The 72,089-nt window shown below is 37.9% G+C and overlaps 1 protein-coding gene across 1 annotated transcript; it reads left to right on the top strand.

The window, feature by feature from the left end:
- The first annotated feature begins 31,094 nt into the window (after positions 1-31,094).
- LOC145133816 (protein RGF1 INDUCIBLE TRANSCRIPTION FACTOR 1-like) lies at positions 31,095-33,276 on the top strand. Its single transcript, XM_079068776.1, has 5 exons — positions 31,095-31,239; positions 31,405-31,447; positions 31,597-31,797; positions 31,909-32,124; positions 32,219-33,276. Exons 2-5 carry the CDS (start codon positions 31,445-31,447, stop codon positions 32,519-32,521), a joined length of 723 nt encoding a protein of 240 aa, XP_078924902.1. The 5' UTR covers positions 31,095-31,239; positions 31,405-31,444; the 3' UTR covers positions 32,522-33,276.
- The last annotated feature ends 38,813 nt before the right edge of the window (positions 33,277-72,089 follow it).

Here is a 72,089-nt window from a genome sequence, read left to right as displayed (position 1 = left end):
TGTGGCTCCCTTATTCTAGTGAAATCATGGGACAAAAACACAGCCTCGCTTAGCCCGAAGGATGCAATATGTTTAGCATCGTGTACTTGAAATGTATCCAGGAAAATTGTTATCATTAATCAATAAAGGTTGAAGTTGAGTGCCCTTGCTTAAGCATGTAGGTTTTGAGTGAAAAAAAAGTGAGTTACATGAAAAAAAAAAAAAGAGAATTACAAAAGAAAAGTTTGAAGAATTTTTGGAGCATCAAAGTCAAATATGAAATTAGAAGATCAAAAATTCCAAGAAATTCAAAAAGTTGAAGATACCAAAAACCAAACAACAAAGTGGTGAATTCAAAGAGATCAAAGATCAAATGCCAAAGAAATGAAGAATTCCAAAGAGCTCCAATGTGGTATCATACATTGTAATTATCTAGATTATGTATGCTTGGGTTACTCAACCAAAAACACCTAGAGGTTAAGAGGTTTTCTGAGGATGGATTCGGAGGGATGCATAAAATGAGCATAGTTCGGGGTGAGTGGGCGAATGTTTATGAGGATTGTGAGTATTTAGAGTATGGGGGGTTATTAGGAATTTTAGACACAAATGTGCGTGTTGCGGTCTTGGCATAATGGCTGGGTTCGACGTGAGTTGTCCTATGTGATTCTAATGTGTTAAAATTCAGTTTTGCTTGGGGGCAAGCAAAAGTCAAGTGTGGGGTATTTTGATATGTGCATAATTAATCATATGTTTAACATATATTTCTATTCATTTTTGGCTAATTATATGCATAATATGGACAAAAGGTACTTAATAATGCTTATATTGTGTTTTCAGTCCAAAAGACATGCTTGGAAGCAGAAGGAAAAGGAGAAGCAATTAGAGACCAAAGAATGAAGGAAAAGGGAAAACTACACACTTACTCGGCGAGTCCACGCACGTACTCGGCGAGTTCATTAGAATGTTCCCGAAAGAAAAGTCAAGATTCCTTGCCGAACACGGATTTCACACTAGTACTCGGCGAGTCCACGAACTACTCGCCGAGTAGCCCCTGTTTTGTGATAATTATAAATAGCGGGTCTTAATCCGATGGAAGGGCTGCTAAAACCTTTGGGGAGAAGCAAGCTGCGATTGAAGAGCTAGAAGAACCCTAGAGAATGAAGATACAACCTAGAATCCAATTCCGAAGAAGATTTGAGGCACATTCTCATCATTCTACTTAATCTATTGTTTCTCAATTATGGTTAGACAATTAGAATTCGTTTTATTACTGTTAATTACCTCAATCATGAGCTAAAACTCTTAAACTTCTGTTTGGGGATACAAAATTGATATTATGGTTTGATTTTATGGTAGGATTAATTTAATATTGGTGATTTTGTTGATTCTAGCTTGTTAAAGAACATTATGTGTGAATGATAACTAATTTTCTGTTAATAGGAAGATAATTGAATAGTATGAACATCTTTTAATTATCAACCCCATATGTTTATGTGACCACTTTATCATATGTCTAGGACTAACGAACGTGAAACTAGAATTAATAAGAAAAATTAGGTAAATTAATGTGTGAGCTTGTTTGATGACCATCAGCAAGAGGTTAACTAAAGGACCAATTTAGTTAGCTATTACAAGTCTAAATTAACCCGAATAAATAATCTAGTGAATTAAATTAAATTAGACAACTGATCACTGTTTGAGTTAGTTTGTTTTCTAAGGATTATCGTAGCGAACGCAAGGCTAATCACTTGAATCGGTAGCCAATAGAAGAATTAATCCATTGCACTATTACCATAATATCAACCATAGGATCAATTGAGTTGAACTAAACAGAAGTCCCTTTTATTATTGAGTTCAGTTAAATCTTTGTTTTTCTAGTTCTTAGCTCAAGTAGTATTAGTAAGTTTCTAGTCTTGTAAAACTAGAGAAAACCCATATTTACTATTTAATTTAGATAAAATTAGTCTTTAGTTTTAATTTACCGTTCCCTGAGTTCGACACTCTACTTACCTAACTATACCACTAAAAGACAGGTTCACTGCCTTTGTGTGCTTAATTTATAACTCAAAAGTTGGATTAAAACCAGTGCATTTTACACACATCAATATTCAATAGCTTTGAGACCATAGTTAGTTAGGTTGTTATTGTGTTTCACTTTGCATGTTTTACTTCCCGAATAATTGGATTATTCAAAACTCCACAGTCGCTCGTACTATGGAAGTAAGTAGTGAATTAAAACTGTCATGAATTGAATTATAGATTGTCTATAGAGATTATACATAGAAATGGCTTTGCTACAATGTTCATGAGTACTTGGAAAATGGGGATTTTGAGTATTGGATAAACTCACTCTCAAAAAATTACTTCATGGATTTTATCACGAGTAATTTTGAGACGATAATATCTTATATTCTTGAAACGGAGATATATGAGTTGTTGTTTACTAGTCAGTTGTGCATAGATAATACGTAAACGCATTAGTAACTTGATGTTATAAAACGTATTGGTGTACATGATTTGATGAGTGAATACTGCAAGAATATAAGTCGAAGTTTATTCGTTTCTTTTTCCCTAACGGGAAAAGCGATATCTGTGGGCCCCTCGACAATTTGATGTCGACATCTAAAGCGCTTGGCCAAGCCTGGACTAAATTGATGTATTCAAGTGGTAGTCTGAATCAGTCGTCATAAATCAGAAATCGGGAAACAAAACTTGGATAATGATATTGATTATAATCCATGTCTTATGTCTGTACGACATCTTGTATAATGGAGGAATATTTGATCACTTATCTTAGGACACGTAACTGACTGGGTTAGAGTTCGACATCAGCTTTTGAGAGCTATAATTTGTTAATCAGTTTTGGAAGTAATACTGGCAGCTATAGTTATTAGACTTATCCAAGTGGAAGACTGTTGGATTAGGTGTCTAAACCCATAACTATAATTGGTATATACTTGAACTGATAGCAGCACAGTCCTTTTGGGTTGCCCTCAAAACTAGCAACTGGATAGGATGACTTTTGGAGAGAGATGTTGAATTTATTATTTGATTAATAAATTGAAATAAATTATTTGTTAATATATTATGAGAATAATATATTAATTAGAAATAGTTATATTTAATTAATATTTAATCAGAAATTAATTGGAATTAATTTTTGGAATTAAAGGAATTAATTAAAAGTGTAAGGGCTAAAGTGCAACTGTTTAATAGTTGAACAAGAGGCATTCTAGAACCATCCTAGAGCCTTGTACGTTTTTCTATGGTTCTAGAGGATCTAGAATATCTAGAATATCTGGAATTATCCTTGGAAGATAATTAGGAAACTAGATAAATACCAAAAGTAAGATAATGCTATTTTATTGTTTTGGGACTTATCTAGGGTTTCTGGGTACACTATATAAAGGCCCTTAAGCCTCATATTTTCGTCCAATCATTCTTAGGGAAGCTAGGGCCGAAATTCTACCTCTCTCCTCTCTCTCTCTCTTCAAGCTCTTTGGTCGTTAGGGTTTAGGTGTGAACCATTAGAGGCACAACATTTGTGGTGCTTGCTCTCTAAGCTTCAACAACACAAGGGTTTCTTGTTATTCATCAATAACAATCAAAGGTATGTTTCCTAACCCTAGATGCTAATTTCGAAAATAATATAGGATTCCTAGGGTTTCCCAATTGATGTTCAAATGTTGTATGTTCAATTAGAGAAAACATAGATCTTCAATTAGGGTTGCATGCACACATAGGTTTTTGTTTCTTATGCTCAAAACCCATCACATATAACCAAACTAACAAGTAACAAACTTCAAATTACAACCATATCAAACTATAACTAAACTAGCAATTATTTGTAACATCCCAAAAATTCGAGCCACTTTAAAACTTTTTGATTCATTTGAAACCATTCAGTTATTACAATTTGTTTTCAAAATACTTTATACATCAGAGTTCCCAGAAATCATAATCATAAATCGAGGAAGTGTACGGTCACGCCTTCGCCTACCCGCGGCCATCCGCTGAACCTGAAACAATAAACTGAAACTGTAAGCCCGAAAGCTTAGTGAGTTACCCCCAAAATACCAACCTCATATAACTATAATCATATCATATCAACAAATACAAAACAGCCATGCATCTCGAGTATACAGTATGACTGGTCCGCCCGCACCGGGCCTTCAGTCCACCCGGTCCACTCTCTGAGTCTACAGTATGACTGGACCGCCCGCACTGGGCCTATAATCTATCTGGATCTATCATGAGCCTTCGGTATGACTGGACCGCCATACGGGCCTACAGTCTATCCGGACCGCTCATAGGGTATGTTGGCCTTCAGCACGAAGCAGGACCGACTCAACCCAAACATCAAGAAAATAACCATGTGCACATATAACAGGTAATCACATAACAGTCCATAGACAGACAAACCGAACATATAGTATAGCAACATCCTAACCAGGATACCGACCTAACCGGTCACTAACATAGCATCATCCTATATACCAGGATACCGACCCTAACCAGGTCACTAAACATAATATCGTCCTAATTACAAGGACGCCGATCTAACAGATCAATAAACATATCAACAATCCTATAACCAGGATATCGACCTAACCGGTCACTAACATAGCATATCACCATCCTAACTACCAGGATATAAATCAGTAAGCATATCATGCAATAATCCAAATACAAACCATAAAGGGTCGGCATTGGTGCCTTAGACCCTGTTGATATAGTGAGGATAACTCACCTTGCAATGCCCGACTGAACCACGAAAATACGCTCCCGAAACACTGTCCCAAACTCCAACACCTATAACCATTAATGATCCAATCATAAATACCCGCTTACCAATTATCCTCAAAAGTCAAAACGGTCAACCCTTGGTCAAAGTCAAAGTCAACTATCAAGGTCAACAGTCCATGTTGACCTCAACTCGCCGAGTCACCATGCCACTCACCGAGTCAAAGGCAATCTTCATCGGACGCGCCGAGTTGTTCATCCAACCCGTCGAGTTCATGACCATCTTCATATGACTCGCCGAGTCTACCATGCGACTCGCCGAGTCCCTTCAGTCCTTCATCCATACAGAAGCTTTTTACGCCACACTAAGACTCCATACTGCATATCCAACTTCCCAAGGCATGCTTATCACGTAAATTTGCAAACTTTACGTGCATGCAAGGCTCTAATGACTCATAATGCCAAATCCAAGCTTGAAATGGGGTTTTACACCTAAGGAAGGGTTCATACTTGCCAAAGCTGATAGCTTTATAGACTTACAAATCAAAGAGAGTTCAGATCTGAAGTTACAACTTCAGATCTGAGCTCATACCCAAAAAAAAATAGCTTCATAACCAAAGCAAGAAGCCCTAATTTCATCCAAAGAGATCTAGAATGAAATGGAGTTGGGATAACAGCTTAATACCTTCCCAAAAGATGCCAACTGAAGTAGATCTTGATCCCCACGAATTCCTTGCTTCAATCCACTTGTTTCCCCCAAGCTCTTCTCACCAAGAATCCTCTTCCAAAGCTTAAAACATACAATGGGCCACACACACACGTATTAGGGTTTGCTAAGATCTCAAGGGAATGTAAAGAGGCTGAATGTGGCTTATGATTCTTTAAATAGGGTGCCAAACCCCGGAAATTAGGGTTTTACCTTCCAGCTCCAACTCGTCAAGTCACTCTTCCGACTCGGCGAGTTGGTCACTTAACACGTGGTCCAAACCCGCTGCTACTCGACGAGTCAGGCAACCAACTCGTCGAGTAGACCTTGAATTCATGAGAATTCATAACCATATATTGGTATTCGAGAATCAGGGTGTTACAATTCTCCCCCACTTGAACTAGACTTCGTCCTCGAAGTCTGCTGCGTTGAACATCCTCGGATAGTGCTCCCGCATCTCTGCCTCCGGCTCCCACGTCCACTCGGCCCCTCTTTGGTGTTCCCACTGCACCCTTACCCAAGGTGCCTCCTTGTCCTGCAGAACTTCACCCCTCTCTCCAGAATGGCCACAGGCCTTCCCACATAATCCAGGTGCTCACCGACCTGAACGTCATCCAACGATACTACCGCCTCCTGATCCATGACGCACTTTCGCAAGTACGAACGTGAGAGGTGATGTGAATCCCTATCAAACCTTTTGATAAGGTCCATCCTTCAGGCCACTTAGCCAACTTGACAAAATCCTGATGATCTAAAGTATCAGAAATCTGAATTTTCCTCTTCCTGGAGCGAACCCCTTTTGTGCTGAGAAGATATTTGTCCCTCAACATCCTACAAAATAAATCCACTGAAACACGAACACCCATACCTGGCCCAACCAGCCTCGCCCTGGAATACCAAACATATCAGGTCCAATCAATCACAGGGCCCGACCATCCCTAGGATGGAATACCCTAGATTGGAATACCTCTATGAACAAAACCCGAGTCTACTCATAACTTGAGACCCAAGGATCTATCCTTGCGTCTCATCCACCCTCCTCAGTTTCGTCACGACCGAGTGCAACTCCCCCGAATCTTCAACAATACATCCAATCCGAACGCGCTCCTACCGCAAAAAAAATAACCAACACAATCTCTGTGCCCACAGCCTATGACTGCAATACCCTCACGTGGTCCTCAGCATAGGTCTGGATTGCCTCTGAGCCCACATCATGAGTCTGGTATGCCCTCCCCGACCCTCAGCTCATGACTGGAATGCTCCCGATGACCGATCGACACTACTATCATTACCTCAGATTCCCAACACTCCGACCCTGCAGATATCCACTTTCCTCTGCCATTCAAAGGTCTAATCGACGCTCCTCTCATCAACGAGCAACATAACGATACAAAAACTACTACTACACATGAATCCCAAGTCATAAACCCATTTCAACTCTTCTTGCTACCATATGACGTTTCTCAAGCGAAGTCGAAACCTCCTTGGTCCCAACTTGTCTGTCCACTACCCGATCATAGGACACCTCACCAATTACTAAACCAAAAGACACATACACACAGTAGTCCCACGCGTCTCTCGAAAGGAATCCGACCGGCTGGACTTGCTTCCACGCCCTGCCAACATAATGAATGCTACATGACCCATGTCAGCCTCACATTCTACCTGGACTTCAGTGACCCATCTTTTCCTTACTTCAGACACGCTATGGCCCTTTCGCAGATGAACCAACCCAAGGAACACCACAATAACTCAAACCATCATCACCATACCTACCACTACCGGCCAACCATTACGACACTCATATCTAACCCATATCACCCCCTTCGGGTTGGAATACCAACATGTCTAATCAATTCAACTATTGAGTTGAAATTCTCAGGGTTTGTTGGCCTACCGCCTCAACCCCACCGCTCCCTTCGAGCCTCCGTGCCTACGACTTACAGTCGGCCCGCATCGGGTATCTTGGCCTACTGCATAGAGCAGGACCGCCTCAACCCCAACCAAATGCCATAGACGATCATGAGAAAGATCTAACCCGGTTCCCAAAACCTGAATGACAGGATATTCTAATCCCAAACCTTCCCAAAACTGACTAATACCCATTCGGATCCACTCTCAGTCCCTAACTGGAGTATTACCCGATCCAAGAAGATGAAACCTCGGAGGCACTCCGAACTGATGGGATCACCAAGATCCTTTGCACTCATTCTCATCTCTAACAATAACTTCCGATCAAACCAAAATACACTGGAGTCTTCAGCCTACTCCAGCAGCATGTTCAACACTTGGAACAGACCTATTGATTGCTATAGCATAGCAGCCTACTCAATACCCGAACATAGATCTACAAACATATACAAAGTCTTCAGCCTGACTGGACCGCCCTACCAGGCCTTCAGTCTATCTGGACCACTCTCAGAACCCTCAGCATGTCTGGACCGCCTCTCTGGGCCTTCAGCCTGTTTGGACCGTTCTCCGAGCCTTCGGTCTGACTGGTACGCCCCACTGGCCTTCAGTCTATCCGGACCGCTCTAAACTATTGAGCATCTCCCTGGACCACCCCTCTTGATGCTCTCTCCCATGCATCCTGTTCTCACCCACTTGAGGCTTCGAACTCCTGATCTACTCTGTGGACTATATCCCCAGCCTAACCGTAGGCCTCATGTCGATTGTCCACCCTCTCGGAAATCCGTGGTGTGTTCCCTGACCTGCGTGTCTACTACATACGCTAAATAACCCGCACTCCCGTGCTGAGTGTATTGCCGAGCCCTGGCAGCTAACAAAACCCTCAATCCATCAATCTAAAAACCCTCATAGTCGAGCACACCCTCGACCGAATACTCGAACTGAACTCAAACCATGACCAAAACTCCAACCTGATTTCCACGAATTCTGTTATCAACCACCGAGAAGACGTGATACACATGCTGGGGAGTTTTACCAAACTCCCAACTCACACAATCCTCCAACCAAACAGCCACTTGGTTTGTCTTCCTTCCTGCCAACGATGCGAGACTTATCCCATTTTCAACACCGCTCCTGCTTCTGTATCCTGGGACGATTCTCCCCCACTTAGATGCAACTAAGTCTTTACAACACATGGAAATTGGGGAAATTCCCAACCCTTCTCACTTTCCCACAATCGATCCGATGACAACCAACTCTTTCCCAATTGATCACACACTTCTAATAACCAGATGAACACTTTCTGTATCCCAGTGCAACCGACAGTCACTAGTGCTTGAATGGCCCCACCCTCATGTCTTGGAGACCAAAAGATAAATGTTGCAAATAATACCTCAGCAACGAACCACTTCCCTTAGCGCTTTCATTCGTAAATCACTAACGGTTGCTGAAACCAACGAATCCTGACGATGATGGATAACCCTTCTGTGGGACCCTATCCGCAGACTTCGCACCTAATACCCCTTTTCCTAAAGGTGTTCCAAACAAGTTTCCCGCTCTCGGTCTCTAGAATCATTCTATTCAGGGTTCGCACCCTAACTCACTTACCCGCTCAAACGTCCACAGCTGAACTGCAACAACTGAACCAACCTCTGCCCAAACCTGGGCTTCGAACTACTTCCCAAGACATAGTCTACAATTCCAAAAGTGCAATAGATCGCACAATAAACCCTTACCGTCTGATACAAGAGATCTAAGGCAAACCGGACATCACAAAATACTTATGCCACATCGACCCACCGGTGCTCAACGACGCTGAAATAATATCGCCAATCCCTTCAACCAACTGACCCCGAGCAAGAATACAACATGATCTTGGGGTCACAAGCTTGCTCACTCCTTCGAGCTCGGAAAAATGAAAGGGAACAATCCTTGTGATGGGTTTTTCAGCATTCTAACACTCTTATGGTGTACATGCAACCCTAGAAACCATGGATCTATGTTTGACTAAGATACATGCAAATAATTATTTTTCCAAGGTTCTTATCCTAACTAGCATGACATGGGGTACTTGAATCAAATAAAACTAGTAGAATTACTTACCTTGTAGTAGTAGTTGATTGCTTGGAGTTTGAGAGCCTAGCACCAATAATGTGGATGCCTCAAATGGAAGTCACAAATCACCACAAACTTGGAAACTTGAGAGAATAGTCACAAACTTCTTGAAATCGGCCCTCTTAGTTTACACACATCAACTAGTTCAATTTCAAGAACCAAAGCCTCCTTTATATAGTGTGGTGGATTAGGGTTACATCCATGTAAACCCTAATACCCATGTCTTTTCATTTCCATGAGATCCATGGGTTAAAGCTCCATGGAGTATCCATGGACTTTCCATTCAAGCCTAGCCCATTCCAAATAAGCATTAGCCCACACTATATAAATACAAGAGCCCATATTTAATTAGTCATACTTTTGATCTCTAAATTAATTCTAAATTAATTATAGATCAATACTAATTAAATAATATGATTTTATATTAATATATTAGGACTTATAATATATTAATAAATAATAACTTATACTATTCTCAAACGATTATCCGTAAATTGTTCGGGTGAAGTGCAACCCAAATGGACCATGTCGGGTCGGGTCAAGTACATACCAAATATAGTTATGGACTTAGACACTATATCCAACAGTCTCCCACTTGGATAAGTCTAATAACTATAGTTGCAAGTATGACTTCAGGAACCGATAAGCAATCGTAGCTCTTTAAACTCTGTTGAACTATGAAGCGCCATTTTAGATAAGTGATCATATAATCCTCTGTTCTAGATATCAGCCGGACAAATACATGGAACATGGTCTTGCTTATTGTCCAGCATTTGTTTCCCGATTTCCGATTTGTTTGACATAGAACTTAACTGAACACATCAATTTAGTTCTGACCGGGCCCGGTACATAGGTCAAAACAAAATCATCGAGGGGCCCAGATATCGCTTCTAATCCTAGAAGGAACAGATAAACTTCGACTCATATGTTTGCTCTACTACTTGTTGAATTACACACAAAAGCACGGTTTATAACATCGAGTTACCAATGCGTTTTCGTGCAATCAATGCATAACCAACTCATAGGCAACAAATCATATCTCTAGGTTTGAAGACCTATATGATATTACCGTCTCACGATCACTCGAGATAAATTCCATGAAGTGATACAAGTGAGCGTGGGTTGAATCCAATACTCATAACTTATGAGCACTCATGAGTGTTGTAGCCCCGCTTTGTCTAACATCTTAGACCTCTACAAGCCAACCCATGACAGTCTTGATTCATATCTACTTCCAACATATGACCGATTGTGGAGAGTTTGAATAATATGATATAAACCATAACATAATTATTCTGGAAGTCAAAACATGCAAAAAGAAATAATAGTAAACGATTGACAAGAGATAGCAACACTTTACTCATAAATAACAGCTTTTATTTATCATCAAATGTCAATTACATTTTACAAATTTCAAGATTATCTAACTACTAAAACTAATATCATCCTTCAGCCCTATGCTCCGAGCATGCTGGAGATGTTTAGCCCGAGTCAGTCCCTTTGTGACGGGATCTGCTGGGTTCTCATCCGATGATACCCTCTTTGCCACGAGGATTCCTTCTTCTATTCGATGTCTGATGAAGTGATATTTTCTGTCAATGTGTCTGGATCTCCCATGATCTCTTGGTTCCTTGGCTAAGGCAACCGCACTATTGTTGTCACAGAAAATCTCCATTGGCTCCTTTATAGCTGGTACAACTCCAAGGTCTCCGATGAAGTTTGTTAGCCATATAGCCTCCTTTGCTGCCTCGCTTGCTGCTATATACTCTGATTCACAAGTGGAATCAGCCACTGTCTCCTGCTTGGAACTTTTCCAAGTAATTGCCCCTCCGTTTAGAGTAAAGACCCAGCCCGACTGAGAGCGGAAATTATCCCTGTCAGTCTGAAAGCTAGCATCACTGTACCCTACAACTCTCAAGTCCTCACTGCCACCGAGGGTAAGGACCCAGTCCTTAGTCCTCCGTAGGTACTTGAGGATATTCTTTACCGCAGTCCAGTGTGCCTTGCCAGGGTTCCCCTGATACCTGCTAACCATGCTCAAAGCAAAGGCTACATCAGGTCGAGTACACGTCATAGCATACATGATCGATCCTACAGCTGAAGCATAAGGTGTTGGACTCATTTCTGCTATCTCAGCCTCAGTACTAGGGCTTTGTGTCTTACTCAATCTGGCGTTACTCTGGATGGGTAACTCTCCTTTCTTGGAGTTATGCATGTTGAACCTTTTCAACACTTTGTCCACATAGGTGCTTTGACTAAGTCCAATTAGTCTTTTACTCCTGTTTCTCAAAATCCTTATCCCTAGGATATAGGCAACTTCTCCAAGGTCCTTCATAGCGAAACACTTCCCAAGCCAGGACTTTACTTCCTGCAGGGTTGGGATGTCATTTCCTATGAGTAGTATGTCATCCACATACAGTACCAAAAAGCTGACTATACTCCCACTAGCCTTGATATAGACACAAGATTCATCTTCACTCCTTGAAAAGCCAAATTCTTTGACTTTCTCATCAAAGCAAAGATTCCATCTGCGAGGTGCCTGTTTTAATCCATAAATGGATTTCTCGAGCTTACACACTCTACTGGGGTACTCTGTACTGACAAAACCCTCTGGCTGAACCATGTAAACATCTTCAGCCAACTTTCCATTAAGGAAAGCGGTTTTGACATCCATTTGCCATATTTCATAATCATGAAATGCAACAATGGCTAACAGAACCCTAATAGACTTAATCTTGGCCACTGGTGAAAAGGTCTTATCATAATCAACTCCTGGAGTTTGACAATAACCCTTTGCAACCAGTCGTGCCTTATAAGTGTGTACATTACCATCCATGTCGGTCTTCTTCTTGAAGATCCATTTGCACCCAACTATCTTACAATCAGGTACATTGTCAACCAAGTTCCAAACTTGATTGTCATACATGGACTGTATCTCGATATCCATAGCCTCTTTCCATTTAGCAGCCTCAGGGCCTGCCATGGTGATGCGGGCCCTAGTGTGGAGGATCGGGCCCTTGCGTTCCTAGAGGCCCACGATCGTGTGACTAAAGGGGCTTCACGGAAATGGCCATAACTTTGGCTACGAATCTCCGTTTTGGGCCTACGACTAGTCAAATCGAAGCTTGGAGCAAGGAGCACGTCTAGATATGTTCCCAAAGGGGACTTACCCATTTTTGAGTCCAGAAATCGCTTTCTAAATGGAGTTATGAACAATTTTGTTATTTTTCCTTAATTTTTGGGTTTTGTTTTTGGGTTTGTATTTGGTCTATGGACTTTTAGGGTTTCATTTTAATTTCTGCTTCTTATTTAACTGTTTTTGATGTAATTTGGATGGTCGATCATCAATTTTATGAACTTTCGATTTTCTCCCAAATTTTGTGTGTTAACCCAGATTTTGAAGCCAATCCCACGGTATTCGTAGAATCAACGTGGTTTTGAAGAGATTGTCCTGGCTATTGTTTTAGAATCAACAGGTTCATTCTTGGTTATCTTTGTGTTGTTTTTTTGCGCTGCATCAGTTGGTATCAAAGCCGAATTCCTGGTTCAAAATGCCTCCGAGGAGAAACAGGACGCCCGCTAATGTTCATGAGCAAGAACTAGAAGAACGTATTATGGCACGAATGGAGGAGAGGATGGATCAAATGGTTGACCAACTGACTGATAGGATGGTCGAACTGATGAATCAAGGAGGGCAAAGGTCTCGAACACATTCTCAAGTGGAAGATGGTGAATTTGGGAACCCGTTCGGCGGCAGTGACGGTTCATATTCTGAAGACGATCTAGAAAGGCAGCCAAGGCGTGATCATAGAGGTGACAATAGGCGTTGGGAGGCCGGAATGAGAATTGATATCCCAGAATTCGATGGGGTCAGTTTGAATCCGGAGGGGTTCATCGACTGGTTGGCTACTGTTGAGGAAGTTTTTGAGTTCAAAGAAGTCCCTGAAAACAAAAGAGTGTCATTGATTGCTACCAGGCTACGTGGTAGGGCATCTGCATGGTGGCAACAACTGAAACTGACACGAGACAGGCTCGGAAAGTCAAAGGTCGTGACTTGGAGGAAGATGAAGAAGTGTTTACGATCCAACTTCCTACCCCATAACTTTCAAAGGTTGATGTACCAACGGTTGCAAAATCTGAAGCAGGGTGCCAAATCAGTTGACGATTACACAACTGAGTTCTACCAATTGATTGCCCGAAACGATATCCAGGAGATAGAGGAACAACTCGTTGCTCGATATATTGGGGGTCTACGGGTCCAAATCATGGACTCTGTAAATATTTTTGACCCAGTATCTATTTCTGAAGCGCACCAACGGGCGTTGGCTTTTGAGAAACAAAGTCGTCGGGTGGGCGGTTCGTCTTCAACTGCTAATATTGGAGGAAGTTCCGGGACGGGTGGTATGGTACCCCGTGTTGTGCCTAATCAACAAAGACCGACATCTAACAGTGTTGGACCGAATCCTAGGACAACTGTTAGTAGCAGCTTGAAGTGTTTTAGTTGTGGGGAGACAGGTCACCGACAATCATAGTGCAAGAAGGTCGAAAAACGTCATTTGTTTGCTGAGCAAGATGATTGGCAAAATGATGATGCCAGTGAAAATTACGAAGATCCCCCTGTGTATGACGAAGAGCATCAATGCGAAGAGGAAGTTGTAACTGGAGATGTGGGGGTAAATTTGGTGGTAAGGCGGTCTTGTTTTACACCAAAAGTTATTGGTGATGATTGGCTCAAACACAACATCTTTCAGTCAACATGTACTATTTTGGGAAAGGTTTGTACTTTTGTTATTGATTCAGGAAGTTGTGATAACCTTATATCTGAAGAAGCAGTTCAAAAGTTGGCTTTGAAAACAGAAAATCGCCCTAAGCCTTACAAGCTACAGTGGCTTAAGAAGGGTGGCGAGGTCACTGTATCTAAACGAGCCCTTGTTCAATTTTATGTTGGTACCACGTATAAAGATGATGTGTGGTGTGATGTGGTTGCTATGGATGCTTGTCATTTGTTGTTGGGCATACCTTGGGAGTATGATCGTAACATAGATCATAACGAGCGGACTAATACTTACAGTTTCTTGTTTGGTGGTGTGAAGATAACATTGGTTCCCAGTAAGCCAAAGGAGCCAGTTCCGAGACCTTCGGGTACTCTACTGACCCTTAATCAGTTTGAAGACGAGTTGGAGGCGGAAGGTGAAATTTTTGTATTGCTCGGGAAGGAAGTTGCTAAGGAGGTTGAAATTCCTGAGGCTATGGTTCCTCTGCTCAAGGAATTCGCTGATGTTTTCCCTAATGAATTACCTGATGGTTTGCCACCTTTACGTGACATCCAGCATCATATTGATTTACAACCAGGAGCTCAGTTGCCTAATAGGCCACATTACAGAATGAGTCCCGGAGAGCATGAGGAGTTGCGACGACAGGTGGAGGACTTGATTTCAAAAGGTCATATTCGGGAGAGCATGAGCCCGTGTGCTGTTCCTGCTTTGTTGACTCCTAAAAAGGATGGTACTTGGCGTATGTGTGTTGATAGTCGCGCCATCAATAAGTTCACGGTGAGGTACAGATTTCCAATTCCTCGACTTGATGACCTACTTGACCAGATTAGCGGTGCCTCTATCTTTACGAAACTGGACTTGAAGAGCGGGTACTATCAGATACGACTTAGGCCTGGGGATGAGTGGAAGACTGCCTTCAAGACTCGTGAAGGATTGTATGAGTGGTTGGTGATGCCTTTCGGTTTATCAAACGCTCCTAGTACATTTATGCGTGTGATGAACCAGTTGTTCAGGCCCTTTATTGGTAAATTTGTAGTCGTTTATTTTGATGACATACTTATTTACAGTGCTACTTTTGGTGAGCATGTCAACCATGTGAGGCAGGTTTTGACCGTACTTCGACGGGATAGTTTGTATGCAACTATGAAGAAATGTGTGTTTATGGTTCCTAAAGTCTTGTTCTTGGGGTACGTTGTTTCTGGGGAAGGAATACAGGTGGACGAGTCTAAAGTAGCAGCTGTCAGACAATGGCCAAGTCCAACTACCATCACTGAAGTTCGAAGCTTTCATGGCCTTGCTTCATTCTATAGGAGGTTTATTCCAAACTTTAGTTCTATTATGGCACCGGTGACTGATTGTATGAAAGGGAAGGCCTTTACTTGGACCGAAGCAGCAGAATCAGCTTTCCAATGAGTAAAAGAGAAGCTTACTACATCACCGATCCTTGTATTGCCAGACTTTTCTCAAGTGTTTGAATTACACACGGATGCTTCCAAGGTTGGGATTGGAGCAGTTCTAAGTCAAGGAGGACGACCGGTTGCCTATTTTAGTGAGAAGTTGACGGGGCCAAAGCTGCATTATAGCACTTATGATGTTGAGTTCTATGCACTGGTCCAAGCTGTAAAGCATTGGCGCCATTATTTATTTCATAAGGAATTTGTTTTGTTCACAGATCATGATTCATTAAAACATATTCGCAGTCAAGATAAGGTGTCACACAAACATGGGAGGTGGATGTCGTTCTTGGAAAAATTCACTTTTGTGGTGAAACATAAGTCTGGGATGTCAAATCGGGTGGCTGATGCATTGAGTCGGAGGAGTAATTTGCTAGTTTCCATGAGGGTTGGTGTGCCGGGGATGGATGTCCTCATGGAGCAGCTAACGGTTGATCCTTATTTTTCTGTTGTTCTGCAGGGTATACAATCTGGACAAATGTCTGATTTTCTACTGCATGAAGGTTTTCTTTTCAAAGGCAATCAGTGCATCCCTGATTCTAGTCTCCGCCTTCAAATCATTAGGGAGCTGCATGGTGAAGGGCATGTTGGCCGAGATCGCACTTTACAGTTGGTACAATCATCTTATTTTTGGCCTACAATGCGCAAGGAGGTGGATAGATATGTTAAACGGTGTCGAATCTGTCAGGTGTCAAAGGGCACATCTACCAATGCAGGACTCTATATGCCTTTGCCTGTTCCATCACAACCTTGGGTAGACATCAGCATGGATTTTGTGTTGGGTTTACCACGTACTCAACGGGGAAATGATTAAATATTTGTGGTTGTTGATCGTTTTTCTAAGATGGTGCACTTTATTCCTTGCAAAAAGACGACGGATGCAGTTAATGTGGCCCAGTTATTCTTTCGAGACGTCTACCGTTTGCATGGATTGCCGTCTTCTATTGTTTCAGATCGAGACACTAGGTTTTTGAGTCATTTTTGGCGCAGCCTATGGAAAATGGTGAACACTCAGCTCAATTTTAGTAGTGCATATCATCCTCAAACGAATGGCCAAACAGAGGTTGTCAATCGATCCCTTGGTAGTATTTTGCGGTGTTTAGTGGGTGATCATGTGAAGACCTGGGATCAGAAGCTTTGTCAAGCTGAGTTTGCTCATAATCATGCTATCAACCGAAGTACTGGATATAGTCCATTCCAGGTGGTCTATTCTGTTCAGCCACGGGGACCACTTGATTTGATGTCACTGCCTGTTTCTAGGGTTGTTCCAAAGAAAGTGCAGGATTTTGTTGGAGGACGGCATGATGTTCATAAGGCTGTTCATGACAACTTGGTCCGAGCTAACTCCAAGTACAAGCAAGATGCAGATAAAAAACACAGACAAGTTGATTTTGAAGTAGGTGACTTTGTTTGGGCTGTTTTGACTAAAGATCATTTTTCGGTTGGTGAGTACAACAAGCTGTCAGCTAAGAAGATTGTACCGGTGGAGATTGTGGAGAAGATTAATTTCAATGCTTACCGTCTACAGTTGCCAAGCCACATTCGTTGTTCCGATGTTTTCAATGTAAAGCATTTGCTTCCTTTTTATGGGGATTCTTCTGATGATGACCATGGTGCACATTCGAGGTCGAATTTTGTCTACCCAGGAGGGGATGATGCGGGCCCTAGTGTGGAGGATCGGGCCCTTGCGTTCCTAGAGGCCCACGATCGTGTGACTAAAGGGGCTTCACAGAAATGGCCATAACTTTGGCTACGAATCTCCGTTTCGGGCCTACGACCAGTCAAATCGAAGCTTGGAGCAAGGAGCACGTCTAGATAAGTTCCCGAAGGGGACTTACCTATTTTTGAGTCCAGAAATCGCTTTCTAAATGGAGTTATGAACAATTTTGTTATTTTTCCTTAATTTTTGGGTTTTGTTTTTGGGTTTGTATTTGGCCCATGGACTTTTAGGGTTTCATTTTAATTTCTGCTTCTTATTTAACTGTTTTTGATGTAATTTGGATGGTCGATCATCAATTTTATGAACTTTCGATTTTCTCCCAAATTCTGTGTGTTAACCCAGATTTTGAAGCCAATCCCACGGTATTCGTAGAATCAACGTGGTTTTGAAGAGATTTTCCTGGCTATTCTTTTAGAATCAACAGGTTCATTCTTGGTTATCTTTGTGTTGTTTTTTTGCGCTGCATCACATGGCTTCCGTGTAGCTGTTAGGCTCATCCAGATTTACCAGTGTGTTATCACTGATAAGTGTCTCACCTTCTGCAGTAATATGAAAATCATAATAATGCTCAGGTGCATTCCTAACTCTGGTGGAACGCCTTAGAGGTATAGATTCTTCAGTCGGCTCAACAGGAGTTTCCTCCTCAGGTTGAGGGCTAGGGTTTGAGGTTCCTTCACCACTTGACTATTGAATTTCCTCAAGGTCAATTTGCCTCCCACTGTCTCCTTGGCTCATGAATTCTCTCTCTCGAAAGAATCCTCTTCTTGCTACAAAGACCACATTATCACTGGGTCTGTAGAAGATGTAACCAAAGGATTTCTGTGGGTAGCCGATGAAAATACACCTTTCGCTTCGGGGTTCGAGCTTATCGTGAGTCTCGCGTCTCACGAAAGCCTCGCAACCCCAAATCTTGATGTGGTCTAGATTGGGAACTTTTCCAGTCCACACCTCGTGAGGTGTTTTGGCAACCTTCTTTGTAGGGACTAGATTAAGGATATGGGCGGCAGTCTCTAAGGCATACCCCCAAAATGAGATTGGTAGCGAAGCTCGACTCATCATGGAACGAACCATGTCCAACAAGGTCAGATTGCGCCTCTCAGCTACACCATTCAACTGTGGTGTCCTAGGAGGTGTCAATTGTGAGACAATCCCACATTCCTTAAGATAGTCAAGGAACTCAATACTAAGATACTCACCACCACGATCGGATCGAAGCATCTTAATGTTCCTGCCCAACTGATTCTCCACTTCTTGCTTAAACTCTTTGAATTTCTCAAAGGTTTCTGACTTATGCTTGATTAGGTAGACATATCCATATCTACTAAAATCATCAGTAAAAGTCACATAGAACCGATTAGCATCTCTTGTGGCTGTTCTGAAGGGTCCACACACATCCGTGTGTATGAGGTCCAACAAACCTTCACCCCTAGCACAAGTGCCAGTAAAAGGTGACTTTGTCATTTTACCAAGCAAACAAGATTCACAACTATCATCTTACTTTAGGTCAAATGACTCCAAGACTCCATCCTTTTGGAGTTGGCCTATGCGTTTCTTGCTTACATGTCCAAGAAGACAATGCCATAAGGATGCTTTATCTAAGCTAGTGGAAGAGTTAATACACAATACATTATTTCCTAGATTATCTACAACAGATACAGTTTCATACACGCCATCACAAGGTAATGCTTTAAAATAAAGAACATTATTAAATAAAGCATCAATACTACCATTATTATTATCAAAATAAAAGGTAAAACCTTGTTTATACAATGCATGAAAGGAAATAACATTTCTTGCCATTTCTGGCGAATAATAACATTTATTCAAATCTAATGTAAACCCACTATTTAGCACTAAGGAATAAACTCCTATCTTGGTGACAGGTGAAGCTTTTCTGTTTCCCATGATCAAGTTTATCTTTCCGTGCTCCACATTCTCACTTCTTTTTAGTCCCTGCAAATCACAACATATGTGAATACCACAACCTGTATCAAGGACCCAAGACTTAGAATGAGGTGAGTTATTAGACAATATAGTGTATATACCTGCATGGTTGGGTTTTACTTTCCCATACTTCAAATCTTGCTGGTACTTTGGGCAGTTTCGCTTCCAGTGCGACTTTTCATGGCAATAGAAGCATTCAGCCTCATTAGGGTTAGCAGAAGGAGTGACAAAACCTTTCTTGGTTTTGCTTGAAGAGGAGCCTTCAAGGGTCTTACCCTTGGTACCCTTGGAAGGGTTCTTTCTCTTCTTCCCTTTGCCATGCCCGATTGCCAAGACATTGGCCGCAGTTGGAGTAGGAGTAGGAGTATTAACAACCGACTTACCCTTTAGACCACTTTCAGCGGTCTTCAAGAGTCCTTGAAGTTTGATGAGGGTGACTTCTTCCTTGTTCATGTGATATGTCATGCGGAATTGATCATAACATGATGGCAAGGAGTGCAAAATGATGTCTATTGCTAACTCCTCAGGGAAGTTCACATTCAGCTTCAGTAAACGGTCCACATACCTTTGCATTTTCTGTATGTGGCCCGTGATGGGTTCACCATCCTTCATTCGGGTTGTTATCATGGAGGAGATTATTTCATATCGCTCTTGACGAGCACTTTGATGGTAGCGGTCCATCAAGTCCTGGTGCATCTCAAAAGGATAATAGTCCTCATAGGACTTTTGGAGCTCGGCTGTCATGGTGGCCATCATGATGCATGCCACTTTTGTAGCATCTCTTTCATGTACCTCATATTCAGCAAGCTCTTCAGGAGTAGCAGTTGGCTCGGGTACCTTCAGCTCCTTGTCGAGAACATATTCTTTGTTCTCATACCGAGTGACCATCCTGATGTTTCTGATCCAATCTGTAAAGTTGGACCCATCAAAGATGACTCTCCCATAAAGATTCATGAGAGAGAAGGAGCTAGTAGGGTTTGAGCCAGAAGCATTGTTATTGGAAGACATCTGAAAAGAAGAGGGAATAGATTAGATTAGATATAGAGATAGTCCTTAACAAAACACCCAAATGTAATATTAAGGCTAGGACCCAACACAATATTTTATAACTTAGAAGAGGGATGCCGTAATCTAAGCTATAAGATATTTGAAGGTAGGTGAATGACGATTCACCAATTTTCACCATGAAAAACGAAATATTTAATTAGGTTTTAATTGGTTTAGAAACTCCTAGATTCTTTGAGATTCATTGAACTTTCTTCAATGGCATGTTTCAATCTCGAGTGTGCCCTTCAAGTTTTGTGACTGGGATGCCGAGGATCACAAAACAAGGTGTGAAGTAACCATGCAAATTACTTGGTACCCTTAATGTATTACCCCTCAATCGATGTGCCGGTTAACCACACACGCTCCATCAATACTATTATAAACATTAAGTCACCCTTTACCTACCTTGTTAAGTTCAAGTTAGTGTGCCGGTTAACCACACACGCTCCACTAACGACTTAAACAAAGTGTAAAGTGTAATTTCATGGATTAGCACCTTATTCACATTTTCCTAAAATAACTAAGATTGAGAATTCAATAAAGTTTAGTTACTTTAGTATTATCATTATACTTTTAATGAGAATTTATAAGTCTTTGTCCTACCCGTTCGGCTAACGACCCTCCACCGATCAAGGAAGCGGTGGGCGAGAGTGGACACCCATTAAGTTGCCATTTTATAGGCAACAACCTTATACCCTCCTTATAGACCAGCTTCGTGAATGAGGCGTACTAGCGGTAAGACGACTTGATCTTATACATATATAAATATTATTAAACTTATAATATTATAAAGTATAAGGGTTGAATTTTAACTTTTAAAATTCTAGGGGTTGGAACTAAAGTTTTTAATATGACTTTACATGTTCCAAAACTTGAGGGCAAGTTTTGTAAACTTTCAAAACTTTTCATTTCTCATAACTTATGAGTTAATGGTTATTAAAAATGAAGACTCTTCATTTTTTTTGTAACCTATGTGTTCTTTTAATGGTTATTTATAAATGTGACTTTTGGTTATCCATAACTTAAGAACTAGTTATGGACTCCATTAAAACACATAAAGATCAAGAATTAATCTAATCAATTATTAGCACATAATTTCTATGATCTTCTAAACTCATATGTTTATGAATGTTCATATCAAAAATTTCAAGAATCGTAAGTACATATACAAAAAAACTTGAAATTTTGATACGAGCTTTTGAACAAAACTTCGATTTTCAAGTTTTTTTTTTTTTTTTTTTTTTTTTTTTGCATCAAGTATCAAATAAACAAACCAGGCTCTGATACCACTGATGGGTTTTCAGCATTCTAACACTCCTATGGTGTACATGCAACCCTAGAAAACTTGGATCTATGTTTGACTAAGATACATGCAAATAATTATTTTTCCAAGGTTCTTATCCTAACTAGCATGACATGGGGTACTTGAATCAAATAAAACTAGTAGAATTACTTACCTTGTAGTAGTAGTTGATTGCTTGGAGTTTGAGAGCCTAGCACCAATAATGTGGATGCCTCAAATGGAAGTCACAAATCACCACAAACTTGGAAACTTGAGAGAATAGTCACAAACTTCTTGAAATCGGCCCTCTTAGTTTACACACATCAACTAGTGCAATTTCAAGAACCAAAGCCTCCTTTATATAGTGTGGTGGATTAGGGTTACATCCATGTAAACCCTAATACCCATGTCTTTTCATTTCCATGAGATCCATGGGTTAAAGCTCCAGGGAGTATCCATGGACTTTCCATGCAAGCCTAGCCCATTCCAAATAAGCATTAGCCCACACTATATAAATACAAGAGCCCATATTTAATTAGTCATACTTTTGATCTCTAAATTAATTCTAAATTAATTATAGATCAATACTAATTAAATAATATGATTTTATATTAATATATTAGGACTTATAATATATTAATAAATCATAACTTATACTATTCTCAAACGATTATCCATAAATTGTTCGGGTGAAGTGCAACCCAAATGGACCATGCTGGGTCGGGTCAAGTACATACCAAATATAGTTATGGACTTAGACACTATATCCAACACCTTGCCCTATAAAACGACAGTCCAATCCATCAATTAACCATTCCACTTCCAACTGCAAAACCCCAACTGAACGTAATCATCACTCCCTTCCGGAGTTCCCGCGACTCACATTCCGGCCTCGAGCAAACCCCCGAGCCTCTAATCTAGAAACCCACGTGCTAACCTCTCCCGCTCAACCCGTGGAAATATAACGAGTAAAAATCATCTTCCCGATCCCAAATAACTGCAGCCCTCTGCTCATCAGAATATGTCTCAGAACTAGGAAGCTCGACCAGCTCCTCCCTTTGTCGTCGTTACAGCTGTTAAAGCTGCCGCGACAACCGTCTCGGCAATGGCTGCATAGCGCTCATCGAAATACTCAACCATGACGGTCTTAAAAGACCCAATCATCTCCGGAATCTGTCCCCGAACTATCTCGATCACCTACTCTCGGATGATCCCCTCCTGACACGATCCTCTGACAATACTGGCCTATCCTGGCTGCCAGCTCTCGATCCTGATCCAGATCCGGTCTCGAAACGTCTCGAATAATCCATACCATAATCATGGGAACCGACTCCAACCCAACCATGGGGGTTGTGACTTCCTTGATACGCGTATGGGTCCTGTGCTTTCAGTAGTACGGGCCCATACTACCTTCCACACCTACCCATATTTGTCTCAAGTATCACCACAACACCCTACAATATACATATACATAGCGAGTGATAAATCCTCACTCTAGACGAATGCTAGACATCTCATCATTGGCCTCCCGGCCTCTCACTACCCACCCATCCATGAAACTTTCATCAACCCCTGCAGCACTAGTGTATGCTAGCCATACATAACGCTGGACGCTATAGACTTTCGAATATCCAATCCTACCCTAAGCCCTAATCAATAAGAACAGAATATAAGGCCAGATCAAACATTCTCAGGCTATAAGATCTTAATTATATACAACTGTGATGCATACACAAGTAACTACAGTAATGATGTCAATCTCATATAAGGAAAACCCTAGGCTAACAGGCATCATGAAATCAGGTAATTCTATCATGCAATTCCTAAAGATCGCTAGCCTAGTACTAGCATGCTGTTCCAACATATCACAATATCAAATAACAGTATGGTATTTTGGGGTCTACTTACTGGCTCCGGCCGATCGTACACTCTGCATCCTCCTTTACTTATTTTGAAAACCATTTTAGAAATCATTTTGAAAACCTTTCCTTGATTTGAGACTGGATTCACACGAATGTTCCTCCAATTCACTCAAACCAAGGCTCTGATACCAACTTGTAACATCCAAAAAATTCGAGCCAATTTAAAACTTTTTGATTCATTTGAAACCATTCAATTATTACAATTTGTTTTCAAAATAGTTTATACATCAGAGTTCCCAGAAATCATAATCGTAAATCGAGGAAGTATACGGTCACGGCTTCGCCTACCCGCGGCCATCCGCTGAACCTGAAACAATAAACTGAAACTGTAAGCCCGAAAGCTTAGTGAGTTATCCCCAAAATACCAACCTCATATAACCATAATCATATCATATCAACAAATACAGAACAGCCATGCATCTCGAGTATACAGTGTGACTGGTCCGCCCGCATCGGGCCTTCAGTCCACCCGGTCCACTCTCTGAGTCTACAGTATGACTGGACCGCCCGCACCGGGCCTATAATCTATCTGGATCTATCACGAGCCTTCGGTATGACTGGACCGCCATACGGGCCTACAGTCTATCCGGAACGCTCGTAGGGTATGTTGGCCTTCAGCACGAAGCAGGACCGCCTCAACCCAAACATCAAGCAAATAACCATGTGCACATATAACAGGTAATCACATAACAGTCCATAGACAGACAAACCGATCTAGCAGATCATATAGTATAGCAACATCCTAACCAGGATACCGACCTAACCGGTCACTAACATAGCATCATCCTATATACCAAGATACCGACCCTAACCAGGTCACTAAACATAATACTGTCCTAATTACCAGGACGCCGATCTAACAGATCAATAAACATATCAACAATCCTATAACCAGGATATCGACCTAACCGGTCACTAACATATCATATCACCATCCTAACTACCAGGATGTAAATCAGTAAGCATATCATGCAATAATCCAAATACAAACAATAAAGGGTTGGCATCGGTGCCTTAGACCCTGTTGATATAGTGAGGATAACTCACCTTGCAATGCCGGACTGAACCACGAAAACACGCTCCCGAAACACTGTCCCAAACTCCAACACCTATAACCATCAATGATCCAATCATAAATACCCGCTTACCAATTATCCTCAAAAGTCAAAACGGTCAACCCTTGGTCAAAGTCAAAGTCAACTATCAAGGTCAACAGTCCATGTTGACCTCAACTCGCCGAGTATCCTCAGCTACTCGCCGAGTTCTTTGCATAACTTGCCAACTCGCCGAGTCACCATGCCACTCACCGAGTCAAAGGCAATCTTCATCGGACGCCCCGAGTTGTTCATCCAACCCGTCGAGTTCATGACCATCTTCATATGACTCGCCGAGTCTACCATGCGACTCACCGAGTCCCTTCAGTCCTTCATCCATACAGATGCTTTTTAAGCCATGCTAAGACTACATACTGCAGATCCAACTTCCCAAGGCATGGTTATCATGTAAAGTTGCAAACTTTACGTGCATGCAAGGCTCTAATGACTCATAATGCCAAATCCAAGCTTGAAATGGGGTTTTACACCTAAGGAGGGGTTCATACTTGCCAAATCTGATAGCTTTATAGATTTACAAATCAAAGAGAGTTCAAATCTAAAGTTACAACTTCAGATCTGAGCTCATAACCAAAAAAATAGCTTCATAACCAAAGCAAGAAGCCCTAATTTCATCCAAAGAGATCTAGAATGAAATGGAGTTGGGATAACAACTTAATACCTTCCCAAAAGATGCCAACTGAAGTAGATCTTGATCCCCACGAATTCCTTGCTTCAATCCACTTGTTTCCCCCAAGCTCTTCTCACCAAGAATCCTCTTCCAAAGCTTAAAACACACAATGGGCCACACACACACGTATTAGGGTTTGCTAAGCTCTCAAGGGACTGTAAAGAGGCTGAAGGTGGCTTATGATTCTTTAAATAGGGTGCCAAACCCCGAAAATTAGGGTTTTATCTTCCAGCTCCAACTCGTCGAGTTGGTCACTTAACACGTGGTCCAAACCCGCTGCTACTCGACGAGTCAGGCAACCAACTCGTCGAGTAGACCTTGAATTCATGAGAGTTCATAACCATATATTGGCATTCGAGAATCAGGGCGTTACATTATCAAACTACAAAATACCAACATATGAAACTATATCCAAACTAACAAGTAACAACATATGGAACTATTACCAAACTTACAATTACATACATATCAAACTATTACCAAAACTTACAATTATCAACATATCAAACTATAAGCAAACTAACAATTACCAAAATATAACTCATGTGAAAACATATTACTAGTTTCCCGACAGACGAAAATATAAGCTCTCAGTCAATATCCAGAGCCACAGACTTCCCCTTGTTTTTCAGTAACAACTTTGAGAGTTTAATTTTTTGGCCAATCCTCTTGTCCTTTTTGTTGGAACAGTTGAAATATATAACTGATAATATTAGTCATAATATATTATAATAAGTGAATTGTCCTAAGACTTACAATCATCTGCGTGTTGTCCACAACCAAAGCCTACTGAGGTAGTGGATCCTCGGCTCCATCACCTCCATGGCCAATACCATCACAACGGTCATAAAGTACAACAATCCAATCCATGTAAACCCCATAGTCTGGAAGATTATAAGATATACAATATAGAAACACATCAAGTATTAAAAAAAGAAATCCTAAAACGGGGACAACCCGAAATTAACTTCTAAATCAATTTCGGACATGTATTTCTAAGCTCATGATGATTAAAACGAAGAAACATAAATGAATATAACTTTAGCATAATCTTGTTATTTATAGCATCTTACTTTTCCATAATTTTTTATTTATGGCATTTGATTTTTTTTAATTTTTTCTTCTATTGCAATATACTTTAAATATTGTATTGTTTTTTCTATTATAGCATTGTACTTTTTATATATTTGTTTTTTTTCCCTATTATAGCATTGTACTTTAAACAATCATATTATGATGTTTTCTATTTTAGTATTGTACTTTAAATATCATTGTGAATTATATCATCCTACTTTTTTGTTTTTTTTTCCATTATAGCATTGCACTTTACATATTATGTAGTTTCCAGGGTTTTTCTAACTAAGTCCTTAATAATTAAGCCCTTAAAAGTTAAGCCATGTTCTAATCAAATTAACAAATCTCTAAGGATATGCTATTTCACATACATACGAGTTTGCATACACACATACACACATACACACACACACACACACACATATATATATATATATATATATATATATATATATATACACACACACACACACACAAACATTCGTTCTTTCATATAGTATACAAACATATATAAATGCACATATACATACATATTTATACATAAAAATACACATATTAAAATACACTTATACATACATTATAATCACAAATTTATATTTTCACTATAAATATATACAAATATACATACATAAATTTATATTTTCACTATAATATATACATTTATACATACAATGTTATACACATTGTAACATTCGAGATTTGTTATGTTTCCTTTTTAACCCTTAGTACAAAATTTCTATCATTTAAGTCCCTAGCTGGTACGCGGGGCGTACTCTATGAGTACGCTTAGCGTACTAGCTCATTTCAAGATCGCAGGTTCACCCACGTACGGAGGGTGTACGTGGGAGTACGCATGGCATACGTAATGCAAGGGCAAATCCTAATTTTTAGGGTTTGTGCCATATTTAAGAAACTTATAACACCCTTGGACATTCTATTGATCAGCTTCCATCACTCTATACCCTATTATCGAAACCCTAAGTGTCATTTGTGAGTTTTGAGCTTGAGAGTGAGTTTTGGTGGTGTTTTTGGTGAAGTAGAAAAAGAAGAACATTTGGAGGTTGCTTGGGAGTAGCTTGAGCTTGTAGATCCAGAGTCATTTTCTCCTTAGCAAGTCATTTGTGGTAAAAAGCTCCCATCTTGATGGTTCTTTATGCTAGATCCAACTTAGGATGTTATTTATGCATTTTTCAATCTTTTGAGATATATTTGGGTTTATGGTCTACTCCAAAAGCCATGGGGGTTAGATCTTAGCACATTTGAGGTCCCTTGTCCATAAAAATGCAACCTTTATGAAATATCTTGGTCCATGCATGAGTTAAGTTATTTGTTATGGTTATTTTTAGGTTTTGGGCCTTATTAAGTCATGCATAGGAGTAAAGTTGCCAACTTTACGTATTATGTCATTTTCTAGAATCAGATCTGAGAGTTTGGCATGTTAGCTTAACCGATCAAGTGCTTAATGAGTGGGTTTGGTAGTCTGAAGTACGCAGGGCGTACCCAGCTCGTACACTGCGTGTACTGACACTGGAAGGAGTACACTAAGCGTAAGTCTGAGTACGCCTAGCGTACTCAGCTGTTTGACTTTTGGATTGACTTTCGCGGTTTTGGGCCATATTTTGGGCTTTTAGTGTTTGGGCCTTGTTGGGCTATTGGACTTCTAACTTTGGGCCATGGATGGACTATTGGGCATTGGGATGCCATTTAGGAATTTGGGCCTTTTGAGTAAATGGGTTGGGCCTTGGTTTAGGTCCAAGTAAGAAAAGGGTAAAATGGTCTTTTACCCTGAATGTTGGACAAGTAATTTAGATTCTTGATTATGAGTTGAGATCTAGTTATTAATTGGATATTATTTGATGATGTTAGTGCGGGGATTTACCGGACCAGCAGACCGAGATTTTATCTGATAGATTCATCAGCCTGAGGTGAGTTTTCCTCACTGTGTTTGGCGGGTCGAAGGCACCAATGTCGGCCCATGGTTTGTTATGATTAGGATGCTAGTTGTTTACGTGACTCTTGCATGTGTTATGTGTTTATATGTATATCGGGTGGGGCCCGATGATTATATTGTATGCTATTTTTCTTTGTGATACTTGCATGTGTTTATATGTTTGTATGTATACTGGGTGGGGCCCGATGCCAGGCGGGGCCCGAAGACTGACATATTTGTTCCGGTCGGGGCCCGATGCCGGGCGGGGCCCATTATATGTTTGATATGTACAGTATGCGGTATTTTGGGGAACTCACTAAGCTTTGTGCTTACGGTTTTCAGTTTATGTTTCAGGTACTTCTGGTTCGAAGGGGAAGAGCCCAAGATTATTGCAGTGCACACACCGATATGTTCCGCATTTTATATGAATCTGATTGTACGTGGATGTTATTTGATATACTCTGTTTTCACACCGGTTTTACGATATGGTTATGGATAATGGTTTTATTAATATAAAAATCAAAATTTTTAGTCTTAATTTTTGGGACGTTACACACATATTATATACGTTTATACATACATTATATATACAAAGATTATACACACATACACGATCAATATGAAGAACTAGACTAAAAATACTACAAGAAATTGAATAAAAAATGTGTTGGTATGAAACCAGAATGGTGGTGGTGGAAATCTGACAGCGGTGATGATACTTGTTGTGAACAAGACAGAAGCAGAGGAACAAGGTCACCGGTGCTGAAATCAAAAAATTAAACTCCGGTCGATGGCACCGAAGAGAAGAGAAAGAGAAAAGAGGGGATGAGAAGCACCTATGGTCGTCGAATGTGGGGATCACCAATGATGCAACAAGAAAGAAATAGTGGCGATGAAGTAGTATTGTAGGTTGATGATTGTGGACGTAATCGGTAAAAATTCGAAGGTGGAGACTTGGGCTCACATTTAGTCTTTTTCTTTTTATACACTATATACCATCTAACTTGTTGAATTATTCACATATTATATTTTATTTACGGTAGCATGTCACAAGAGTAAAATGTAAACATGTTCAACAAGTTTGATGATATATGATGTACAAAAAAAAGTGATTAAATGTAAACAAAATCAATAATTTATTATCATCATAAGTTATTTTCCCTTTTAAAAACTGACATTTTATATTACATAAATAAATCTTTTACAAAATTACGATTTATGTTGTATTGCTGAATTATTAAATGAAAAAAAAAGAAAAAAAAAACACTTTTCTGGTAATGGAGTTAGTAGTTCATTAATCCCGTAGAAATTATATGTACAAAAGTAATTTTATCATTTAAAAGTGTTTATATATTATTATTACTAGTTTATAACCCGTGGAAACTACGGTTACAAAATTAATTTAAGTTTGATAGCAAAAATTCATAATTATTAATCAATTATTTTAAATAAATAATTTTAAATAAATTATTAATTAAGAGATATACCAAAATTTTAAAGTTAGTTATAACTTCAAATTTAACATATAATTAAAAAGTAAATGTTTCTATAAAAAGTTTAAACCGGTCAAAATAAACCGGTTGAACCGGTTAAACAGAATAAAAACACATGAAAAAGAAACATTCACATAATAAACCTTGGTGATTTTTTTCAAATCTATTTAGTCTTTTCTAAATAAAAACATATGGTAAATGTTATAATTTTTTTTGATGTGTTTGTATTCATCTAAAACTATATTTCTTTTTGATATTATACTTTATTTTCTTTTTGACGTATATAGATTGATGTGAAACATTAAAACTTATGGTTATGTGTTATTTTAATGTATTTTGATTCATCTACAACTTATTTTTATGTGTATTTTTAATGTTTGAATTTATAAACATCAAATTCATAATTTATATATGTCTGTATGTGTAGGAAAACAGAACAAAACATGAAAAATATAGAAACATGTTCACCCGGCGGTCGAACCGGTTAAACCGGTTGAACCGGAAACCGGTGACCATACCGGTTCAACTAAAAAACCGGTTTTTAAAACATTGTTTAAAACCTTAACTTTATTAATTGTGATAATGATTTGTCTAATATATCTTCTTGACACATATCATAATATTAATGTGATGTTGTATTAGAGTGACAGATGACAAAAATAGATTAAAACTATTCTTTTATTAGTATATGGATCTTAAAACCCGAAATTTACAAATCTAAGAAATTAATAAGGTTTCATTGTTTTTTTCCGATTCCAAAATGACCGTCTGAAAAAAGAACAACATGAATTTATTTATGTACTTATATTTAATACTAGTATTTTATAACAGTTTAATTGACGACAAAAAAAAAATCATATTTGGACAAACGTTTACACTTATGCCTAATTTTATGTCTAATAATTAAAACATGTTTAAAACATATTTATAAAAACCATTGAAATAGAATAAACTCAACAAAGATCGTATATTAAATTTATCAAATTCGATATCATTGTATGTTACTACACATGCATTGATACACAGGTGAAAAAAGACTCAAAGTTGCATAACCAAATCCACTAATTGTTTAAACAAAGATAGTGGAGGGTTGTAAAGTGAACCTAACCCATACTTATTTTTGTTAAACAAATATTTAATAATCGATAATATATAAATGATAATTAAATATATTTAAATATAGAAATATAAATAGTCATATATGACCGCCTTACAAATTCCTTTCAATCCTTTTCGAGCTTCCCCAGTCTTTCCTCCTTCTCTCTTTCACCGTCTGCCTTTCATTCATTCATATACGTTTCACACACACACACACACACAACTCCAGAACCCTCTTCTCCATTAATTCCTCAATTTTTTTCAAAGGTATTTTTCTTGTTTTTCTCGTTTTTCTCCTGTGTTATTCTATCGCCTCTGTTTTTCTTGTATGTAATCTCATCGTTGAATGTGGGTTTTTTGTTCCGATATACGGTTATGATTCAAAGGGTTTGTTCTAATCCCTTTTCTCTGATTTGGGTTTCTGGAAAACAGGGTAAAGATTGAAGATTTTAAGTTCAATTCGACCAAAGACATGGTAATTGACATCTTCTAGAACTTGATACAGAGTTAGTTACCTAAAGATTTTGAAGTATTGCATCTTTTTGTTTAATTGGTTGATGATGATTCTTCCTCTGTTTTGTTTTAATTCGAATGCATAATTAAAACACTGTTTTTTTTTATTAGGTGAGTCCAATCGGTAAAATGGAGCATCAGGAACTCGGTCCGCCATGGTTGATACCAATGCTAAGAGCTGATTACTTTACCACTTGTCGTTTCCATGGAGATGCTAATAAAAGTGAATGCAACATGTATTGCTTGGACTGTTGTGGTAACTCTCTCTGTTCCTACTGTTTGACCCATCACAAAGATCATCGTGTTGTTCAGGTAAAAATCATCAACAAAATTCGTAACACAATTCACGCCCATTCAGTGTTCGACGAAATGCCCATCTAACATAATGTACTAATTCTTCGAATTTTTGTTGTGGCTCATCAGATACGAAGATCTTCCTACCATAACGTGGTTAGGGTGAACGAGATTCAAAGATTTCTGGACATTTCGTGCGTACAAACGTACATTATCAACAGCGCAAAGATAGTGTTCTTGAACGAACGACCTCAGCCTAGGCCTGGTAAAGGTGTCACCAACCACTGTGAGATTTGTGGCCGGAGTCTTGTTGACGCTTTCCGTTTTTGTTCCCTTGGTTGCAAGGTACAGACTTTTCTAATTTCTTCCCTTTTGATTAAATCATTCGATCATGATGATTGATGACTGATGTATGGTGGTTTGACTTTGACTTGGTCAGCTTGGTGGGATGAAGAGAGGTGATCGGGATTTGAGCTTCACTCAAAAGATGAAACATGGCCGGGAGTTTTATGAACCAGAAGAACCGGTGACACCTAAAAAGGTCCGAAGGTCACATTTATTCAATCAGCTTATCGACACCAACATGTTTCAGTTCAATCTTTATGGGCGTAATGGGTCTGATATGTCGTGTTCCTCCACCTCCGGTGATGAAACCCCCAACATGTCTCCGGGAACTCCACCCATATTCAACCACCGGAATTCCAGCCGGAGAAAGGGCATTCCTCGCCGGGCACCTTTTTAATGGTCTGTGAAAGAAAAAGTCAAAAGCAAGGTGGTTTACTGGTTTAATATTTAACTTCCATACCTTATTCATGGTTATGGGTTCAAGATCGTTCTTATACAAAGGTGAATATACGTGTGGACATATAGTGTAGTTTGTGAAAAAGGTTATATATATATATATATATATATATATATATATATATATATATATATACTGGCTAAATATAAATTAGAATAAGATTTTGTGTTGGGTTTTATGTTTTTATTTTTAGCAAAAAGAACAAGAAGTAACTTAGATTGTATATGAAATGTACAGTGGTAGACACTTATAATATGTAAATGTACAATAAATATTGTGAAAAGGTTTCGATATTATATAATATGACAGATATGGTTGCGGGAACTCTTGGGAAGTATGTATGTATGTATGTATGTGGTAAAGATGATGGCGGTGTGTGAATGTACAAGTGTTTGAAGCATGATGTACAAGAGTGGTCAATTCGTGAAGTGGATGATGAAGAAGAGGCGTGAAGGATCTGAAGTAGTTTGTGGCAAATGAAAAATAGAATGGAAAAGGAAAGGGTTTTGGAGGGTAGTGATGAATGGAAGATGTCACTTTCTAGACTCCCATGGTTTATGGGTACGTTTTCGTTTCATTTGTTGTTGTATTTTTGTGGTTCATAAAAAGTAAGTATGTCGACTTTTTTGTGTACTAGTGCATCCTCTACAAAACGACAGGGTTTTGGTTTTTATCGACTTCGATATTTTGGAAAACCTTCCTATTAGTAAATTCATTTTGTTGTTGACTTTATGATCTTTATAAATACCATGCCTAAGCTTTGAGCTACATTAACATACATATATATATCTTGTAAAACTTTCTAACAAAAACCAGCCACATCATTATTAGTCCACGAAAGGCCCATTTGTATTTCATAAGTGCATGTATATGTTTTCGGCCCAAGGCCTTTTTTGTACACAATATTTCTTTGATCGTTCATAGGAAAATCTCTCTCAATTAAAACATCATAAACTCATTTTTAATTCAAACGATTGGTTTACCTAAAGGATTTGAAATAGAACCTTGAATTCTATGTGTAAATAACTTCAAAACACATAATCCATAATCAAAATGGGATCCTATCAATCAATGGGTGATTCACCAAGCTACGGTTCCAAAATGATTACTATCAAAGCTTCTAATCACAATTTTTGCTATGGAGATAAATTCACCTCAATACAACAGTATGAGAACAATGAAATACAATACTAATCTCATTAAATATATGAGTTTGAACATTAGTTTTGAAGTTGGTGAAACTAGCGGATGTTTCAACATTGATGAAATCTCAAATAACATTCAAATGCTCCTTTCAACTCTAAGCTTTCCGCTCATTTTGCAAGCCAAAATCGTTCAAATCAAATGGATGAAAGGGGTTTGTAGTCTAAATGATCTAATCTTTCATCACTTCCAAAAATAGTCCCTCACTTTCTAGTTTTTGTTATTTAGCCCGAACTAACATTGTCAATAACAAACTACGTCCTAAGACTTTTATTATTACCCCTAAAACTGAATATGTTCACAAAATAAGTCCAAAATATGATTAGATAAGTTAGGTCAAGTCACATACTTAGGTTTCAATTATTGAAAATTTGATTCTCAACATGAAAATTATTAATCTTAAACAATAACCTTTAAATAAAATTTTAACCCTGACTTGAAGGTGTTACACATTTATGACCGATTTGACATTTTTTGTTCAAGGTTGCATTACCTGTCGATGTTGACATGGAAAATGAGTTTGGTATATTAGTAAATATTGTCCAATGAGCGAGACCATGTTGAGAGTAGTTCTAGAGAAGAATCATGTTGTTCTAAGACTTAGGACATGTTTGTTGAGACCACGAAATTTGAGTCAACTAAGACAAGTTTTCATAACTATTCTCACACAACACATGTTGATGCACCACTAGTGCTCCAAGCATGCATATAGATAACTTTATGACTGATCCATAAAACTTAGATTCCTATGTTTCTAGAATATTAGAGGATTCGGTTAAGACTAGACCTATTCCTATTAGACAAGGACCCATTTAACTGATCAATATGGGTCTCTCCACTGCATTGAAAGAGCTACGTGGCCTCCTTTATAACCGTTAAAGAGAAATGAACACCCCCCCTTTTCAACGCCTTGTTACTTCCCGTTGCCACTCCAACGCCCGTTACTCTCTTCTTCCTCTCTGCTTTTCTTCTTCCTTGGCCTCACGACGATGTGTTTATGGACAAACATCATCCCCACAATGGTGTTGAGGGCTCGATGTTGATGTGGCACAGTGGTAACGGGTACCCATACCGAGCAGTCTTAGAAATCCTAGTGAGTATACATGTGTTCGTATTTTGCATTTCTTTAAACCTAGTGCGTATACGTGTTATGGTCATTTATAAGACATATAAGATTCTGGTCTTTCACTAAGTCCATGGAAAACTGGTACTTTCTATGATACATATGTTCGTGTTTTGAATTTCTTTAGTATGTTGATAAAGTCTCTAACCAGCTAATTTCACAAGAAACTGGTCTTTCACTACCTAGTAAAGTCGAATGAGTGACCAGGGTTGAAAATATGGGTAAATAAATGAAGTATACAATGCTAAGATTGTCGTTGATCTACAAATATATAAAACTTGTAATAGAAGGAATCACGTATTATTATAAGTTCATGGTTTGAAGTAGGAATAGTTAATTGTAATGATTTACTTAATTACTTGTTAACGCACTTACGTAAAATGTTAATGTAATCATTTGCTAATATACCAAGCTCATATGCAACGTTAACATCGACGTTTAATGCCACATTGAATAAAAATATCTAGTTATTAAAAAACAATAGACGGTAGCAGATAAAAGTATTTAAATAAAACAAAAAAAAAAGTTTAAGGACCCCTTATATACAAAATAAATCAGATGAAAATAACATTAAAACACTAGTTCGTTAGACATTTTCATCCTTTTCCCTTCATAAAATATCTATAACGGGTGGAAAGAAATATATTTAATAGCTCATGTGGAAATAAAATATTTCAGATTAAAATAAGACTAATATATCATTCAACAATAAAATATGGCCCAAAAAATGGTGGAAATAGGCTTGTGCATATGGATTATTTATTTGAAAAATAAATTGCTATAGATGTGCCATGGCCCATGCAACTAGTGACAATAAAATATATATATATATATATATATATATATATATATATATATATATATATATATATATATATATATATATATATATATATATATATATATATATATATATAGAGGTTTAGGTTCTATGGAAAACAAAAAACCCTAAAAATCATTAGAATGCATAAAAAAAATATTTAGAGATCACAAAACTTTTTTTTGAATTTTTTTATCAAAAAATCGCAACTTTTAGGTCAAAACCGCTGAAAAAAAATTTTGAAATTTTTTTTTTTTACAAAAAAAAAATTTGATTTTTTATTTTTTTTCAACGAAATTGTAAAAAATGCTACGATTTTTTGATAAAAAAATTCAAAAAAAAGTTTTGTGATGACTTGGTATTTTTTTATGCATTTTTATAATTTTTAGGGTTTTTTTGTTTTCCAAATAACCCTTCCCTATATATATATATATATATATATATATATATATATATATATATATATATATATATATATATATATATATATATATATATATATATATATATATATATATATATATTAGCCATTTACCCACGCCAAACTTCGGGTGCGAATATTTTATTCAGAAACTAGTTTGTAGAGATGATTAGTTCTTTTACGCAAATAGTTACTGCTTATAAACAATTAAACATAAGAGTCTTGTTAGCAGAAACGAAATCAATAAAAATTAAAAATGAAAAGTTGACATTCTTTAAAAATGCACATGCACACATGATTTATTGTGCATTATTAATCGTGCAACACTATATATATATATATATATATATATATATATATATATATATATATATATATATATACTTCTAAACTACTACTAAAATTCATATATGTCCAATGCGGGACTTATATATATAATTTTTTTTGTTTGAAACGACAAATATATATATTTTACTTTTAAACTACTACTAAAATTCACATATGTCTAATGCGGGATTTATATATATATATATATATATATATATATATATATATATATATATATATATATATATATATATATATATATATTAGCCATTTACCCACGCCAAACTTCGGGTGCGAATATTTTATTCAGAAACTAGTTTGTAGAGATGATTAGTTCTTTTACGCAAATAGTTACTGCTTATAAACAATTAAACATAAGAGTCTTGTTAGCAGAAACGAAATCAATAAAAATTAAAAATGAAAAGTTGACATTCTTTAAAAATGCACATGCACACATGATTTATTGTGCATTATTAATCGTGCAACACTTCTCTATACACCACATTTGATGTATAGACTTCACTATATTGTTTGCCAGACTTCACTAATACTTTTGTATTAGCAGGTGATATCCCTCTGGATAATGCCACATAAAGTTTGCCATGCGAGAAAAACCGATTCCAGAAGATAAATACCTACATTTGGAATTGTTTATCCCTGAGCTTTATTGATTGTCATCGCAAAACATAATCAAATTGGAAATTGTTTTCTCTTCAACTTGAAGAGGAACATGTCATCTTCAGACGGACTTAGAGGAATCATTGACAAAAATAATCTCTTTCCAATATGTTGACCAACAGCTATTTCAGCATCAATGACACTGTGCTGAAAACTTTTACATATCAGTTGGGTGTCGTTACACAACCCATTTGATGGGTTGAGATTCCGTAACAGTATTATCGGGCATCCAACTTTCTGTCTTAGGTAATGAGGGGGAAAACCCCCAAAACTGAGTGTATTCAAGAATTCCACGGGATAGAAGTTATTTATATCATCTACGACTTCATTAAAACTATAGTAAATTCCCCCTTCTTCATGGAATCGGCCGATCAAATAATCATTAATCTCATCGACACTATCATTTCTTGTGGATAGTATTGCACGCAAAATAGTATAATCTGGTTCAGATTTATTAATTTCCAAGGATGGAAAGATTGCATCAATCAAAGTATTCAACGAATTTTCTTTTTAATGAAGGGAATTGCCATATCATCATGGATTTGAATAAAGTTTTCGTGCACCGTTTCTTCAACTCGATCACCGACACGTAATAGAAATTCTGAGAACCATGGATCGGTTAGTGATTTCATATATATAGTTAACCGCAACTCGATAATCGAAGACCAAAGAGGCGACATTTGTATGCTAGAATCCGCAGTATGTGCTCGTGTTCCACGTCTAACGACCGACAACACTTGTCTGAAATCACCTCCCAAAACCATTATTTTTCCACTAAATATGAGCATCACCCCAGTGATATCTTTCATTGTACGATCAACCGCCTCCAATGCATGTCTTTTAGCCATTGACGCTTCGTCCCAAATGATTACTTTTACAATCTGAAGTAGTTGAGCAGTACCACTTTGTCTTGAAATCTTGAAGACGAAGTTATTTTCAAGATTGATAGGAATTTTAAAGTGAGGGTGAGTTGTTCTCCCCTGGCATGTTAATAGCCACAACACCCGATGAAGCGGTCGCGAGTGCAATATGACAACACAAGCGAATATTGGTAAGTAAAGATTTGTACAAAAATGTTTTTTCTATTCCACCAGGACCGTCTATGAAGAACACTCCTGGAATATCATTATGGGCATGCCGCATGATCTCATCATAAACAAATTTCTGTTAAGGATTGAGAAAATCTCGGGCTTGTAAATGTTCAGATTCTAAAACTATAGAGCATTCTTCTTGTACCTCTCGAAAAACTCCAAATTCTAAATCAACATTTTGATTTATCTTTATAAGATCAAAATCATCAATATCGTCACCCATAGATTTTAGGAATACCATGATGTCTGTAACATCCTATTTCGAGTCGTTTCTTAATTCGGGGTTGTTATAGATCGGGCTTCTTGCATGAATTATGGTTTTAGTTCTGTAGGTGATAATACAAAAGTAATTAGATAGGATTGCGGGGCTCTTCAATACAGTACATATAAAGAACGCTGAAAACGGAGTTGAAACAAAAAAGTTATGGTTGTTTGAAGTGGAAGTGGAAATTAAGGACTTTTGAATTAAGCAAGGCATAACTAAAAGGTACGCATGGCATAACTTTCTGATTTTGGACATGGGTCTAATGAATTACACATGGCATAATTTATGTTACACATGGAATAATTTGGCCAGATCAAAACCCTAAATCTTCGGTTTTGAACCCTATTTCGGGGCTCTAACTTATGGGAGACCTTCTCATTACTAACCTCCATCACCTAAGATCATTCCTTGAGAAACCCTAGCCTCCTCTCACTTGTTTTTGATCCTTGACATCTTTTATGAGCTTATTTCTCTATTGGAAGGTTGAATCTTGAAGAGAAACGTGGTTGCAAAGTGTCTAGAAGAAGAGTTCAAATATAGATCCAACAAGATTACATCATTCCTGGACCGTTGTAAGTAAAAAGCTTCTAACTTGCTCATTAGTTTCATAATGATGGGTTTTGAGCACTACAACATTCATATGTTGTACATGCAACCCTAATGCTTTGGATCTAGGTTTTTCTCAAGTTATACATGCAAATAATAATCCAAAGCATAAACCCTATGACTAGCATACACAATTTCGAAATTCATATGTAACTTAGGGTTTAGTCATTGCCTCACTTGTTATATTGTAATAACAAGTACAATCCTTGCTTGATCTTGAATTCTGAAAGCCTAGTGCTCCAAGTGTTGCACCTCTAATGGAGTCACAAACACTCAATGCAAATGAATACTTGGAGAGGTAAGGAATTTCGGCTAGGGTATGAATCATATGCATGGGGGGCCGAATTTCCTATGTAGAGGTCCTTTAAATAGCTGTGGCTGTTAGGGTTTTAGGTGTAAACCCTAATACCCTACTTAGGCACCAAGCAGCCCATGGACTCCCTCCTTAGAGCCCTTGGACGAAATCTATAGGGCTTCCCCCTTAGGATTTCGTTCACTCCACTCTATGGAGTCCATCAGCCTAATTCTGCAACTATCAAAGATTTGCAGAACATTCCCTCAATTATTAACCAGTTTCTTTTTAATCCCAAAATTAATACTAGATTAATTTCTAATTAATTACTAATTAATAATATGATTTCCAAATAATATATATTAATCTTATAATATATTAATAAACTCATTCTGAGTACCAATTTATTATTCATATAATAAATCCTACTTTCTCTCCACTAGTCATCCTATCAAGTTGCATGAGTGAAGGCAACCCAAAAGGATCATGCTCATAATCAAATCAAGTACATACCAAATATAGTTATGAGCTTAGACACCTAATCCAACACATAGATCTAGTTATTTTTCATATTTTCCACTTTTTGGTCATTTTAGTGCATAAAATTTATATCTTGAAAGTTTGTGACTTTGTTATGGGTAAAGTTGGAAACTTTATCCATCTAAACATCATAATGAATCAGATATGAAGGTTAGAGACCCAGACTTAATGGATTAAGATGAGAAAGATGCATTTTTGGTCACTTTGAGACCAAAAGGCTGGATCTTTGTTGTTTGGACCATCCTAATGGATAAAGTTGTAAACTTTATCCATTATAGGGCTAGTAGGAATCAAATCCGAGCTTTAAGTGAAAGGTCTTAACATATTACGTGCTTAAAATAAAGTTTGGCAATACACGTCGTACACGAGGCATAATCTAGGCTACGCCCAACGTAGCCTGATTCTTATCCATTTTCTAGATAAGTCTCTACGCCCTGTGTAGAGTAAGGCGTACGTTGTGCGTAAGTCAACGAAAGGTTGACCGTTGACTTTTTGACCAATTTCACTTTTGGTCAATTGTGAGGGGTTGAGGACTTAGAAGGGCAAAATGGTGTTTTGCCTAACTGAGGATTTATCTTGGTATTTGGAATTGCTAAGTTAGAGTATTTACCTTAATTGCTAATGAGGGTTTGGTTTGTGGATATGTTAGTGGGAAGGACTTTAGCACCAACGGCTCGTGTGTGAGATCTATCAGTTACCGATCGAGGTGAGTCTCCTCACTATACTCGTGGGTCGAAGACACCAATTATAACATCCCAAAATTCATGACCAAAAATTTCATTTTTAATTAAGTAATTATAAAAACAATAGACCTCATTTCATAATTAAAACCAGTACGTCGAATAACCAGAATATATCATAGTAAAATAATATTAGAGTACAACTCCCAAAGATCTCATAATGCGGAAATCATAGTGCGATGCGCTGCGATCATGCCGACTCCTTTCCTCTTGAAGAAGAAGTACCTGAAACCAAAACTGAAAACCGTAAGCATGAAGCTTAGTGAGTTCCCCCATCATACCACATAATCACATACTGCCAGGCATATCTGGGTGCCCGACCTACCCTCTCAGGCATATCTGGGTGCCCGACCTACCCTGTCAAGCAGATCTGGGTGCTCGACCTACCCTGCCAGGCATATCTGGGTGCCCGACCTACCCTCCGGTTTATTTCAACCGGTTACAGGGACTATTTCACCCCTACCACTATAACATAACATAACCCTACTGTCAGGCATATCTGGGTGCCCGACCTACTCTGTCAAGCATATCTGGGTGCTGGACCTACCTTCCGGTTTATTTCAACCGGTTACGGGGACTATTTCACCCCCTACTACTACCACATAATAACATAGCATAACATATTGCGATACATATTTGGGTGCCCGACCTACCCTCTGAAAGACCCACACTTTCATACATGACAATTGTTACTCTGAAACATGCTACATGCATATTTATAAAAACAATATTTTATATTGATAAAGTGATTACAAACTACTGGATACAAACCAACTATTTCAAAATGTTATATATATTACATAACATCCCAGGATTCTATAGTTTTATACATATGGGAGTGCAAAATACAATAGTTTCAAACTATTCGAAAATCTTCTATCAATACAATAGTTTCAAACTATTCAAAAATCTTCTATCAGTATATAACTATATTGGATGCTTATCTCCTGCAAATTAGTTAAACATTGAGAGGGGTAAGCGGTGACGCTTAGTGAGTTCAATAATAGATACAATATAACGTTATGCCATATATATACTTCAATATGGCAGAGGCAAAGAGGATCAAGGAACAACAAAGGCATATGTGAATCATGTGACAAACTTTCCATATCAATCATTGATTTGATTCAAAGATATACGATCAATGAGACATAACAATTTCCATACTTGATATACATCAATAAAGCTTTGGCCCAAATGGCACAGAAGACATACAACTTCGGATTAACCTTTTGGTAGATTTCAGGCTTATAGCCCTGTCTAACCTTCTGCCAATACCATAGAATAGAAATCATTCTCTTACGGAGATATGTTCTACATGGCCAGAGGCTACATACCAGTACCAATATGAATCTAAGTCCTTTCATTGATCACATGGTCAAAGGTATTTCTTTTGCTATTAAAAATAACGAATAAAAATAACACGGGAAAATAAACCGGAATAATAATAGGTGTGCGCTTCGGATTGGTCGGATGACGCAGCTACTCGCTTCGGATCGGGCCAGCATCCTCGGTCGAATCAGGAAACGACACGCGGGTCGGGCACGAGGGATGCATGCGAGGTTCACGTGATCGACTTCGGACACCTGTGCGACACACGTCGTTTCTCAGACGCGCCACGCAGCTGCTTCGGATACGTGGCCAGCTCAGAGCGAGGGTGACGTGGCTGGCACTATTCATGCGAAAATTCTCGAAAATTGTGCCCAATCTTGTAAAACCCATAACTTTCTCATACGGGCTCCGTTTTTTACGTTCTTTATATGCACGCGTAGGGAAAATTATGCTCTACGACTTTTGTTTAGACTTCGTCGGAAAATTTTGACTTTATTTTTATATTATTATTTTTAACAGACCGGGACTGGTAAATCCGTTAAAAATTCATAACTTTTTCATCCGACGTCCGTTTTCGTCAGACTTTTTACCGTTGTACTACTATTGACGAGACCTTCGATTCTTGTTTAGTTTGTGTCGGCTAAAAATCACTCGATCTAAAATTCGAGTTTTTAGCTGTCTACTGCTAAGCTGAAACTTAGAAAAATCATAACTTCCTCATACGAAGTCAGATTTTGGCGTTCTTTTTTTTATCAAAATTCTCGGTTTAACGAATACTACGACTTTCATTTAGATCACTAAGGCTAAAAATTAGTTTATCAAAAACTCACTTTTTACGTCATTCAGCTCCGTGCCGATTTTGTCGCGGATCTTCGATTGGTCATAACTTCTTCGTTATAACTCGGATTTCGATGAGGTTTTCGCCTAAATGTTTCTAACGAAATTATTTACAACTTTAAATAATAAAATTCACTTATTTCAAATTTTATATTTTCGCTAAATTTCACTATTTGGCTTTTAATTGGAATCTCATAAGACTTCCAATAATTTATGAGTGATTCTAAACATAGTTTTACTTCATTTCTAGTAAAAACTATCTGTTAGAACTCAATACTCAATATCACATAATATTTCATAATATTATTTACTTAAAACACGATTTCAAAACGTGTATGTTACAAATACATCCTCTTTTTGAGAATTTCGTCCCCGAAATTACATCGATTAAAATAAATGGGGATATTTCGCTCTGATCTCATTCTTATTCTCCCAAGTATAGTTTGGGCCTCGATGGTGTTTCCACTTGACAAGCACCAACTCTACTTCTTTATTACGTAGCTTAGTCGTTCTTTCGTTTACGATTTCTTCAGGCTCTTCTACATAAGTTAACTTATTATCCAGTTTCACCTCGGATAATGGAACTGCTTCATCATACAAGCTCAAGCATTTGCGCAGATAACTCACATGGAAGACATCATGAATACCTGCCATATCTTCAGGCAATTCCAAGCGGTATGCTTGTTTACCAATCCTCTGGAGGATTATGAAAGGGCCAACAAATCTAGGACTTAGTTTTCCTTTCTTTCCAAATCGCATAAGACCTTTCCATGGGGATACCTTCAACATTACGAAATCCCCCACCTGGAATTCTATTGGTCGTCTTCTCTTTTCTGTATAGGACTTTTGTCGATCCCGGGCCGCTTTCATTCTTTCTCGTACAATTTGAATCTTGTCGGTGGTGTCTTGAATCATTTCAGGGCCTCCAAGGATCTTCTGTCCTATGTCACGCCAACATAATGGAGTACGACACTTGCGACCATATAATGCCTCATATGGTGGCATTTTGATTGAAGCGTGGTAACTGTTATTATACGAGAATTTAACAAGAGGTAAGTATTTATCCCAGTTACCACCGAACTCCAAGACACATGCACGAAGCATATATTCTACTGTTTGGATTGTTCTCTCCGTCTGACCATCTATCTGGGGATGATAAGTTGTGCTGAGGGCAACTCGAGATCCCAATTCACGTTGCATACTAGCCCAAAAGTGAGAAGTGAAGCGAGTATCAAGATCAGAAATGATCTTTAGTGGCACACCATGTCTTGCAACAATTTCATCCAAGTATACTTGTGCGTATTTTTCCATTGGAGCCGTTTCACGCATGGCAAGAAAATGAGCGCTTTTAGTCAGGCGGTCGACGATTACCCAAATACTATCATGCTGTCTAGCAGTCTTTGGCAATTTGGTAATAAAATCCATGGACAGTTCTTCCCATTTCCATACAGGAACACTAAGACTTTCTGGGGTTCCGTAAGGCTTTTGGTGCTCTGTTTTGACTTGTAAGCATACTAAGCATTCCTGTACATATCTTCCAATGTCTCTCTTTAATCCAGGCCACCAATAATCAGCTCTTACATCATAGTACATTTTACTTGTACCAGGATGTATTGATAGTTTAGACTTATGGGCTTCATCTAAAATCTTCTTTCTTAATCCACCAATCTTTGGAATCCATAGCCGATTCTTGAATACCTTCAATCCTCTTGGATCATCAAGCAAAACATCAGTATAATTTACCATCCCTTCATTCTTCACATGTTCTGGCTTTAGGGCCTCTTCTTGCCATTTCTCTAGTTCATCTAGAATAGTGAACTTTACTGTAGTGTGAGTAATAGCATAACACATACTATTACGATAAACCTTTCTGCTAAGTGCATCAACAACTACATTAGCCTTTCCAGGATGATACAGGATTTCACAGTCATAGTCTTTGATCAGCTCCATGGCTCGTTGTTGTCTCATATTCAAAGTTTGTTGACTGAATATGTACTTGAGACTCTTATGGTCGGTATACAATTGACATTTTGTACCAAAAAGGTAATGTCTCCAAAGTTTTAGGGCAAATACCACTGCAGCGAGTTCGAGATCATGGGTGGGATAATTCTTCTCATAATCTTTCAGTTTTCTTGAGGCATAGGCTATCACTTTACCACGTTGCATCAACACACAACCGAGTCCCAATCTTGAAGCATCGCTATATACGGAGAAATCATCATCACCTTCTGGAAGTGATAAGATTGGAGCATGAGTCAAAAGATCTTTTAAAGTCGAGAAAGCTTTTTCTTGGGCTTCACCCCATTCGAACTTCACTTCCTTTCGTGTAAGACTCATGAGAGGTATGGCTATACGAGAAAAGTCTTTAATGAATCTCCGGTAATATCCTGCGAGACCCAAGAAACTACGAATTTCGGAAGCATTACGGGGCACTTCCCAATTTTGAATGGCTTCGATTTTGGTAGGATCTACGGATACACCGTCACTAGAAATCACATGGCCGAGAAATTGAACTTGACGAAGCCAAAATTCACATTTCGAGAATTTAGCATATAGTTTTTCCTTTCGAAGAAGTTCTAATATCGCACGAATATGAATGGCATGATCAGCTTCAGACTTGGAATATATTAGAATATCGTCAATGAATACGATGACAGATTTATCGAGCATTGGGCGGCATACCCGATTCATCATATCCATGAATACAACAGGAGAATTTGTTAAACCAAACGGCATAACAAGGGATTCATAATGCCCATATCGAGTACGAAAAGCAATCTTCGGTACATCCTGCTCGTGAACTTTCAACTGATGATAGCCAGATCTTAGATTAATCTTTGAGAAATAGCTAACACCTTGAAGTTGATCGAACAAATCGTCGATGCGACGTAGTGGGTACTTGTTCTTGATAGTCACCTTATTCAGCTCACGATAATCAATGCACATCCGCATCGATCCATCTTTCTTCTTGAAAAACAGTACCGGAGCACCCCAGGGAGAGGTACTCGGTCGAATGAAACCTTTGTCAAGTAGTTCCTGCAGTTGGATCATCATTTCTTTCATCTCAGCTGGTGCAAGACGATAAGGAGTCTTTACAATCGGAGCAGCACCAGGCACAAGGTCAATTCGGAATTCTACTTGCCTGTCCGGAGGAAGTCCAGGCAATTCTTCGGGAAAAACATCTGGATATTCTTTAGCAATGGGAACATCATTCACCATTTTCTTCTCCTCTTTTGAGACATCAACTGTGTAGGCCAGATAGATAGAACACCCTTTCAATATGAATTTACGATCTTTGAGGAAATATATTATTTTTAAGGTTCCTTGTTCACCATAGACATAGATAGGATTCCCCCCTTCAATGGGAATACGTACTATCTTTTCATAGCACAAGAGTTCTGCGTGGTTCTTTGACAACCAATCCATGCCGAGAATAATGTCAAAGTTGGGCAAGGAGATAGGGATCAGGTTAGCAAGAAAATTATAGCTTTCAATTTCTATAATACAATCCCTATAGACTTTATCAGCAAGTAATGATATACTTCCCGCAGTATCTACGTGAAATGGTTGCGCAAGTACATAGCAAGCAATTTGAAAGGAATGCGCAAATTCATAAGACACAAAAGAATCTGAGGCACCAAAATCAAATAAGATGTGAGCAGGTCTAGAGTTGACAAGAAATGTACCCGTCACAGCATTCGGGTCCTCGCGTGCCTCCTCTGAGGTAATCTGGAATACACGGCCCTTAGCTTTTGGCACCTCCTCCTTTTTAGTTGGAGCACCCTTTGATTGTTGAACAGGGGCTTGACTTCTCACCGGTTGTTGAACAGAAGCTTGACTTCCCGTCATCTGACTAGTAAGAGTAGGGCAAAAACGCTTCTTGTGGCCAGTAATACCACATGCAAAACAAGTAACATCCTTTCTTGGGCAAGCTGGCTTTATATGACCCTTTTCTCCACATCCAAAACAGACAATGGATTCCTTGTCGATTTTGCATTGGCCCGGATGATTCCTTCCACAAACACGACATGAAGGCGATTGAATAGAAAAAGATTGTGATCTACCGCGTCCACGAGAGGCATTTTGAGTTTGCACTTGATTATCAGGCTCAGTCCGAACGGATTGAGCTGGTAGAAAAGAAGGAACAGGAACAGTTCTTTCAGTACATGGATGCTTCGGTACAGTAAAAGTGGCACCACATAGCTCTAAGTCATGCTCACGTCTTCGAGCATACTTAACGGCTTTATCGAATGACAGTACTTCCCGATTGGCAACGAAATCATGAATTCCGTGCCGTAGTCCCTCCATGAATAACTGAATCTTCTCGTCTTCAGTTGGAATATACTTTGTAGCAAACCTTGCTCTTTGATTAAACTGAGTTTCATACTCATTCACAGTCATTCCTCCCTGTTTAAGTTCGAGGAATTCCTTCTCCAATCTCCTCCTCATGTCTAGAGGACAATACTTCTCTAGCAAACGAGTTTTGAACATTTCCCAGGCTAAATTCTCCTGGTCAAACCCGTTTAGAGCTTCATATGTTGCTTCCCACCAGACCAAGGCTTCTCCGATGAGCATTGCGGAAGCATACTTAGCCTTGTCTTCATTATCCACATGAGAAATACGAAACACTTTCTCTGTGTTCTGGATCCACGTAAGAACAACAATGGGATTAAGAACACCAGAAAACTCTGTAGCACCACTACTCTTGAAATCTTTGAACGAGGGACACTTCACCTCCCCTTTTGAAGATTCTCCAGTGGCTTTCTCTTTTCCTTTATCACCATTCTTTTTGTGTTCTTCGAGAGTCTGTCGAATAACACCGGTAAGTTTACCCAAGAGTCGCACCTCACGAGGAGATACTGGAGTATTCACTTTCTCAGGTTGAGGACCTCCACCAACCTCAGGGGTATGGCTACTAACCTGTTCAGCCATTGCTCTGCAATATGGAGTAACTTTGTATTTTAGAACATTAGGGTTTATTATTACCTAATACTTTTACTTAAATGTTTCCTATGGTTTGTATCCCTATACTTACAATGATTAAGTTCATATATTGAACTTCCAATAGTTTAAGTCTAAATACCAATCCGTGGAATTTACTTTACTTAAACCACTGCTCTGATACCATGATTGAAAGACCCACACTTTCATACATGACAATTGTTACTCCGAAACATGCTACATGCATATTTATAAAAACAATATTTTATATTGATAAAGTGATTACAAACTACTGGATACAAACCAACTATTTCAAAGTGTTATATATATTACATAACTTCCCAGGATTCTATAGTTTTATACATATGGGAGTGCAAAATACAATAGTTTCAAACTATTCGAAAATCTTCTATCAATACAATAGTTTCAAACTATTCAAAAATCTTCTATCAGTATATAACTATACTGGATGCTTATCTCCTGCAAATTAGTTAAACATTGAGAGGAGTAAGCGGTGACGTTTAGTGAGTTCAATAATAGATACAATATAACGTTATGCCATATATATACTTCAATATGGTAGAGGCAAAGAGGATCAAGGAACAACAAAGGCATATGTGAATCATGTGACAAACTTTCCATATCAATCATTGATTTGATTCAAAGATATACAATCAATGAGACATAACAATTTCCATACTTGATATACATCAATAAAGCTTTGGCCCAAATGGCACAGAAGACATACAACTTCGGATTAACCTTTTGGTAGATTTCAGGCTTATAGCCCTGTCTAACCTTCTGCCAATACCATAGAATAGAAATCATTCTCTTACGGAGATATGTTCTGATGGGTTTTAGGTAAAACAAATAACCTAGAAAAACAATTCCTAAGTTCACATGCAACCTACTTTGGATCTATGTTTTAACTATTGAACATACAACTTTGAATTGCAAAACAAGAACCCTAGAGGAGAGAGGCTATTTTCGAAAATAGTAAACTAGGGTTTAGGGTTTACATACCTTTCAATTGTTATAGCAAACAATTGACAATCCTCTTGATCTTGATCTTGATCTTCTTGGAAGCTTTAGCACCACAAGTGTAATGCCTCTAATGGAATCACACCCAAACTAGCAAGAAGGAAAGTAGAAGAAAGAGAGAGGAGAGGGAGTATGCAAAATCTCGGCCTTAGGGTTTCTTCAAAAGAAAGAGTACCCAAAATGTGAGCCAGGAGGCTCCTTAAATAGTTGAGGGAACTAGGGTTTAGGGAAAACCCTAGTTATCCTTTGCTTAGGGCCTAAGCAAGACCCAAGGCCTTATCTTGGACCCCTTGGACGAATTCTCTAGGGTTTCCCCTAGGGTTTTCGTCCACCCCCTTCCAAGGGAGTTCTGGATCCTTCCATTCAACTATCAGTTAATTGCAAACTAGTCCCTGCACTTTATTATTAATTCTTTTAACCCCAAAATCAATTCTGATTAATTTCTGGCTAACAATTAATTAAACATAATGATTTCTAATTAATATATTAATCCATTAACATATTAATAAATCATTTATATTAATTTATTAATCTTATAAATTAATATCTCTCCTTTCATAATTTCCTTGTCCAGTTGCTAGGTTGAGGGCAACCCAAAAGGACTGTGCTGCTATCAATTCAAGTACATACCAATTATAGTTATGGGCTTAGACACCTAATCCAACAGTCTCCCACTTGGATAAGTCTGTAACTATAATTGCTAGTATGCCTTCTAAATTTGACCAGCAAATTGTAGCTTCCAAAAGCTGCTGCCGAACTCTGACCCAGTCAATTACGTGTCCTAAGATAAGTGATCATATAACCCTTCGTTCTGCTTGATATCCCCAGACAAAAGACATGGAATGTAATCAATCTGTTTGTCCAGAATCTATGTTTCCCGATTCCTGATTTGTGATGATGTAGGACTTCTAATCGAACACATCAATTTAGTCCTGGCTGGGCCCAGCACATAAGTCAACACCAAATCATCGAGGGGCCCACAGATATCGCTTTTCCTGTTAGGGCAAAAGGAACGAATAAACGTTGACTCATATGCTTGTATCTTTTACTCATCAAATTATGCATGACAATACGTTTTATAACACCAAGTTACTGATGCGTTTTCGTATCACCAATGCACAACCGACTTGTAAATTACAACTCATATATCTTCGTTTCAAGATTATAAGATATTATCGTCTCAGTATTACTCGTGATGAATTCCATGAAGTAATACTCTGAGCGTGGGTTTATCCAATACTCAAATCTCAATTTCTGAGTACTCATGAACATTGCAGCAATTCTATTGCCATGTCTATCCTTAGACAATCTGCAATCCAATTCATGACAGTCTTAATTCACTACTTACTTCCAAGAGTACGAGCGACTGTGGAGTTTGAATAATCTCATTATTCAGGAAGTAAAACATGCAAAATATGAAACACAGTAATAAACAATTGACAAAAGGTAGTAGCCAAACTTATAAATAATACTTTATTATTTAATCACCAAAAGTCAATTACATTTACTTTGTTACAAGTTTCAAAAACTAATCTAACTACTAAAACTAATATCATCTTTCAGTCCTATGCTCCGAGCATGCTGAATATGCTTAGCCCTACTCAGACCCTTTGTGAGGGGATCTGCTGGGTTATCTTCAGATGACACCCTCTTTACTATAAGATGGCCTTCTTCAACTCTATGTCTAATGAAATGGTACTTTCTGTCGATATGTCTGGTCTTACCATGATCTCTCGGTTCCTTTGTCAAGGCAACCGCTCCTTCATTATCGCAGAAGAGTTCCATAGGCTCCTGGATGGTTGGAACAACTCCGAGATCCCCGATGAAGTTCCTCAACCAAGCTGCTTCTTTCGACGCTTCACTTGCTGCAATGTACTCTGATTCACAAGTAGAATCAGCCACCGTATTTTGCTTGGAACTCTTCCAAGTAACTGCTCCTCCATTCAGTAAAAATACCCAGCCCGACTGAGAACGGAAGTTATCTCTATCCGTCTGAAAGCTGGCATCACTGTAACCATCTACTCTCAAAGTATCACTGCCACCAAGCACAAGAACCCAGTCCTTTGTCCTTCGCAAATACTTGAGTATATTCTTAACTGCTATCCAATGAGCTCTACCTGGGTTTCCCTGATAGCGACTGACCATGCTCAAAGCAAATGCCACATCAGGGCGAGTACATGTCATAGCGTACATGATCGATCCGACAGCGGAAGCATAAGGTACACGACTCATGTCATCTATTTCAACATCTGTACTCGGGCATTGAGTCTTACTCAATTTGGTATTGCTCTGGATAGGTAGCTCTCCCTTCTTGGAATTTTCCATACTAAACCTCTTTAGTACCTTATCCAAGTATGTGCTCTGACTAAGTCCAATTAGTCTCTTCTTTCTATCTCTCAATATTCTAATCCCAAGAATATAGGCAGCTTCTCCAAGGTCTTTCATTGCAAAACACTTTCCAAGCCAAGACTTAACCTCTTTCAAGGTCGGAACGTCGTTACCAATGAGTAATATGTCATCGACATATAACACCAGAAAAGTTACTATACTCCCACTAGCCTTGATATACACACAAAACTCATCTTCACTTCTAGAGAAACCAAACTCTTTGACTTTCTCATGGAAGCAAAGATTCCAACTGCGAGATGCTTGTTTCAATCCATAAATGGATTTCTCAAGCTTGCACACTCTATTGGGAAACTTTGCATCAACAAAACCCTCTGGCTGACTCATGTAAACATCTTCAGCCAACTTCCCATTAAGGAAAGCAGTTTTGACATCCATCTGCCAGATTTCATAATCATGAAAGGCAGCTATGGCGAGCAATATCCTAATAGATTTAATCTTAGCCACTGGCGAAAAAGTCTCATCATAGTCAACCCCTGGGGTTTGAGTAAAACCTTTTGCAACCAGTCGAGCCTTGAATGTATGCACATTCCCATCCATGTCTGTCTTCTTCTTGAAGATCCATTTGCACCCAACTGTCTTGCGACCTGGTGCACTATCAACCAAATTCCAAACTTGGTTGTCATACATGGACTTAATCTCGCTGTCCATTGCCTCTTTCCACTTGGAAGCCTCTGGGCCTGCCATTGCTTCCTTATAAGTGACTGGTTCATCTAAGTTTACCAGTGTTCTGTCACTTATGAATGTGTCACCATCTGAAGTAATATGAAAACCATACAACTCAGGTGGCACACTCACCCTAGTGGATCTTCTAAGAGGTAATGAGTTATCAATTGGTTCAACAGGAACTGTTTCCTCTGGTTGAGTGCTAGTGTCATCTAAGGTTCCTTCATTGGCTGACTCTTGAATTTCTTCAAGGTCAATAGTGCTCCCACTGTCTTCTTTGAATATGAGCTCTCTTTCAAGAAAGACTCCTCTTCGTGCTACAAAGACCACGTTCTCACTAGGCCTATAGAACAAATATCCAAAAGACTGCTTTGGGTAACCAATGAAAACACATTTCTCACTTCTAGCTGCTAGCTTGTCGTGAGTCTCTCGTCTTACGAAAGCTTCACAACCCCAGACTTTAATATGTGCTAACGAGGGAACTTTCCCTGTCCACATTTCGTGAGGTGTTTTGGCAACCTTCTTTGTAGGGACAAGATTGAGGATGTGGGCGGCTGTCTCTAAGGCATACCCCCAGAAGTGAATAGGAAGCGAAGCCCGACTCATCATAGAACGAACCATGTCTAACAAGGTTCGATTGCGCCTCTCAGCTACACCATTTAACTGTGGTGTCCTAGGAGGAGTCAATTGTGAGACTATCCCACATTCTTTCAGATAGTCGTTAAACTCGATACTAAGATACTCCCCGCCTCTATCGGATCTAAGTATCTTTATCTTTCTGCCCAATTGATTTTCGACTTCATGCTTAAACTCTTTGAACTTTTCAAAAGTTTCTGACTTATGCTTGATCAAGTAGATATATCCATATCTGCTATAATCGTCAGTGAAGGTCACATAGAATCGATTAGCATCTCTTGTAGTTGATCTGAAGGGTCCACACACATCCGTGTGTATGAGATCCAACAGACCTTCACCTCTTTCACAAGACCTTGTGAATGGTGATTTTGTCATCTTTCCCAAAAGACAAGACTCACACATATCATCTGACTTTAGGTCAAATGATTCCAACACTCCATCCTTTTGGAGTTGGGCTATGCGTTTCTTGTTAATGTGTCCAAGACGACAATGCCACAAGCATGCCTTGTCTACACTATTAGACAAGTCAATATTAAGTACACTATTTCCTAGGCTATCAACACAAGTCACTGTTTCATACATACCATTACAAGGCAAAGCTTCAAACATAAAAACACCATTCTTATAAACAGAAATTGAACCATTCAAATCATTAAAAGAATATGTAAAACCTTGTCTGAACAATGCATGAAATGAAATAATGTTTCTCGTCATCTCAGACGAATAGCAACAATTTATTAAATCTTATCTAACATCATTACTAAGCAGAAGCTGATAAACTCCGATCTTGGTTACTGGTGAAGACTTTCTGTTTCCCATGATCAGGTTTATCCTTCCTCGCTCTATCTCCTCACTTTCCTTTAGACCCTGCAAATCAGAACAGATATGAAAACCACATCCTGTATCAAGGACCCATGAACGAGAAGATAATGAGTTATTAGCAGAAATAGTGTAAATACCTGCCGAAGATGGCTTCACTTTGCCATCCTTGATATCTTGCAGATACTGTGGGCAAGATCTCTTCCAATGCCCCTTTTGGTTGCAGTAAAAGCAAACTGCCTCTTTTGGATCAGAAACATGGGGAGTGGAACCATTGGGCTTAGCCTTTGGGCCATTACTAGATGACCCAGCTTGAGCCTTGCTCTTCCAGTTTTGCTTGGGAGGACCTTTCCTCTTTTTCCCCTTTCCCTGTCCAATAGCCAAAACAGGGGCACTAGCAGGTGTGGAGGGTATACTTTTACCTTTCATCCCTGCCTCAGCTGTCTGCAACAAGTTGTGCAATTGGGCCAAGGTCTGCTCAGTATTGTTCAAATGGTAAGTTAGAATAAACTGACCATAACATTCAGGAAGTGAGTTCAAGATTTAATAATTTGATTAATAGTTAATTAATAGATAAATATTAAATCTAGTGAATTGGTTTATTTAAATTTGAATTTAACAGCTTAAATTTCGAAATTTATATAAACCCTTGAAGTTTTAAAAAGTTTTAAAACACACCTTATATATATATTATAATTAAAGGTTTAATATTATATGTATAAGAATATGGTCAGTCAAATCGCTAGTATGCCTCATTCACGAAGCTAATCTATAAGGGGGGTATAAGGAAACTGCCTATAAAATGGTAGTTGAATGGGTGTCCACTCTCACCCACCGCTTCCTTGATTAGTGGAGGGTCGTTAGCAGAACGGATTTGATAGGACAACTACTTCTCATTAAAAGTATAATGATATTAAAGAAAGTACTAGAACATTATTTTCAAAATCCCAACTCTAGTTACTTTAGGAAAAATGTGAAAAGTATGCTAATCCATGAAATTGCACATTATGCTTTATTGGTCGTTAGTGGAGCGTGTGTGGTTAACCAGCACACTAAAAGGCACCAATAAAGAGTAGTAATGGGTATCTCATAATTGTCATTTTGATGGAGCGTGTGTGGTTTACCAGCACATCAATAGTTAATGATAAAGACAATGAGGTTACCAAGCACATTTGCATGGTTATTCACATCTTGTTTGTGATCCTCGGCATCCCAGTCACAAATAGAAGAGCATAATCTGATATTAAAACATGCCATTGAATAGTTTCAATGTATCTCAAAAGAATTAGGAATTTCACTTCGTTTGTTTCGTCTAATGGTGGAATTGGTGAATCGTCATTCACCTACCTTTATGAAATTTGCACTTGGATCTCGGCATCCCATTTCTGAGTTGTGAATCTTCGTAGTTGGATCCTAACCTTGATATTATATCTTTGGGTTATTCTATTAAGGTATCTTGAAATCTAACTAAAACTTTCTTTCTTTTCAGATGTCTACTCCTGGAAACACTTCTGCTTCGTCCTCCTCCAACCAAAACTTCTCTTTGCTCAATATTTGCTCCAAAGTCGTTATGGATGGCTCAAACTATATCGATTGGATGCGCAACATCAAGATGGCTCTTCGTTTCGAGAACAAAGAATATGTTCTTGAAAAGGAGCTCAAAGAGCTTGATGAGAATGAAGCTACTCCTGAAGATCTTGCTGCCTACAAGAAACATTACGATGATGCTACCAAAGTGGCATGCATCATGGTGGCAACTATGTCCCCAGAACTGCAGAGGTACTATGAGGACTACTGGCCTTTCGAGATGAACAAGGACCTTATGGAAAAGTACCATAAGCGAGCTCGTCAAGAAAAGTTCGAAGTAGTCAAGTCACTCATGGCTTGCAAGATGAAAGATGGGGAGTCAGTTGTGTCACATGTGCAAAGAATGCAACGCTACATAGAGCGTTTGGTCAAGCTCAATATTCACTTTGATGAGGAATTGGCCATTGACATGGTCTTGAACTCACTTCCTGAATGTTATGGTCAGTTTATACTAACTTACCATTTGAACAATACTGAGCAGACCTTGGCCCAATTGCACAACTTGTTGCAGACAGCTGAGGCAGGGATGAAAGGTAAAAGTATACCCTCCACACCTGCTAGTGCCCCTGTTTTGGCTATTGGACAGGGAAAGGGGAAAAAGAGGAAAGGTCCTCCCAAGCAAAACTGGAAGAGCAAGGCTCAAGCTGGGTCATCTAGTAATGGCCCAAAGGCTAAGCCCAATGGTTCCACTCCCCATGTTTCTGATCCAAAAGAGGCAGTTTGCTTTTACTGCAACCAAAAGGGGCATTGGAAGAGATCTTGCCCACAGTATCTGCAAGATATCAAGGATGGCAAAGTGAAGCCATCTTCGGCAGGTATTTACACTATTTCTGCTAATAACTCATTATCTTCTTGTTCATGGGTCCTTGATACAGGATGTGGTTTTCATATCTGTTCTGATTTGCAGGGTCTAAAGGAAAGTGAGGAGATAGAGCGAGGAAGGATAAACCTGATCATGGGAAACAGAAAGTCTTCACCAGTAACCAAGATCGAAGTTTATCAGCTTCTGCTTAGTAATGATGTTAGATTAGATTTAATAAATTGTTGCTATTCGTCTGAGATGACGAGAAACATTATTTCATTTCATGCATTGTTCAGACAAGGTTTTACATATTCTTTTAATGATTTGAATGGTTCAATTTCTGTTTATAAGAATGGTGTTTTTATGTTTGAAGCTTTGCCTTGTAATGGTGTGTATGAAACAGTGACTTGTGTTGATAGCCTAGGAAATAGTGTACTTAATATTGACTTGTCTAATAGTGTAGACAAGGCATGCTTGTGGCATTGTCGTCTTGGACACATTAACAAGAAACGCATAGCCCAACTCCAAAAGGATGGAGTGTTGGAATCATTTGACCTAAAGTCAGATGATATGTGTGAGTCTTGTCTTTTGGGAAAGATGACAAAATCACCATTCACAGGGTCTTGTGAAAGAGGTGAAGGTCTGTTGGATCTCATACACACGGATGTGTGTGGACCCTTCAGATCAACTACAAGAGATGCTAATCGATTCTATGTGACCTTCACTGACGATTATAGCAGATATGGATATATCTACTTGATCAAGCATAAGTCAGAAACTTTTGAAAAGTTCAAAGAGTTTAAGCATGAAGTCGAAAATCAATTGGGCAGAAAGATAAAGATACTTAGATCCGATAGAGGCGGGGAGTATCTTAGTATCGAGTTTAACGACTATCTGAAAGAATGTGGGATAGTCTCACAATTGACTCCTCCTAGGACACCACAGTTAAATGGTGTAGCTGAGAGGCGCAATCGAACCTTGTTAGACATGGTTCGTTCTATGATGAGTCGGGCTTCGCTTCCTATTCACTTCTGGGGGTATGCCTTAGAGACAGCCGCCCACATCCTCAATCTTGTCCCTACAAAGAAGGTTGCCAAAACACCTCACGAAATGTGGACAGGGAAAGTTCCCTCGTTAGCACATATTAAAGTCTGGGGTTGTGAAGCTTTCGTAAGACGAGAGACTCACGACAAGCTAGCAGCTAGAAGTGAGAAATGTGTTTTCATTGGTTACCCAAAGCAGTCTTTTGGATATTTGTTCTATAGGCCTAGTGAGAACGTGGTCTTTGTAGCACGAAGAGGAGTCTTTCTTGAAAGAGAGCTCATATTCAAAGAAGACAGTGGGAGCACTATTGACCTTGAAGAAATTCAAGAGTCAGCCAATGAAGGAACCTTAGATGACACTAGCACTCAACCAGAGGAAACAGTTCCTGTTGAACCAATTGATAACTCATTACCTCTTAGAAGATCCACTAGGGTGAGTGTGCCATTCAACTATCAGTTAATTGCAAACTAGTCCCTGCACTTTATTATTAATTCTTTTAACCCCAAAATCAATTCTGATTAATTTCTGGCTAACAATTAATTAAACATAATGATTTCTAATTAATATATTAATCCATTAACATATTAATAAATCATTTATATTAATTTATTAATCTTATAAATTAATATCTCTCCTTTCACAATTTCCTTGTCCAGTTGCTAGGTTGAGGGCAACCCAAAAGGACTGTGCTGCTATCAATTCAAGTACATACCAATTATAGTTATGGGCTTAGACACCTAATCCAACAGTCTCCCACTTGGATAAGTCTGTAACTATAATTGCTAGTATGCCTTCTAAATTTGACCAGCAAATTGTAGCTTCCAAAAGCTGCTGCCGAACTCTGACCCAGTCAGTTACGTGTCCTAAGATAAGTGATCATATAACCCTTCGTTCTGCTTGATATCCCCAGACAAAAGACATGGAATGTAATCAATCTGTTTGTCCAGAATCTATGTTTCCCGATTCCTGATTTGTGATGATGTAGGACTTCTAATCGAACACATCAATTTAGTCCTGGCTGGGCCCAGCACATAAGTCAACACCAAATCATCGAGGGGCCCACAGATATCGCTTTTCCTGTTAGGGCAAAAGGAACGAATAAACGTTGACTCATATGCTTGTATCTTTTACTCATCAAATTATGCATGACAATACGTTTTATAACACCAAGTTACTGATGCGTTTTCGTATCACCAATGCACAACCGACTTGTAAATTACAACTCATATATCTTCGTTTCAAGATTATAAGATATTATCGTCTCAGTATTACTCGTGATGAATTCCATGAAGTAATACTCTGAGCGTGGGTTTATCCAATACTCAAATCTCAATTTCTGAGTACTCATGAACATTGCAGCAATTCTATTGCCATGTCTATCCTTAGACAATCTGCAATCCAATTCATGACAGTCTTAATTCACTACTTACTTCCAAGAGTACGAGCGACTGTGGAGTTTGAATAATCTCATTATTCAGGAAGTAAAACATGCAAAATATGAAACACAGTAATAAACAATTGACAAAAGGTAGTAGCCAAACTTATAAATAATACTTTATTATTTAATCACCAAAAGTCAATTACATTTACTTTGTTACAAGTTTCAAAAACTAATCTAACTACTAAAACTAATATCATCTTTCAGTCCTATGCTCCGAGCATGCTGAATATGCTTAGCCCTACTCAGACCCTTTGTGAGGGGATCTGCTGGGTTATCTTCAGATGACACCCTCTTTACTATAAGATGGCCTTCTTCAACTCTATGTCTAATGAAATGGTACTTTCTGTCGATATGTCTGGTCTTACCATGATCTCTCGGTTCCTTTGTCAAGGCAACCGCTCCTTCATTATCGCAGAAGAGTTCCATAGGCTCCTGGATGGTTGGAACAACTCCGAGATCCCCGATGAAGTTCCTCAACCAAGCTGCTTCTTTCGACGCTTCACTTGCTGCAATGTACTCTGATTCACAAGTAGAATCAGCCACCGTATTTTGCTTGGAACTCTTCCAAGTAACTGCTCCTCCATTCAGTAAAAATACCCAGCCCGACTGAGAACGGAAGTTATCTCTATCCGTCTGAAAGCTGGCATCACTGTAACCATCTACTCTCAAAGTATCACTGCCACCAAGCACAAGAACCCAGTCCTTTGTCCTTCGCAAATACTTGAGTATATTCTTAACTGCTATCCAATGAGCTCTACCTGGGTTTCCCTGATAGCGACTGACCATGCTCAAAGCAAATGCCACATCAGGGCGAGTACATGTCATAGCGTACATGATCGATCCGACAGCGGAAGCATAAGGTACACGACTCATGTCATCTATTTCAACATCTGTACTCGGGCATTGAGTCTTACTCAATTTGGTATTGCTCTGGATAGGTAGCTCTCCCTTCTTGGAATTTTCCATACTAAACCTCTTTAGTACCTTATCCAAGTATGTGCTCTGACTAAGTCCAATTAGTCTCTTCTTTCTATCTCTCAATATTCTAATCCCAAGAATATAGGCAGCTTCTCCAAGGTCTTTCATTGCAAAACACTTTCCAAGCCAAGACTTAACCTCTTTCAAGGTCGGAACGTCGTTACCAATGAGTAATATGTCATCGACATATAACACCAGAAAAGTTACTATACTCCCACTAGCCTTGATATACACACAAAACTCATCTTCACTTCTAGAGAAACCAAACTCTTTGACTTTCTCATGGAAGCAAAGATTCCAACTGCGAGATGCTTGTTTCAATCCATAAATGGATTTCTCAAGCTTGCACACTCTATTGGGAAACTTTGCATCAACAAAACCCTCTGGCTGACTCATGTAAACATCTTCAGCCAACTTCCCATTAAGGAAAGCAGTTTTGACATCCATCTGCTAGATTTCATAATCATGAAAGGCAGCTATGGCGAGCAATATCCTAATAGATTTAATCTTAGCCACTGGCGAAAAAGTCTCATCATAGTCAACCCCTGGGGTTTGAGTAAAACCTTTTGCAACCAGTCGAGCCTTGAATGTATGCATATTCCCATCCATGTCTGTCTTCTTCTTGAAGATCCATTTGCACCCAACTGTCTTGCGACCTGGTGCACTATCAACCAAATTCCAAACTTGGTTGTCATACATGGACTTAATCTCGCTGTCCATTGCCTCTTTCCACTTGGAAGCCTCTGGGCCTGCCATTGCTTCCTTATAAGTGACTGGTTCATCTAAGTTTACCAGTGTTCTGTCACTTATGAATGTGTCACCATCTGAAGTAATATGAAAACCATACAACTCAGGTGGCACACTCACCCTAGTGGATCTTCTAAGAGGTAATGAGTTATCAATTGGTTCAACAGGAACTGTTTCCTCTGGTTGAGTGCTAGTGTCATCTAAGGTTCCTTCATTGGCTGACTCTTGAATTTCTTCAAGGTCAATAGTGCTCCCACTGTCTTCTTTGAATATGAGCTCTCTTTCAAGAAAGACTCCTCTTCGTGCTACAAAGACCACGTTCTCACTAGGCCTATAGAACAAATATCCAAAAGACTGCTTTGGGTAACCAATGAAAACACATTTCTCACTTCTAGCTGCTAGCTTGTCGTGAGTCTCTCGTCTTACGAAAGCTTCACAACCCCAGACTTTAATATGTGCTAACGAGGGAACTTTCCCTGTCCACATTTCGTGAGGTGTTTTGGCAACCTTCTTTGTAGGGACAAGATTGAGGATGTGGGCGGCTGTCTCTAAGGCATACCCCCAGAAGTGAATAGGAAGCGAAGCCCGACTCATCATAGAACGAACCATGTCTAACAAGGTTCGATTGCGCCTCTCAGCTACACCATTTAACTGTGGTGTCCTAGGAGGAGTCAATTGTGAGACTATCCCACATTCTTTCAGATAGTCGTTAAACTCGATACTAAGATACTCCCCGCCTCTATCGGATCTAAGTATCTTTATCTTTCTGCCCAATTGATTTTCGACTTCATGCTTAAACTCTTTGAACTTTTCAAAAGTTTCTGACTTATGCTTGATCAAGTAGATATATCCATATCTGCTATAATCGTCAGTGAAGGTCACATAGAATCGATTAGCATCTCTTGTAGTTGATCTGAAGGGTCCACACACATCCGTGTGTATGAGATCCAACAGACCTTCACCTCTTTCACAAGACCCTGTGAATGGTGATTTTGTCATCTTTCCCAAAAGACAAGACTCACACATATCATCTGACTTTAGGTCAAATGATTCCAACACTCCATCCTTTTGGAGTTGGGCTATGCGTTTCTTGTTAATGTGTCCAAGACGACAATGCCACAAGCATGCCTTGTCTACACTATTAGACAAGTCAATATTAAGTACACTATTTCCTAGGCTATCAACACAAGTCACTGTTTCATACACACCATTACAAGGCAAAGCTTCAAACATAAAAACACCATTCTTATAAACAGAAATTGAACCATTCAAATCATTAAAAGAATATGTAAAACCTTGTCTGAACAATGCATGAAATGAAATAATGTTTCTCGTCATCTCAGACGAATAGCAACAATTTATTAAATCTAATCTAACATCATTACTAAGCAGAAGCTGATAAACTCCGATCTTGGTTACTGGTGAAGACTTTCTGTTTCCCATGATCAGGTTTATCCTTCCTCGCTCTATCTCCTCACTTTCCTTTAGACCCTGCAAATCAGAACAGATATGAAAACCACATCCTGTATCAAGGACCCATGAACGAGAAGATAATGAGTTATTAGCAGAAATAGTGTAAATACCTGCCGAAGATGGCTTCACTTTGCCATCCTTGATATCTTGCAGATACTGTGGGCAAGATCTCTTCCAATGCCCCTTTTGGTTGCAGTAAAAGCAAACTGCCTCTTTTGGATCAGAAACATGGGGAGTGGAACCATTGGGCTTAGCCTTTGGGCCATTACTAGATGACCCAGCTTGAGCCTTGCTCTTCCAGTTTTGCTTGGGAGGACCTTTCCTCTTTTTCCCCTTTCCCTGTCCAATAGCCAAAACAGGGGCACTAGCAGGTGTGGAGGGTATACTTTTACCTTTCATCCCTGCCTCAGCTGTCTGCAACAAGTTGTGCAATTGGGCCAAGGTCTGCTCAGTATTGTTCAAATGGTAAGTTAGAATAAACTGACCATAACATTCAGGAAGTGAGTTCAAGACCATGTCAATGGCCAATTCCTCATCAAAGTGAATATTGAGCTTGACCAAACGCTCTATGTAGCGTTGCATTCTTTGCACATGTGACACAACTGACTCCCCATCTTTCATCTTGCAAGCCATGAGTGACTTGACTACTTCGAACTTTTCTTGACGAGCTCGCTTATGGTACTTTTCCATAAGGTCCTTGTTCATCTCGAAAGGCCAGTAGTCCTCATAGTACCTCTGCAGTTCTGGGGACATAGTTGCCACCATGATGCATGCCACTTTGGTAGCATCATCGTAATGTTTCTTGTAGGCAGCAAGATCTTCAGGAGTAGCTTCATTCTCATCAAGCTCTTTGAGCTCCTTTTCAAGAACATATTCTTTGTTCTCGAAACGAAGAGCCATCTTGATGTTGCGCATCCAATCGTTATAGTTTGAGCCATCCATAACGACTTTGGAGCAAATATTGAGCAAAGAGAAGTTTTGGTTGGAGGAGGACGAAGCAGAAGTGTTTCCAGGAGTAGACATCTGAAAAGAAAGAAAGTTTTAGTTAGATTTCAAGATACCTTAATAGAATAACCCAAAGATATAATATCAAGGTTAGGATCCAACTACGAAGATTCACAACTCAGAAATGGGATGCCGAGATCCAAGTGCAAATTTCATAAAGGTAGGTGAATGACGATTCACCAATTCCACCATTAGACGAAACAAACGAAGTGAAATTCCTAATTCTTTTGAGATACATTGAAACTATTCAATGGCATGTTTTAATCTCAGATTATGCTCTTCTATTTGTGACTGGGATGCCGAGGATCACAAACAAGATGTGAATAACCATGCAAATGTGCTTGGTAACCTCATTGTCTTTATCATTAACTATTGATGTGCTGGTAAACCACACACGCTCCATCAAAATGACAATTATGAGATACCCATTACTACTCTTTATTGGTGCCTTTTAGTGTGCTGGTTAACCACACACGCTCCACTAACGACCAATAAAGCATAATGTGCAATTTCATGGATTAGCATACTTTTCACATTTTTCCTAAAGTAACTAGAGTTGGGATTTTGAAAATAATGTTCTAGTACTTTCTTTAATATCATTATACTTTTAATGAGAAGTAGTTGTCCTATCAAATCCGTTCTGCTAACGACCCTCCACTAATCAAGGAAGCGGTGGGTGAGAGTGGACACCCATTCAACTACCATTTTATAGGCAGTTTCCTTATACCCCCCTTATAGATTAGCTTCGTGAATGAGGCATACTAGCGATTTGACTGACCATATTCTTATACATATAATATTAAACCTTTAATTATAATATATATATAAGGTGTGTTTTAAAACTTTTTAAAACTTCAAGGGTTTATATAAATTTCGAAATTTAAGCTGTTAAATTCAAATTTAAATAAACCAATTCACTAGATTTAATATTTATCTATTAATTAACTATTAATCAAATTATTAAATCTTGTAAGGATTATCTAATTAAATTAATCAATTAATTTAATCCTAATCCTTATCCCTCTAATTTCGAAAAATAGGGTAAGGATAATTATCCAATTAATCTAATTAAGTAACAATTATCCAAAAAACAAGAAACCCTAGTTATCCTCTAGCATATTTCGAAATTTACAAGGGAGGAGGCTAGGGTTTTCAAAACCCTAACCCTAATTTCGATTAGGGTTCTTTGGAGGCTAGGGTTTTCGAAAAAACCCTTTGATCCAAAACCCTAGAAATCGAAAATTTGGCCTTTAGGATTTAATAGCTATAAACCCTAATTTGCAATTCAACAATTGTAGCAATTCAATTTAAAACAACAATGGCTCTGATACCACTGATGGGTTTTTGGGTAAAACAAATAACCTAGAAAACAATTCCTAAGTTCACATGCAACCTACTTTGGATCTATGTTTTAACTATTGAACATACAACTTTGAATTGCAAAACAAGAACCCTAGAGGAGAGAGGCTATTTTCGAAAATAGTAAACTAGGGTTTAGGGTTTACATACCTTTCAATTGTTATAGCAAACAATTGACAATCCTCTTGATCTTGATCTTGATCTTCTTGGAAGCTTTAGCACCACAAGTGTAATGCCTCTAATGGAATCACACCCAAACTAGCAAGAAGGAAAGTAGAAGAAAGAGAGAGGAGAGGGAGTATGCAAAATCTCGGCCTTAGGGTTTCTTCAAAAGAAAAAGTACCCAAAATGTGAGCCAGGAGGCTCCTTAAATAGTTGAGGGAACTAGGGTTTAGGGAAAACCCTAGTTATCCTTTGCTTAGGGCCTAAGCAAGACCCAAGGCCTTATCTTGGACCCCTTGGACGAATTCTCTAGGGTTTCCCCTAGGGTTTTCATTGGTGATACAAAAACGCATCTAAGTCCTTTCACTGATCACATGGTCAAAGGTATTTCTTTTGCTATTAAAAATAACGAATAAAAATAACACGGGAAAATAAACCGGAATAATAACAGGTGTGCGCTTCGGATTGGTCGGATGACGCAGCTACTCGCTTCGGATCGGGCCAGCATCCTCGGTCGAATCAGGAAACGACACGCGGGTCGGGCACGAGGGATGCATGCGAGGTTCACGTGATCGACTTCGGACACCTGTGCGACACGCGTCGTTTCTCGGACGCGCCATGCAGCTGCTTCGGATACGTGGCCAGCTCAGAGCGAGGGTGACGTGGCTGGCACTATTCATGCGAAAATTCTCGAAAATTGTGCCCAATCTTGTAAAACCCATAACTTTCTCATACGGGCTCCGTTTTTTACGTTCTTTATATGCACGCGTAGGGAAAATTATGCTCTACGACTTTTGTTTAGACTTTGTCGGAAAATTTTGACTTTATTTTTATATTATTATTTTTAACAGACCGGGACTGGTAAATCCGTTAAAAATTCATAACTTTTTCATCCGACGTCCGTTTTCGTCAGACTTTTTACTGTTGTACTACTATTGACGAGACCTTCGATTCTCGTTTAGGTTGTGTCGGCTAAAAATCACTCGATCTAAAATTCGAGTTTTTAGCTGTCTACTGCTAAGCTGAAACTTAGAAAAATCATAACTTCCTCATACGAAGTCAGATTTTGGCGTTCTTTTTTTATCAAAATTCTCGGTTTAACGAATACTACGACTTTCATTTAGATCACTAAGGCTAAAAATTAGTTTATCAAAAACTCACTTTTTACGTCATTCGGCTCCGTGCCGGTTTTGTCGCGGATCTTCGATTGGTCATAACTTCTTCGTTATAACTCGGATTTCGATGAGGTTTTCGCCTAAATGTTTCTAACGAAATTATTTACAACTTTAAATAATAAAATTTCACTTATTTCAAATTTTATATTTTCGCTAAATTTCACTATTTGGCTTTTAATTGGAATCTCATAAGACTTCCAATAATTTATGAGTGATTCTAAACATAGTTTTACTTCATTTCTAGTAAAAACTGTCTGTTAGAACTCAATACTCAATATCACATAATATTTCATAATATTATTTACTTAAAACACGATTTCAAAACGTATATGTTGCACCCTCCGGTTTACCTCAACCGGATCCGAGGACTAGTCCCCTTCCTACCACTATCACATAATATCATATCATACTAGCACATAAAGCATAACAGATAGTGGCATACCAGACGATTATCACAAAGACAATCATCTCAACTATAATTAACTACTAGTGGGTCGGCATTGGTGCCTTCGACCCACTTCTACTGGAAGGTAACTCACCTCATACTGCTGAAGTCCACTGCAAGAGTTCCTTAATTGCTGCCCTGGCAACTCCTCGAGCTATCAATACCCAAAACATCACCCAATTAGCAATTGGGTCTCAAACCATGATCCAAAACCCTTACTTGGGGTGAAATGACCGTTTCACCCCCGACCCATCGAGGTCCATACTATATATATCATGAAAGCCCATTAACGGCCTAATTTTCCAAATTGGGCCCAAACCCTTACATGGGACTACCCTTTAGAATCCATTTCGTACTTCATAACCCTCCAAGGGTCAACCTTGGTCAAAGTCAACGTCAAAGTCAACATTCTGGTCAAAGTCAACATCCTGGGTTGACTCAACTCGCCGAGTTCCAAAATCATAAAACCCCAAAATCGCGTTCCAACTCGTCGAGTTCTCCTCTAACTCGCCGAGTTCTTTCCTATACAGGATCGGGACTTTTCCATACAACTCGTCGAGTCCTTCCTTGAACTCGTCGAGTTCTTCATTCTCCAGAACTCAGAAAACCTTGGCCAACTCACTGAGTCATCTTCTAGACTCATCGAGTTACTCAGAAATCCGAAGGATCAGCGAACCACGATCCAACTCGCCGAGTTGGATGAACAACTCGTCGAGTCCCCTTTGTCTTAATCCATTTAGTCACTTTCCATTGAGTCAAACACTTCCAAACCATAGATCGGGTCCCCTAAGGCTGGAATATCACGTAAAGTTGCTAACTTTACGTCCATGCCTGGTGTCAAGAAGCTAAAAACACCAAAACTAAGCTCCAAAAGAGGTCTAGGGCATGCGGAAGGTCCAATACTTGATAAAGCTGGAAACTTTTAGTCTCATGAGGCCACGAACGTCTAGATCTGAAGTCATGACCTCAAAGCATGCTCAAATCCAAGAATAGTTTCAAAACAAGCTAATAAAAGCCCTAAACTCCTCCATGGAGAGATCTAGCAAATGAATAGTCAAGGTATAGACTTTATACCTTAATATGGCTGCCTTAACAGAGAAATCCCTGGATCCAAAGCTTCTTCCTTCAACCAAGCACCTCCAACTTCAACTCCTTCAAGAAAATACCAAAGAATCACTCTCTTTTCACTCCTACACACTCAAGAAGGCTCAAGCTCACGAATTAGGGTTTTGCTGGACTAAGGGGCGATGAGGGAGGCCACAACGAGGCATTAAGGTCGTTAAATAGGGTACAAAACCCTGAAATTAGGGTTTCATTTCTGCCAGCCTACTCGTCGAGTTGAGGCTCCTCAACTCGTCGAGTAGACTTTACAGCCCGCGTCCAATTCCTTTCCTACTCGACGAGTTTGGGGCCTCCAACTCGTCGAGTTTCTACGCAGAAGTGAATAAAATTTTGATTTAATTACATATCAGGAACTGGGCGTTACACCAATGCTGGCCCACTGGATTTTGTTTTGTAGGAAGACCAGGCGGTGACCCCTGACAATTGTATGGAAGACCTAGATATGGCTCCTGGAAAATGGTATGCAAGACCAGGGTCTGGACCCTGGCAATTCTATGTAGGATGCTAGTTGTCTTTGTGATGCTTACATGGAAGACCAAAATGTGGCTCTTGGCACTTGTTTGTAAGACCCGGGTTTTGGCCCCTGGCTTGGCAAGGAAAGACCATGATACGGCTCATGGCATGACAGTAATTGTAAGACTATGGTTGGCACATAACACTCTCTATTCTATGTATGGTATGTGGTATTTTCGTGAACTCAGTAAGCTTTGTGCTTACAGTTTCATGTTTATGGTTTCAGGTACTTCCGGTTCCAGAGAGAAGGGCCTGGCATGACTACACAACATCCCCCAAAGTTTTCTGCATTGGTTATTTATGATTTTTACTATGATGTTTAATTGATATATTCACTTTGATTGGTTTTGGAACAACTCGTCTGTATGGTTTAACGTTTTTAAAATGAAAATGTTATTATGAATTTTTGAGACGTTATAATATCAGTGAGACCATATTATGGAATCTCTTAACACTTTCGTATTGTCGCCTATAATCTTTTGAATGAGCATTTTAGTAGTCATCTCATAACTTACAAACATCTCATGGCTCACAAAAACTCAATATCGTTGCAAACAGCCTTCTAAGAGCATTTGGAAATTGAAAGAAAGATGCATATGTAATACACTATGATAAACCATCATCAAACTCTATTAACCCTCTTTCAAGAGTCGCTTTTCGAAATTGTAAAATTTATGATTGTCCTTTTTGTTACACATAATTACTATATATTGGATCCAAAAACTATTTACTTTCTTATTATATAACTAGATTTTACCATATGTTATTGCCTTTCAAAAGATGCTTCATAGTGGGCTTTGAACAAAGACAAGTATATGTATTCGGGTTGCATGTTGGACACTTTTTCTCCTGTGTTATACGAAAAAGGTTACAATTTTAACTCTGGATTTTATCAAAACCTACAAGTTAAATGAGTTAATGTTGGAGTTTATATTTTATGGTAGAAAAATATGCATGTCTTACTGGTGTTAGATTGGAGGGTGCAGAAATACTTGCATTTGGTATAACAACTCATTTTGTTCTTTTACAGGTATTAAATTTATGATTTTCCAAATTTATTCAGCCCAATGTCAAAAAATGTGAAAATATGAAAATAGAAATTATGTTATTGGTTTTAAAAAAAGTCACGAATTTAATTATTTTTTAATATAAGGTTAAATTATAAAATTCATAGCATCGTACTTTTACTTTTAATGTAAAAGCATTGTACTTTTGAAAAAATGAAAGTACAATGTTATAATAAATTCTACTGTAAGTATAATGTTATAATTATACAATAAGTCTTGGGTTAGGGGTCCGATTAATCAGAGGTCAAATATACACATAACCACACATAGTGGCACACACATTTACACAACAACATGCAGTGCATGTGTGTGAGACTGTGTACGTGTGGATGTGTCTCTTTTCACCCTTATTTGTAAATGTTTAGTTTTTATATTTTGTTTCATAATATTGTTCATTTGAACATTTTATAGCAATGAAATATGGTTGTTTTCTAATTAAATCCATATGAATAATAGGATTTGTAAAACCATAAAGTTCCATAAAATTTCATAAAATCATAAAAAAATTCCAAATATCCAATTTGCTAAAACCATAAGTCATTCAAAATAGTAAAACAATAACACTTCTAAAATAAAACAACATCATATTCAAACATATGCATTATCTTGACTTGGAAGTTGTATCATTTTCAATCGAAAGTGGCTAACTCACACTTGCTCCTAACGGTATCTTATGCCTGCAAAAGGTTATTTGAAAACATTAATAAGTAGAGTATTAGGCACCAAAACGTTAAAAAAATTAAAAAAAACTACAATTTAATAAAAACAATTAAGTAAATACATAGTCGTAAAAGGAATAATAAACATTGTTTGGGTCCCTATGAAAAACAATATATATATATATATATATATATATATATATATATATATATATATATATATATATATATATTATCGTACCTGACATTACTACAATTTTCGTCGTATTCATCATCACGAAGTTGCTGATAACATCTTTTCTCTTCAACTCGTGGCCTCTTGATTGACTGTGTCAATGTTGTTGGTTTTATTGAATTGGATGTATCAACAAAAACTTCATCATCCAACTGTTGATATACAAAACTTAAAACATCAACAACCTCATCCGATTTCCGGTTGAGCAATGCCCGCTCTCTTTTCTTCTGTTTCTCCACATTGCATTGATGCAACATGAATTGAACACATTCATCTTGTTCTATAATTTCCTCATTGGTAACATTCTTTCATTGAAGCGGTTGGGTATATTAATATTAGTATCAAACAGAATACAACATATAAAATGAAATGGAAAAAAAATTATCAAAGAAAAATGACTGAATATCATAAAAGTTGAGTTTTACAGAAGCTTACCAAGAAAAATGACTGAATATCATAATTGAATGAGAAATTCGTTGGAGTTTGGCGATAATACTTTATTATATATATATATATATATATATATATATATATATATATATATATATATATATATATATATATATATATATATATATATATATATATATATAGACACACGATTTTTATGAAGAGATAATATATATCCAATATTTAAACTTTGATTTTTAAAATTTTTATTCTGTTTGTATAGATAAATAGGATAAGATAATTAGCTTATTTGATTTTTTAAAAAAGATAAAATAGATTAAATGATGCTTATCAATTTTTTAATTATGAATTTTGAAACTACATAATCAGTTTGGGTTTGTTATGAAAGGATAAAACATCCGCTATGTAAATTTGATTTTCATATTATGTAATTTGTTATAAATAGGATAGATTTTAAAATTTTAAAAGTAGGATAATTAGTGTGTATATATAAATAGGATAAATAGTGTGTATATATAAATAGGATAGGATAAATGGTTTGTTCGATTTTTTTACTTTAAAAAATTCGAATGCAACAGAGAAGATAAGCGAGTGCCACGTTTCGAACGCGACCAATCCCATTCACAAAGAGACGCATCTGCCACTTAGCCGTAGGAAGTTTTATGTTTTTACACCTTCAATTCGATATATATTGTATAACACTAAAAGTTTTTAAATACATACTAAATTATTATTATTATTATTATTATTATTATTATTATTATTATTATTATTGAAAGTACATATAGTTACGTTTTTTGACGTATAGAATATGCTTTTAGATATATAAATATGTTTTTATGTATTAACAAATCGTATTTATATGTATTTAATAGGCATAAATATCTACTTACTTTGTATAAAAAATATTATAAATAGGATCTTTATATCTTCGTAACTATTGTACATTTTTAAATACATAATATGTATAAATAAGTTTTTTTATAAATATGTCTTTATACCTATAAATGTAAAAATATGTAATAAAACATCTCTCTCTCTCTCTCTCTCTCTCTCTCTCTATATATATATATATATATATATATATATATATATATATATATATATATATATATATATATATATATATATATATATACATTTGAAAACATATACATTAAAAAAGATTTGTGTGATTTATACAATATAGACCATATTAAACGTATAAATACCTTTAAAATATATTTTTAAACATATACATATGATTTCAAATGTGTAAATATATGTTTTTAAATGTATACGAATACTTTCAAAATGTATTAATATATTTTTAAACATATAAATACATTTAGAATATATTTATACCTTTAAAAATGTAATTTTTAGCTTTAAAAACATATTTATATATTTAAAAATATATGTATACATTCATCATAAAAATATAGAATATGAATAAATAATAATAATAATAATAATAATAATAATAATAATAACAATGACAACAACAATAACAACAATAATAATAACAATATTAATAATAATAATAATAATGATAATAATGTAAGAAATAATCAGTGTTATATGTTATATTCAATTATTTAGGCTAAGGTACAACCAAAAGGTTGCTAGCTCAGTAAGGTAACCCAAGAGGTGCCGAGCTCGAAACTCCCCACCTTCTTTTGCTTGTGTGCGTGCCTTTTTGAAGTAAGTGAATGACACCTTAGCGTCTATGTGGCGATTCGCTAGCCTAATGTGGCACGCTACGTGTGCAGGAACTGGTTACCCAACTGAGTAACCTGGTAAAAGGGTAAAATCTCAAAAAATAACCCAAACTTACGGCTTTAGTCAACACAAAAAACCCAAAGGATAAACTCGGATATTTCATGAAAACTTAAGGGTTTTTATGACATTAGCCTTTTTTTAAAAGAGAAATAATAGATTAAATTTTATTTATCTAAATTTTTAAATATGAATTTTGAAACTAAAAAATCGATTTGTTATCTAACCGGTTTGTTGTAAAGGGATAAAACACAATAATTTATTTAAATTTGATTTTGAAATTATTTAATTCGTTATAAATAGGATAAGTTTTAAAAATTTAAAAGTAGTAAAGATCAAACTTAGAAGTGAATAAAAAGAAACAAAAGTATGATGCTATAATAAGCAAAAAATTTAAAGTAAGAAAAATATTCTTTGACGTTAGCCCTTCATTAAGTAGGATGCTAATATAGGAAAGGAAACGAAATTATGTTTCTAATTCATACATTTAACCAAAAGTATATTACTATATATGGAAGGTTGAAACTTATTTGAAGTGAATAACAAGAAAAAAAAAGAAACAAAAGTATGATGCTATAATAAGCAAGCAAATGGTGTAGTAAATATGTTCAACGAATTTAGCCATTAATAAAGTAGGATGCTACAATAGGAAACTATATGAAATTATGTTTCTAATTCATAAATTTAACCCTAAGTACACTACCATATATGTATGGTTGAAAAGTAGAATGTTATATGGTT

Source organism: Lactuca virosa, chromosome 8 (genome assembly GCF_052849685.1).
Source record: "Lactuca virosa cultivar CGN04683 chromosome 8, Lactuca_virosa_CGN04683_v6, whole genome shotgun sequence".
In the NCBI taxonomy this organism is placed as follows: domain Eukaryota; kingdom Viridiplantae; phylum Streptophyta; class Magnoliopsida; order Asterales; family Asteraceae; genus Lactuca; species Lactuca virosa.
This window is presented reverse-complemented; position numbering and strand designations above follow the sequence as displayed.

What these genes read in the sequence shown, in the direction of transcription:
- LOC145133816 (XM_079068776.1), top strand. An exon ending in AAGATCATCGTGTTGTTCAG is followed by an intron (nt 31,798 to 31,908) that starts GTAAAAATCATC and finishes GTGGCTCATCAG; the next exon opens with ATACGAAGATCTTCCTACCA. An exon ending in TTTGTTCCCTTGGTTGCAAG is followed by an intron (nt 32,125 to 32,218) that starts GTACAGACTTTT and finishes TGACTTGGTCAG; the next exon opens with CTTGGTGGGATGAAGAGAGG.